This window comes from Cryptomeria japonica, chromosome 5, assembly GCF_030272615.1.
Source record: "Cryptomeria japonica chromosome 5, Sugi_1.0, whole genome shotgun sequence".
NCBI lineage: Eukaryota > Viridiplantae > Streptophyta > Pinopsida > Cupressales > Cupressaceae > Cryptomeria > Cryptomeria japonica.
The window spans coordinates 722,960,769-723,032,857 of record NC_081409.1 but is presented as its reverse complement, the minus strand read 5'-3'; the positions used below and the strand labels follow the sequence as shown (position 1 = coordinate 723,032,857).

At 36.1% G+C, this 72,089-nt stretch overlaps 1 protein-coding gene across 1 annotated transcript; it reads left to right on the top strand.

Annotated features, from left to right (window-relative positions):
* Positions 1-12,813: 12,813 nt before the first annotated feature.
* On the top strand, positions 12,814-54,647 carry LOC131032821 (classical arabinogalactan protein 9-like). Its single transcript, XM_057963868.1, has 2 exons — positions 12,814-13,263; positions 54,384-54,647. The coding sequence occupies exons 1-2, from the start codon at positions 12,814-12,816 to the stop codon at positions 54,645-54,647; spliced, it is 714 nt and encodes a 237-aa protein (XP_057819851.1).
* Positions 54,648-72,089: the final 17,442 nt, after the last annotated feature.

Here is a 72,089-nt window from a genome sequence, read left to right as displayed (position 1 = left end):
GTAGTCCGATGATTTTGTAAGTCAATGAGACTTCTCTTTGTGATGAGCAGTGCGCTCTAGGTTGTTGGCCTTTATGCATGTGTAGACCCTATTGTAATCATTCACAATACTACTGTAGAGTATTCATTTGATTATGGGTAGGGTTTCCCATCGTGGTTTTCTCTTTTCGGGTTTTCCACATCAAAATATTGGTGCTATGTGTGTTGTTCTTTTATGTTATATTCTTTGTTGAGTTGTGCTCCGGTTTAAGGTTTATAATTGAATTGATTGTTGTTATTGTTAGTAAACTGATTCACCCCCACCCCCCTCCCCCCTTCTTAGTTTACTCTCGATATCAACCCATTCTAACAAAACCTAAAGTAGTATTAATAACTTTGGTAGTAGATTGCATTCTTTTAATCTATTTAAGGGTTTTCATATCAAGATTGTCATTGAAACCTTGGTCTTCTACTTTGGTAAAAGTTAGATATTGCCCATACTAATAACACATTGGGATTCGATATTGGGTGGTGTCACTTTAGGAGGTCTATGAATGAAGTGTAGATGACATTAATTATAAAAAAAATAATTTTGAGTGCACCTTGAGAAGCATAAGAATGAACAACTTAAAATTATAACTTAAGCCTCACATTCTAATTGTTAGCTTGAGTAAGTACCTACTGATGTTTGTCCCTATTAACTTATTATCTAGGTAGTGGAGGCCATAGTAATGAGTCCTAAATGGGGTAAAGCTTTAAGAATTAATTTAAGTTACATGAAAATTTGATGACAAAATGTTAAAATTGATCTTGATATATATATGAATAGCCAACTGACACCAATATTGCAGAGATGATGGATGTGAGGACCTAATTGTCATATCTTTATAATTAACCAACTTTCACCAACAACATGAAGGTGAAAAATGTGAGGAGCTATCCATGTTATGATACACCAATTGTTTACTTGAATGTCACCAATGTTATGTAAGTGAGAGATGCTAGGAGTTAAGCATTGTATCTTAGGGTTTAGCAAGCTATCACTTGTAGCACCAAGGTGATGAATGCCAAGAGCTACATACATGGTATAATATGGCTTAGCCAACTTTCACTAGTACTATGGAGGCAATAGATGCTAGGAGGGACCAACTTTCTTCAATTGCATGGAAGTGATAGAAGTCTAGAGATACAGTAACACAATTTTTTTTCATGAATCATTGGAATATTGTTTACGATTAATGGTGTCTTGTGTGTACATTTAACCCCCTCGTTGGTGATGATAGCAAGTATTCGAGGATGTTTGTTGGTCATAGTTGGCAATAAACCCAAGGAAAAGACAAACCCATGGTGTAGTACTAGATGCACCACATTCCTCTTTCTAATAGGATACTTGAAGGTCAGATAAGTGTTTGTGCACTAGATAGTAGGAAGATATATGCACTAGATATAGGCTTTTGTTCTATTGCTAACTAGATAACAAGTATGCTTGGGCTAATGAGTTCAGTTATTCTTCATATGTGAGTACAGAAGTCATTCTTCATGAAGACTTGCAATGTATAAAGATCCAACTTGTGTGTGTAATTACATATGTGTTAATGATGGTAACTCAACAAGCTTAAATAACTAAGTTGTGTTACCATGTGCAACTTGGATCTTTAGTAGTAGGATTTTTGTCACGAAAAAATTATTAGAGCCCATTTGGTTTGGGTGGATATGGACCCTTATTCACATTGTTGGGATTATTTTGCACCCTTGCACTAGCACTGGGACTCAAGAAACCCTATCGTAGAATCATACAATCTCTAGTTTCTTATGCACACAATTAGTTATTTTGTGCTTATTTGTCATTGTTTAGTAAATTGTAAGTTTTCAATATTTTATATGCTTTATTGATATAATTAAAAGCCAATCTCATTAATCATGAGATTTTAAGACAATTGGTTTATGGTAGGTCTATTTCTAAATTAATCCTTTAAGAACACTTTTTCACTTGGTGATTGGATGCATCCAAATGATCATTGCAAAATGAGTGGGTGTGTTTAAATGGCCACAAACCTCTTTAATTTGTTTATAGAAGATAATTATGGTAACTTTGGCTAATTATTGCAACAACTAGTTATGTCCACTATATTGCAAATTCTATTAAAACTGAAAAATAGTCCTAGCATATGAAAATATTTCAAACTAAATTTTATTGTCTTGTTATGAGATTAGAGCTAGAAGATGCATTGTTCCAATAGTTCTAGTGTGAGGGCTTCAAATTCACATCTAGGTATGAAATTATGAAAGGGGCATCGATAGAGGAGTTGGAGAATCTAGAGTTTTCCATTGTAGAACCTTCTCCAAACAATACAATATGCATAGAATTTTTTTATAAAAATACAAAATGCTTATAGTATTGTATTTTCACCATGCCATATTTATCCGTCTCAATGATTATGTGGGTAGCAAAATTTCTCTAGATCTTTAAGGTGTTCTTTTCATCTACATTTCTTGTGCATGAGAAAGGGTAAATATTGATTTTCTAATTAAATAGTAACTTTTTTTCCTTGTTAACAAAACTATTTTCTATTTTTGAAATCGTGAATAAATTACAAGCTATGGAAAAGATGGTGAGGTGAATATTAGATGATCTTTAATATGTTGGGTTGTTTTTTGCAATTAGGGCATGTATTCATGTAGTTAGATGTCATTTAAGCTTGTTCAATGATAGGTGGAAGTCATTTATCTTTCATGGAGGGCTCAAAATAAGGTACGGATATCCATAAAATGGCTTGTAGGAAGGGAATGGGGGTTTGAATAACTTATTCTCAAATATAATGGACATTCCATATCGTACGTTTCACTCTACCTAGCTATCATGTAATGGATTTGAGTGGGCAATTGTTTTTTAACATTGTTCCATTTCTACATGCATGCCCTCTCTTTTTCCATGTCTTTGTAATTTTTAGTTTGCATAAGTTGGCACTTTGAAGTGAAAATAGGCTATGCGCAAAAAGATGAGGGACCAAAAAGTAACATAACCAAGTTCATTATAATGCACTCGCATTATGAGCTCAGCATAACACATGCTCGTATTATGTTGAATTTACATTTAAACTAAAAACTAACCCCCACTATTTCATTTTCATTCCACCCTATCGTTGAAACTCATGGTCTGTGAGTGAGTTTAAGAGCACTAGGATTGTTTGAGACCCCATCTATCATCATCTATTCATTAGGTCATGACCAAAAGACTACCATGTTGTTTTTGAAGTTGAAAAGGTAAGTATTTTTAGTGTAAAAATTATATTAAATAGATAGATTTAATTGTTTTTTAAAGTATAATTTGTTTAATTTCCAAGAATTGAGAATGCACAACCAAATCATGAAAACCTTGATTCATCTCCTCATTAAAACCTATTGAGGAACAACTAGAAAAAAACCCTCCTTTAATGCCTCAAGATCCTCCAAGAACACAAGAAAATATATCAAGTCAAACAAAAAACAATAAAAGAGAACTTGAGGCATTAATTGCAAGGTTAAAAGATATATTAGAAAGAAACTCCCATAGGTCAAACCTCATTGAATCACCACAACCTACCATCTCTCACAAAGTATTAGTGAGTGGGAAAATCAAAAGTTGGTCCAATAAGAGGGAAGAACTAAGACAATTTTATACTGAAAAAACTATATTATGAGTAGGTTAAACAAAAAAAAATTGAAATCTAACTTGTGTGCATTATTTATTCTCATGAACAATGCACCCATACACAATGATTATAAGAGAGGTTCCCTATCCATTGGCGCCACTGACAAGGAGTAAAGAATAATTTATGAGATAGGTGATGGATGGTTTTTGACCATCCTCTATGTAATGACAATGAGGTCCCACAATATTTTTTTGAGGAAACTCTATTGTGCATTTGTCCTCGTTGAGATCCCTAATCGCTTCGACATGTAGGAGTTCCATGGTAGAGGTGAGGGCTTCACACAAGATAGAGTTGGGGAACAACATGCCCAAAACCAAACTTTGAGAGTTCTAGCTATACCATAGTTTTAGTATGTCACTATCCCTTCCATTGTGAAGGAGGGTGTTTAGGTGAAGACCTTAGAGTATATTAGCTCATTGAATCGAACCCTTATACAACATACAAGGCTACTAGTACAAGGTGATGTGGTTGTCTTCCAAGCCTTGATGTACACCTTAATTATGTCAAAACTATTGGTCTCTTTGTGTTTATGGGTATGAGGATGATTAGGGATATGTGTGGCCACGATGCATCTATAGCGATTTGGATGATCTAGACAAGTGAATTGTTGAATGAAATATATGGCATTGATAGGTAGAAATTTCTCAACAAGCTCAAATTGAATCTATTAAATTTCATTTTCAAATCTAATATTAACTAAATTACCATATTGATTATAATAAATTTTTAGGGTCAAAGTGTTTACCATATATGTCAGGTGGCTCTCCACCTCCTAATTGCATGATGATGTCAAGTCCATACATATGTAACTAGTAAATAAATAATTAATATAGTGCATGTGAATAGCTTAAACGTATATGAATGGTAATATCACAACTCACACTAGATATTGAATAGGTTAATGTTGGACCCTCGACATCAATACCAACTAGTCAAGGTGGTCATCAATATTTCACTAAGGTAGGGTTGTCTATTTTTAATCATTAATAGTTTGTAAAATAATGTTAGGTATATTTTTGTGATTGAATAACATTGTTTCATTTTTAGTTGTTGACATTTGTTACTCCTTCTGATATTCACACAACAATGGACCATGGTATTGCTGCAACAATATCATCTTTGATGCCTTTGATAGAGATATGAGATAGATTAATAAATTTCACATTGTATTTGTTGCTTTATTTGTCTATTATAAAAATATTTGATGATATTCATTTGTAGTTTAATTTACATCTTCATTCTTTCCACTAGGCTTCGTAACTCTAGATTGGGAATGTGCCCCACTTTGGATGAAGAGTTACAAAAATTGATTGAGAGAGATTATTATTATTTTTGATCGATGATTGAGAGAGATTATTAGTATGTCACAATAAGTGATTATTTTGATATATTAAAATTCTATAATTTAATTTATGTATACTAATCTGTATACTTTTTACTATTTTAGTTGGAGCTCTAACAAAGTTTAGAGAGGAGGTCAAGTCAATGGGTTCAAAAGCAACCATCATAATGTGCATCTTCATACACTTAACATTCAAAGGTGGCTCATGATATCTTTCCTTCCCCTAGAAGAAAGTGACTACATTAGGGTCCTTTGTTATATTTCTATATGAAATTTGTGTACATATATTTTGTATTACGCATATGTGACATTATACACCTATATGGCTTTCTTGTGTATAGATTGTACTTTTATCGACATACAACATTGTATGTTTATACAAATTTTTGATTAATACAATTTTTTTTAACAATGTTATCCATATTTTCTATAATAATAAATAAATAAATAAATAAGCACACAAGTAAAATAGAGATCTTCTAATTTGAGTAATTAAATAAATTTTTAAATATTTTAGTCTTTAATCATGTTGAGTGAGTTTGATTGTAGTTTCAGTCTAGGATAATCAATCTAGATAAAATCAAATTAGAAATGGAATGAAGAAGTGAAGATTTATTATAATTATGATATAAAAAAATTTCCTTTTACAAGTATGATATTTATTCACCCTTGGTCTTTCTCTCGTAAGCATGCCAAATTTAATGATAATATTGTAGACTAGATCTCACATCAATTGCAATTGGTTAAGATTAAGTCAAGAGGGTATGTCATGCAACATAAGAAGATGAAAATAAAGTCACAATAAAAACAAAACTTATTATAGTTTGTATGACATGATAAATAAATGGCTACTAGTTTTTATTTGGAAAAAAATCAAGTAAATTTATTTGGTGAAATTTTTGAAATTTCAGTGTAGTAGTACTATAATTAAAAAAAAAAGAACTTATTTGTTTGGCTAACCTAAGCATGAGAAAAGAATAAAATAAATAAATATTTCAATACGATTAGAGGGCACTAGATGTGATCCATATTTTTTGTAATTTTTATTGCAAGTAAATAATTAGTTATAAACTTTTAGTAGGAATTTTAAAAATTATTTAAAACTAATTGTTTGGTCACCTTAATGTGGTCAAAAGTTTATGAAATTTAATTAAATTTTTTAACCAATAATTTGTGAAGGATAGAGTGTGATGCATCTTTTGGATTTGAAAAATGTGAAATTGTTTGAAAGTTATAGATGTTTTTCAATCAAGTTATCAATCAAGACTTCACAATAATGCATGTAGACAATCAATAATAATTATGTATTAAATTCAAAATAAAACATATCTTATATTATTAGAAAAATGACAATCTATTTAATAAACTCTTTTTATTTCATTAAATTTGGATTAAAAAAGTCAACAATATGAAGTGTGAAGTCTCAAAACAAGGGAAACTTGTTACAATGGCACCCACCTAGCTTTTTTCTCCATGTCATTTTAATGACTAGCAATGGATAATTTAAAAATATGTTAAAACTAAAATCGAAATTAAAAAACAACTTCCTATTATTATTATTTAATAAAAAAATAAAAGTATATTTTAAAATCTAACTTTAAAAGAAACAAATCTAAATTAAAAAGCAAACTTCTTGTTATTACTATTTATTAAATGCAAAAAAAATATTTTTAAATTTAGATTTAAAAGAAACTTCTAATTTAAGAAATTATGTTTTTAAATCTAGATTTAAAAGAAACTTCTAATTTAAAATATATTTGAAAAAAATTATGTTATCAAAACTAGATATCCATTTCCTAGAGTTATTTTATTAATTTTATGTTTTCAAAATGAATATCGAGTTATGAATAAAAAAGGTAAAACACTAATGTTTCTGCACTCCAAATTCTTCCTGTGTAGGTGGTTATAAGTAGGCGCAAGTGTAGACATGACATGTTCTCTATCTACTATACTGATATGAAACAAAATATTCCTACAAACTTCAGTTTGGAGCAATTGGCAATAAAGCGGTTAGAAGAGGGAATTGAATGCAATATTGAGCATGGATTTGGGGGAAAATACGAGGTTTCTACAAGGTACAACGAAACAAATTTTTTTTTTTTATTGTGCTCACTTCCTTGATACACATTTGTAGAAAGTAACTCTATTTTTCTCAAATCCTTAGAAATATTTTGATTCCAAAAAGGTGAGGTAGCGAAAGAGAACCAATAGATAGCATAATTCCAATAATCGTCACCTTATTGTCATGTTGACCCCCCAATAGCCGTCATAGTGAAAACATTATTAATAAATTTGTTTTGTACCAATAGCCGATCATTTTTTTGTAATTTTTTGTTCATAATTGGCCCATTTGTGCACCACTATTGGAACATTTGTGCACCACTATTGGGACATTTGTCAACAAGTACTAGGGATTTTGAGTTGACGGTTACTATAACATCTTTAGTTAGGTATCATGCGCCACTTTGAAATGTGTCACATAACTAATTTCACATCGTGCATCGTTACTACCCAGAAGCCAAATCAATAGCTATAAGCAGTTAAGTCGCATACGAAGACAACTAAAAATAAATAAAAAATCCGATGTACCGTTTAGGATATGTGGGTGCGCGAAGTTAGCTATGACAACTACTAGTGTTCTTCCCCTAGATGCAATACTGAGTGCAAAATTGGGGAAGAATATGAGGGTTTGAACAAAGCAAAATGAAACAAGGGAAAATGAGGGTTTGTGGACGATTTGAAGGGTGGAGGAGGCATGTGCCTTCCTCCACAAATATTTTTCTTGCCCTTAACTATATACTTCTCTTCCCTTTCTCTTTGGTTTTTTCTTATTTTTTCATTGTATGTGCTTCAAATGCTTCCCACCATTGGACCTATTATGTTGAGTTTGTGTTTTGTTTGTATTTATCATAACCTTGTTGGGAAGGATCAATTGTATTAAGTTCACTTAGTGGAGGTGGGTGCCAATGCACCCGAAGAACCTCTCAATGTCCCTAAAGGGACAACAAATAATAAAGATCTTAAAGATGCTAAGGTGTCTTACCTTGATGTTGTAGTAGAAAATAACTAGAAAATATTCATTGTTGTGAGGTTTCTACCCTATGTTGTGGTGTAAACAACAATGGAGGTCAATGCCACAGAGGAGACAATATGTGCTCTTGTGCTGGCCCTAAGAAGATTAGTATCACCCCTAACCCTGAAATGGTTGTTTCCTTGGGGAAAGAAGAATGTAGGTTAAAGAGTATAGCAATTTTCCTTGTTGTTGTGGATAGAAAAAAAATACCTACAAGGAAATACATAGATGATTGGATTAATTTGGTTATGGGAAAAAAAATAGGGGTGCATGTTTCGTTATGTAGAATGGTCTCGAAGGGCCCATTTCTTGTTTTCTTCAAAGATCATACTATGCAAGAGAAAATAATTATCAAACAATATTAGACAATAGGTAAATGCATGTGTTTATGCCCTAAATTGGTCATCATGGGATTTTAATGAATAAATCCTAGCTCTATCATACCCTAGATGGATTATAGTTAAAAATGTACCACCTAGTTTGTGGGCTATTTTGAAACAAATGATCTCCACAATTAGTAATGTGATGAGAGTAGAAGAAATTAAGGCTGCACTTTTTCACATGAATGCTAGGGTTCTAATGTCTTTGTTACCAAGAATATATATTTCTAATTTGACTGAAATTAACCTGGATGGAAAAATCTTCTCTTGTAATATGAAAATCTTTGGTGGTATTAATGCATTCTTTCTATGCAAGAGGGAGGGGCATCTAAGGAAAAATTGTCCAATTATTTTGAATAAATGTAATAAAATGTATTCTTTTTATGCAAGAGAGAGGGACATCTAAGGAAAAATTGTTCAATTATTTTGAATAAATCTATTAACCCTAAGGCAACCTATCTTATTGGTGATAACATACCCAATCCTCTTATAGTGGGAAGGATATAGTTGGGGGTAACATTGCCAATCTTGACACTAAGCTTGCAACCTCAATGATTTCTCAAGAATCACTTATGACAGATGTTGAGGCTAGGATTTATTTATTCTAAGAAATAACTCCCCCAATACGGGGCCTTTGTGTAAGTAGAGCAATCCTTCTGTGAGCTTATTTGGAGCCTCTAGGGCCTCCACTATTGTTAACCCTTTAGGGTATATTGTGGATGGGCCTAGCCAAAACCCTTTCACTATCCTCATTCTGTAGTTAACATCATACCTATTTCTACCTCTAGTCTTGTAGGTACTCTTCCTAACTCTTTTAAGGGTTTGGATGAGCAAGATAAGTGTTGTCCTCGATTTCAGCGTGACCTAAATCATGAGGCAACCCTATGAAACTTGTTCTTTTCGTACCTCATGGGCTCCGGGAAAGGCTAATCGACCTTGTCGATTAATCACTTTTTCATTTTGCATCTTTTTGGTTAGTCGTTTAGGAGTTATTAGATTTCTTTGTTTTTACTAACAGGTCTGGTTTTAAACCCTGACGTGTCAGTTTGCCTTTGTTGGGACATTGGACTTAAAGTTTGATATGCCAGTTTGCCTGACTAGTAGGTCGGACTTTAAAGTCCGACTTGCAGTTTGGTTTTGTTGACAGGTCGGACTTTAAAGTCCGAACTGCTAGTGTCTTGTGGTGATAGGTTGGACTTTAAAGCCCATCCTGTCAACACGAGTTGCATTTATTACAACTCGTGTTTATCTTTTAGTTAGTTATTTATAGCTTTTTAATTGGTCTTTTCACCATTTTTAGTTATTTCTTCTTCTAGTCGAGGCATTTTTAGCTATGTTCTTCCTCCTTCTTGTGCATTTTGGTGATTCACCATCAGATTTATCCACTTCATCAAGGCCTTTAACGCTAGCAGGTAGGGTTTTGTTTTGTTTTGTTTTGTTTCAGGTTTTTAGTTAATAGTTGCTAGGGTTTTGATAGTTTTTATTTTTGCATCTCTTTGTTCCTTCCCGTTTCTCCTAAACCTCTCATGTCAGATTTTGAAGTCCGACATGAGGGATATTCTTCATGATTTTCCCCTGTTGATTAACCTAGCATGTTGGGTTTCAAAGCCCGACATGTTGGTCTTTTTTCCTTCCTATGACTTGCGTGTCAGGTTTTGAAACCTGACATGCAAGTTAGCCGATGTGAATTACCCTTAGCTCACATGTCGGGGTTTGAAACCTGACTTGTGAGAATGAAATACCCTTAGCTAGCATGTTGGGTTTTAAACCTTGACATGCAAGCCTTTTTCTTTATGTTTATAACTAGCAGATCAGGGTTTGAAACCTGATGTGCTAGTCAGTTTGGTCCCAGTAACACGTCAGGTTTCAAATCCTGACCTATCAGTTATCTGTTTTTCCTTTGAACTAGCATGTTGGGGGTTTGAAACCCGATATGCTAGTTCCTCCACCTTGCAACTAGCAGGTCGGGTTTTAAACCCCAACCGACCAGTTTTATTGTTTTTCCCTTTGAGCCTTTTTCAACCTTATTTTTTTGCTCAGTCTTGTTTGATTTCAGATCTCTAGTTTGTTCTTCTAGTGATGAATACTGATCATGGGCCTAACAAATATGTTCTCTGCAACATCTTTGCAAATGTCCAAGTCATCCACAAGAAAACCAAATGCCTCTCCTAGTCACAGAGATCTATCACCAGGAAAACCTATATACAAAAAGATGAAGTACAAGTACAATAAGTACTTGAATATGTTCTCTGCAAGCTCGGTGGACTCTAATGTGGTGGAGATCAAAGATACTGAAATTGGACATGTGGATATGCAGGAGTTTGAAGACAGATGCAAGAAAGCTCCATCTCATATGACTAGTTTGATAAGGTCATAATTGCACAAGTATGCATCTTTTCCTATTGCAACTCATGATCCCGAATTTGTATTGGTTGTGGTAGAACACTTCGACCCGAACACTCATCAGGTGAAAGATGTCGACAAGAATGTGGTGATGACACTTGATAGTGTGTTTTTCAATAGTCTTTTTAAAGGTCTAAAGTAAGTTGAAGTTGCTGATATAACCATGGAAAGTGCACAAGCATATTATGAGAATCACACAGATAAGTGCAAGAAAACAATCAACACTGTGTTTTAATCTACTTCATGTGATTCAACTGTCACTAGATGGCCAAAGTACTTTCATGGAAGTCATTTCCATGAAGAATACAATGGCATGGGTACAATTCTTGCATGAGTTAGAGGTTTGAGAGACTCTCACTACTTCCAAGAATGGATGTGTTACTACATGAAAGTCATCAGAAAAGGGACAAGCGAGATTGATTAGGGAGAGAAAATCAGTGATGCTCTTTGTAATCAGTTAAAGGAAGTCAAAATATCATTGAAATTATATATGACTTCATATCTTATGTATGCAAACGCCTCAATGAGGCAATATCTAGGACTATCTACCAAAGGAGATAGATGGTTGTTACATGTTTGGGATTATTATGATCAACTAACCATCAATAATCAAAAGTCTCATTACCAAAGAGTCAATGATGCTTTCTTTGCTATGTGGAGATGTTTGTTTGACAAGAATCTTCACAAGGAGAGAATTTCAGAAGCAACATATGACTTGGTGTCTTCTTTTGGTTGTGTTTTCTTATAATTTCTCACTTTTACATATCTGCATTGGATGCTTCATAGGTGAACCATTCATGTTGCCTCGATACCCATCAGATAAGATTGTCCTCGTGGAACTGTGTCATCAGTTGGTACATGTACATGCAAGACACACTTCTTCTCATAAGATAGGTCTCAAATGGTTTGTCTATTGGCCGATATTCAGTACTCACCATGCCAAAGGCCAAGAACATGGAAAATGAAATGTTATGGGTCAAAATGAAGAGGTTCAAAGCTTAAGAGAATTTTGATTTTCGCAACATGAGAAGCAAAATCAAGAGGAGTTATGTGCATCTACATAGGCTTGAGGATGTTTGGACAGATTGAAAAAGTGATGAATATGTAAGAAGGATGGACTATAGTCATCTTACATTAGAGCAAATAGAGAACTTGGACTTGGCCAAGATTCCAGACACCATGGACAATACAAATGATATAGTGGACCATGTCTACTATGAGCAAAAAATTGTTGATACTCCATTACCTCCAATTCAATGGTCAAAGAAAGAAAGAAAATCAATTTCAAAGAGGTTTGTGCCTATCATGATAAATACAAACCAATGGCTACTGAAGAAGGGAATCTAGATGAAGCCACTTCCTGCTAGCTCTGGTGAGGAAGATAATGACGGTCTAGTGGGGAAGACTTCAGAAGTAAGAACCAAGAATAAGGAAGATACTCAGGTTCCCCCACCATCTGTTTCACCACCAAAATCTAAAGGGATGGCACCTCAATTCAAATTCATCGTTAAAGGATCAAAGAAAGGGGAATCCTCCTCTATGGCCGTACAATAGGAATCAACCCAAGGGCCTGACCAAGCCGAGGAAGAAGAACAAGAACAAGAAGAGGGAGAAATTCCTCATGCTGGAGAAGAACAAGAACAAGGAGAAAGTTCTAATCCTACCACCTCTCAGATATCATCATCGATTTATTTTGTGATTCATTCTATTGAATCTGATTTTGATGAAGAGGTGCAAGAACATGATGAAGAAAGAGAAGATATTGAGTTGGATGATGAACAAGGTTAAGAAGGGGGCAATGAAGAATTTGTTACTCTTTCTAGCATTCCTAGCTTTGATGACATTCCAAATTCCATGATTGAGTCATCAATCTTGGATTTTAATGAAGCCATGGAACGGGTTACTCAAGAGCAATAGGTAATGGTTCTACCAAATTCTTGTGGCCATGACAGAAAATCCACCCCGGGTGAGCACTATTGCCATTTCTGCAACAACTACTCCTGTTATTACATCAACGCTACCAGTAGATACGACAGTTGGGACAATTAATGTCTTACCAACTTCTATGCCACTACCACCACCAATATCAGTTTCTACAATTCTAGTTATGACTACTCCTATGATGCCTATTGCTACAACGGTCTTAGTACAAGGGGGACCATTAGCAGCATCAGTATCTTCAAGTCCGCCACCCACTAGTTTGCTTGTGGTTACACAAGTAGAGGTCACTACTCCAACCACACAATCAGTCTTACCTCCTTGGTTGGACATAGTGGCACCAAAAAGGAAGAAGCAAGTTGTCTCACCAGATGACTTCGACTTTGAACAATTAGCTCCTTTGAAGGCAAAGGTGACCAAGAAGCCAAAGACAGTATCAAGGGTGCTAGTTGATCTTGTAAGTAAATGAAAACATGTTGAAGTGATTGTGCCAGCTGCAAGTAAAACCAAAGAGAACATTCAACTTGCAGAATATACAATTCAAATTATCGAACTTGGAGAAGAAACACATGAGAGCGTGAATCAGGATTCAAGAGTTGTTAACGAGGCTATCATGATAAGACTTGATGAAGAACGTGCTAAAAAGTTGAAATTGAAGGAAAAGTGTGAGCAACTAACCAATGTTTTGATGAAAGTGACCCAAACCTATCAACATGTAGAACCAATTATTTCATCCATGGATACATAAGCACTCAAAAGAATGGAACAAGTGGGGGTAAAGGGTCGAGCAGTGGATCAATGGATTAAAAGGTTGGAATCTGAAGGCTCCCTCCTCCTAGATTCAACTATCAAGCTATTGAAAGACTTTGAAATCATGCAAATTCAAATACAAGGAATCAAAACCACTTTCACACAAGAGATAGATGAGAATGAAAGAAACATGTAGATATGGAGAAAGATGGAGGACTTTGCCATTGACTTCCTTGTAGAGAATAAAGTGCTAGAAACAAAAGGAAAGCATGTTCAAGTTTTGTCCCTACTGGCACATAGAAATGAATTGGTCAAGCATATGGTCACTGATCTTGAAGGTGAGATCAAGAGTTGCGATAATGATATTGATCAAATTTCAGCAAGAATAGTTGATATCCCTTGCTTCTTATATGGTAAGGATAATCAACAATTGGGCTCAAGTGATACAATCATCCAAGAATTCCACTCTCTGATCTCACATTGGACAGAGCAAGACTTCACTCTGAACACCTTTGATAAACTTCTTGAAATACAGGTTGGTTTAGAGTTGCTTGTCTCTTTGCTCAAGGATGGAAAGAAGCAACATGTGAAGACTGGAGATGCTATATTCCAGATCAATGCTATATCAAGTTCCATCACCCTACTAGATGAAGTTGAGATGAAATCCATCTTGGCTAAATTTGAAGAATTTAAATCCAATGAGGAGGATAAAGATGAATAAAGTGTCCCCTTTTTTACACTTAGTTTTTCATGTAGATGTATTTTTAATTTAGATGCATTTTTAGATGCTGTAAGTTTTCTCGCAGCTGCATGTTCCCTTTATGCTATAGTTGTAGTCAGGTGGGACTGTGCAGTTGAATTAGTCAACTATGCCCACCTTTTTCTCCTTTTCTCTCCTATATATAAAGGAGCCTCATTTATAAATATTGATCTTTTATAGGCTTAGCAAAAATCTGCCAAAATTTTGTGCCAACTAAGACTTTGAGCTTTTTTGGATGTAAAATTGAATTCAAAGTAATATAAGAAAGCAATCCATTAGACCTCAACTTTGAGTGAGTGGAAGATTGTGATTGTGATTGGAATTACTCCTATATTTAGTTCTCACAATCGATCTTATATATTTGGGAAATTTTCCGATGTTAAGTGATTAGCAGTAGGCTTTGTATTGCTGTTATTACTTGTAGTTTTAAGAAGTGGGAAATTACACTTGAAGACTTTGAGCTGGAAGTTTAGTTTCTTAGCATTCGTAATCATTAGTTTAGCTAGAATTACATTTAAGAAATACTTTGTGCTTCTTGATTGTAAGTTTTGGTGTACTTGTTGGATTTAGTTTGTTCATTTCTTTAAGTATCATAAGTGATAGAGAATTGTAACAAGTGGAGGGAAAATACATAAACTCTGAAAAAAGAGAGTTATATGCCCGAAAATTACCCACAAATTTTAGTTTCTTGTTAATTAGAGAAGAAATTTCAATGGGAACCTCCCCTTGCTGAGAGGAGAGATTAATTTCTCAACATAGCTGTGTGTGAATTATATATTTTTTCGTTGGTATGCTAGTGAAAAAATATTCACCCAACAAGAAGTTAATCATCCCCTTGAGCTAGATGAAGCATGTGGAGGTTAATTGGGATGTTGAGTGCATATTGGGTAACACACAAAGTGATCCCACTCATGGAGTAATGTGGTGGCTTTTGGGTTGAGTTCATTACATGTTTGGTTTGAAGTTTATTCATGTGGCCGATTTATAGATGTTGTAAATAAGTTCTAGGCCAAATTGTGGTTGTAATTAATATAGGGATTCATATATAATTATAATTGGATTCATTCCAATCTATGGAAGTTGATGTGAGTAGAAGTAATTACTATGGCAAAAGTTGCATGAGGTATCTACTCAATTTTTTAGGTATGTGACTTTAAAAGAATATTTTATGCAATCGCAAAAGTGTACTAAAGCTGATCAAATAAGGGAGACGTTGAGGGTTCAACCTTGAAGGTCTGTATGACACATATTTCATGTACTTTGTTGTAATTTAAGTGTATGCCTCACTACTTGAGTTGGTGCTGAATTCTTCTATTAAGGGATTGGTGTCTCCTATGAGTTGGTGCCTGCAAATTTGATTGAAGATTAGTGCCTTCATCATAGGTTGTAATTCCTGTGGGTTGGTGCCTACAAAATATTGTAAGTTAATTATTTACTTTGTGAGGATAGATTTGGATAGTGAATCCAAGCAACTATTCTCACCATGGTTTTTTCCTTCCAAGTTTTCATGTAAATTTGGTGTTATATTGTGTTGATGTGTGATTATGTCTTTCTTAGAATTTTCTACATGTTTTAAGAAGTTATTTATGGTAATTGATGTTGAATTAATTGAAATTGGCATATACTAATTCACTTCCCTCTTAGTATATCTGTGTGCCTAATAAAGACATCACTCTAGGTGATACATCATTATAGAATATGAAGAGTGTTCTCATGTCTTCATGCCATTTTATTAGGCTAGTATTACTGGATTCACCTTGTTTTTTGGTTGCAATATTTTTAGTTCTCATGTGTAGGCTATATGATTTTTAAAGTATATTTGAGCAAATTTGAGTGCACCATTGCACCCAAATAGGAAAAAACAATATAATTGATTATGAACTCATCAATTTTAGAAAATTTACATCCAAAGCAAAATATTAGACACCCACATGCAACCCAGGGTAAATGAAACATGGAAAAAATTTCATAAATTTTTTCTCATCTATCATGCTATTTTAGCTTTAGTTAGCTTCCACCTATCATGCTAGATTATATTTAGTTAGCTTCTACCTATCATAATAGTTTAGCTTCAGTTAGCTTCCACCTATCATGCATTGATTTGATTCACCTTGCTCTACATAAACATGGGCTCATTTGTAAGATCTAAATGATGGTTATGTAATTAATAATGTGCCAATAATAAATAAAAATAATTATTATTTTATACATTTATATTTTCTTACGAGTAGATCTAAGTGGAAGGTGTGTTGCTTTAATGACTTCTAGGTCAGCAGAATATTTTCTTAAATTCCTACAATTAACATAGTATAGCATTCTAAAGCATAAAACACCATGTGTAGCAACTAATCTAACATCATGTATATGTAGATAAAATAAACTCATTAAAAACATACACGTGTAAAATTACAAAAACTCACCCTAGTTGGGGTTTTAAAACATATATGCATGATCAAATCATGCACCTAACAAGGAAACATAAGAAATATATCATATAAGGAAAAATCATGGAGATACAATTATTACCTAGCATATCAAAATGTATAGATGAAAAATCATCACTATAGAGCATAGATGCATCCACTATAAAACCTATATTTGATATAAAGGCGATATAGTAATGTGTTAGATGAACATATAAAGGAAAAGTGAATCAACAACTTAGTGTTTCATATAGTTCCTTTCCATTCATAACATTTAATTGAATCATGATGATGTTTGAATGTATAGCTATATGACATACTTCTATTGAAAATGGATAAAATAACTTAAGGGTTTATTGATTGCTACCCTAGGACTATCCAATATCATAATCAACCATAACAATTGTATGGGATTGTTATCACAAATCATTGTCACATTGGAACAGACATAATAGTGTAGCCCAAAATGATTGATATAGATAGGATTAAAAACAAGGCCTCCCTTACCATTTAACCACCTACCCCAATGTGTTCACACAATCAGTTGAGCCCCATGAGATGAATGACACAAGATATACTTGCCTACAAATTTTCACCAAACATAAATGTCGCTTATAGAAACTATTGGAAAAATTTCACCATAGTCAAATGAAGTGGAGATTTAAAATATTGAGTTTATTATGAAGGGAACATATATGTTTAGATGAAACATTTTCAGTTGCCACATATTCTAAGAAACATCCTATCATAGTTTGGTAATTTTTAAATGTAGGGCTTTTAAGAGATTGCATCAAAATAATGTAGTTTGAAATGATTGAGACATCTAGGGTGGAAAAAAAGGCCTTCCTCAAAACTCACACAACCATTGAGATGTGTTGGCACAATTAGTTTAACTGCACAATGCATGGAACATAAAATATACTTGCTTGCAACTTTTCACTAAACACAAATGATGCTTTTTGTAAGTTTTGCAACAAAATTGTCACTATAAAATGGCTCATATATTTAAAAATATGAAAGATTTTATCATAGAGAGATTCTATGTGAATCTTTAGGTTTAAAAAAAATATTTGTAAGTGCCACAAATCATGAGAAACAATCTTTCCTAGTTCGATAATTTTTTTGCAACTAAGGTTCTCAAGAGATTACATTAATATATTGAAGCCCGTAATGATTCAAAAAATTGGGGTGAAAAATGAATCATTCCATATCATTCATCCACCCACTCAGACATGTTAGCATAATTGGTTCAACCCCACAATGCATGAAACACAAAATATGTTGGAATTGATGTAGATCATGTGTAAATTTGAATGATAAAGGTGGTCTAACTCCTTGTAGAAAATATATGTATTCTAGGGATTATTGTGATGATGGATAGTTCCTAGATGGTTGATAGATAATGACCTAGAGGCAATTCTCTTTATACTTGGCTTAGGGGAAGAGCACCAACAATTGAGTTGTAGCTAACTTTGTGCAACCTAAACTCCTAAATGGTACATCAAATTTCAAAATTTTTTTTTGATTGTCTTCATATGCAACTATAATGGTGAAAAATTAGGTCTTCTACCATTAGAGAGATAAAGGCTGCTAATTTGCCATTACATTGAAAAGAGAAATGAATCCAATAAGATCTAATCCCAAATTAGGAATGATAGGGACTGAATACTGATTGGATTCAAGGAGTGTGTGAATTTATTGACCCTCTTTTGTGAGTTGAAATGGAGAATTAAGGTAAGATGCTAAAAAATGAAGGTAAAACTGAGAAAACAGTGAGCTACAAATGTGTGATTGTCCTATGGACCTAGATTTGATTAATATATACAGATTCAGACCTAATCCCTGAAAAAGCTCCAAAAATATCAGGACAAAGGAGGTGGGTGCCTTGGTCCTCCTACTTTTTTGCACACCAAAAAGGGTTGATTCATCTATGCCAATAAAGCTTATTCTAAAGATCATAGCTCCGTACCTATTTCCTATACACAAAAAAGAAGGGAAAATAGGTTGGGAATAGGGGTTTGCCTAAGTCAAACCCCATTTTAGGAATTAACCTTGAATGAAATAGTGTAAATACTTGAAATGAATGATGGAAAGGTATACCTCAGATCTGAAATGAATGATAGTGATGCTTTGCTTCTTGAATGTAATCACATATGTTGTATGAAATGGCATGAACATGACAAAAACCTAACACACAAACATGCTTGCAAATGGATGGTGTAAAGTTGCTCCACAATAAATAGATGAAGAATATGCAGACATGAAGACCTCTAGAGATTCTTAATGATGAATACTTGAATGCTTGAATGCTTTATTTCTTGAATGTAATGCTCCTAATTTTTCCATCTCCCTCCAAATGAGAGGGAAAGACCTCCTTATATACTTGCCCGATGTCAAAAATTTTAATTTTCTAACATAGGTTGACATGAAGCAAGATTTCCCACACAAAATTTGGATAGGGAAAAGGGTTTAAATTGGGGCCCAATTAGGGAGGACCAAGGTGTGGCGCCCTGGTCCTAGTGAGGACCCAGGTGCCACGCCCTGGCCCTACCCCATTTTTGGACGAGGGTTAAAGCTCCCAACATGGTGAAATGTGATATAAAGGCCATTATTGCATGGTACAAGCATAAATGGGTCCTAGTTAGGCATAGGGGTGAGAAACACTAAGGCGAGGACCCCAAATGCAGTCAAAATTGCAAATGGTGCAATTTTAGGATGCTACATTTAGCCCCCATTTTAGCGGGAGTATTAGCTTATGCAAATACTCACGATAAAGTAGAAGAAAGAGAGATGGAGAGGAGGAATGAGGAGTAAAATAACAAGGAGTATAAGATATCACTAATTTTGTAGAATCAAGCCCCTAATCTTAGGAACTTAACTCACTTAATCATATGCAGGGCAAACAAAACAAGACAATAACAAAAAAAGGAAAACAAAGGCAAAATGACACAAAAATACACACAATAAAAGCTAAGAACCAAAAACAAAACCTCAAGTCAACTAATCAAAGAGACCTCAATATCAAAATGTCTCAACAACTAATATTATTCTTGAAAAATTCTATCTCATGAACACAAGTGATCACATTAAAGAGAAAAGAAAGCATCATCCGTAAACTATCAATAGCAAAGCTATGAGTTCAGGAGAAGGAGAGAAAGAGTGCATGAATACACCCTACATGTACTTATCCAGGTGATCCATGAGAAGAATGATGAGAGAGAAGAACATAGATGCCTCACCCCTAGATGTTTGCATATAGTTGATCTATGCTGGAGAGGAGAGTAGGAATAGTCTTAGCCTTATTCTGCTAGTTCCGCTCATTGTCGTGTGTGTGTGTGCAAGTGATGTCTAGTTTCAAGTGTATAGCATCTCGTATAAGAGTTTGTTTCTTTTGGTTTTGAGTGTGATTCAACTTGTTTAAGACATGTGATGTAAATGCAAATGCCAAGAGGCGATCGTGCAACTTCAGGAACATCTTGTTTAAGAGTTTTGATCTGGTTTTGAGAATGTGTAAACCCAATTGAAATAGATACATGCCTAGTTTTGAGGACATCTTGTGTAAGATTTTTTCTTTGGTTTCAGTGATGTGTACCCCCATCTAAGACATATATCAAAATTTTGCATTAGGTTTCAGGTGTGAAGCATCTTGTGTAAGAGTTTGTTTCCTTTGGTTTTGAGAATGAAAACCTTGTTTAAGACATACAAGAGTGATATGCAAAAATATAGTACCATATGGTATAAAGGGAGCGATATGGGTGCCCCCCCCCTTAAGATGTCAAAATAGCCCTATATTTATGTCTTAAGGAAGCTAGAAACAAGGATACCAACCCTCAACACTAAGGATATATCCTTTATGCAACAATTCCATATATCCAAGCTAAAGAGGGAACACTCTTATAAGCAAGGATAAGATAGTTGAAAAGAGACACATTGCCACAAATGTAAAGGAGATCCTTGGAGGAGAAGAGATATTTTCTCAAAAGATGCCTACCTCCAAGAGAAGTTTCTTGAACAAATATAACATCTTCTACCACAAGAAAGGGAAGGATAACACGAATGCATACCTTCCACCTATTGCTAGGTGAAAGAGATTCTTGATGAAGGATGACACACTTTTCAACCAATGTGAGGGGGTAAGTTTATGATAGGTTTACATCACCAAGTGAAAAAGTGGTTGTAGCCAAGGACTTACACCTCTTTTAGAAGATACAATCCTTGAGAAAACAACAACTTTACACAAGGAATGACATAAAATCATGAAACAAACATCACTCAACAAAGGAAAAGTAGATCCCTAGTGAGGGTAAGAGATAGAGAGGGAAATCATTGGCCCCCAAGTGTAAGGACAATGAGAAGAATTATACAACTTCCAAAGAGAGATAGAACATAAGAAAATTCACAATGTACTCAAATGAATAAATATCCAATGCAAGAAATGACATTAATATATGTAAAATGCAGCTCTAAAGAAGAGGTAATCTTCAAAGAGAGAGAGAGAAAGAAAGATCGTAGATTCCCCCTAAGAAGGGATTAGTCATAAAAGACATGTCATTCCATGAAAGAAAGGATATCAACATATAAAAAATGCAAGCCCCTAGAGGGAATTGTGATGCTTTAGATGGAAAGAGAGAGAAGGAAAAGCCATCCTTACCCCCTAAGCAAGAAGACAAGGATAGATTAGGGGGGAGAATCACACATTTTCTTAGGAAGATTATTCATAAGAGATGTGGTATTTCAAACAAAGAATAGGTCTTAACAAGGGAAACATATATACTCACATGAAGGATAATTATTGCAAGAAAGGACATCAAGTTATGAACAATGCAATCTCTAAAAAAAATGGTGAAACTTAAAGATAAGAGAGAAGCATGTTGCTACCCCAAGATGTTTGAAATTGAAAAACAAGCACCACTAATGAAAAAGATCCCCCAATTAATCTAACTACTTGTGCCATAGGGTGAGGATCAACATGAGGGGGAAAGGTGTGCTAGGGCACTACCTTTTCACCAAGAAAGTGAGAGAGATCTATTGAAAGACATATACGAGCATGATCATATTGTTCTTCAACAAATTCCTTAAATGCTTTACATTTTCCAAGAGAATGAGAACCACCATGATGAAAAAGACAATATTCACTTCCTTGTTTATGCTTAGTGCTAAACTTGACAAAGGGAAAAACAACATTCTTGTCATACTTCAATTTCCAAAAGATTCTAGTAGCCATTTTTTCTTGATCATCAATAGGTATAAGCTTATTCTTTTGAGATTGAGAATAAGTGTTATTATTAGAAGAAGAAGGATTGTCATAAATGATTTTAAATTTTCCACTTTAAATAAGTTCTTTTATTGAATTTTGAAAATCTAGACAATCATCAGCATGATGGTCATGATTTTGATGAAATGAACAAAAATGAGTTTTTGAAGAATAAGCACTTTTATGAGAGCAAATGGCTTGTTGTCTTGCAAGATGATCTTTAAAGTCTTGAATCCTAAGGAGGTCATCCATAGGAGATTTATTATCTTTTCCTAGGCCTTTTGTGGTGATTTGTTTAGGAGGGTTTATAGGGACTCGAATTCCTTGTTCAAATTTTTCAAGTCCTCTTCCTCTAAAACCTTGTTTTTATATCATGTTAAAGCCACTCCTATAAGAATCCTTTAATTGATAAGGCAGAGGAACATTGTAATAAATTTCTTTGAATTTTATAGTGTAAGGATGTTTGTAAGGAATAAAAGGATTAGTAGATGAAGAATGAATATCTTGTGGAGGAGGATTTTCTTTTCTTTCATCATGCATATCCTCTTTGGTAGATTGGGAAGAAATATCCTTATCATCTAAGGCCTCATATTTACTTAATGTTATGTGGTGAGAGAGATCATGTATGAAATGCATGAGTCCATCATCTTCTCTACAGATGTTTTGATTTTAAAGATAGGCTCTAGGAGAATAAGGAGGATCTAGAGAGATGGAAATACCAATATGTTGATCTTACCCCCGTTGCGTAAGGGTGTGTGTATGAGAAGAAGATGGGGTCATGTCACTCTTCAATTCTTGCTCTCCATTAGAGAGATCATTGATAGGAGAATTATCTTGTTCTTCATTCTCATTAGATACCCTCAGAGAGGTACAAGTGTTAGGTTTTCCATTAACATCTCTAGGATTAGGACCTACAAAAGCTTTGAGGCAATATACATATGGAATGCATTTTCCCGAAAACATCACCATAAAACATCATACATGATACGTGAAAGCTTTGGGATCTAATTTATGAAAATGAAGAACTTGTAAATTCTTAAAACACAATATTTCCATGTGCTATTAATGAAAAGAAGTAACATGAAGTGAAATAAGTCATTGTCCGACACATGATTATAGTAAATGCACATAAAAAGTAATGTAATTATATGTGAAATAGAAAATAAATCAAATCCATTAATTCCCATGATGAATATTTAAATTTAAATCTGATGCTCTGCAAAATGGACAAGGTTAGCAAATGACAAACAACACAAGACACAAGAAATTGTTAGTGTTAGTTAACCAAAAGCTAATCTAAACAGGCATATCAAAAGAGATACTAAGAACATGAAAGAATATTTAACTAAATAAGAAAATATGATGAGGCATCTCCAAATGCCTCCTAACATGCTCTTGGCTCCTTCTCCTTTGTTCCTCTCCTCTCCAAGTTCCAAAATAGTGTAGCTCTCAGCAGCTTTTTGCACTATGGATGCTTATGGAGGATTGAGATTTGAGTATTTTGCTCCAAATGTAAAATGAAAAGATAAAATACTAGATGCTATTAAAATGATTGATTTTAACCAAAATAACAAGATATTAGTTTTCTATGCTAAATTCTCTCTAAAATTCCTATAGGTTAAATGCATACAAGTTTTCAGGATCTGGATTATGAAGAAATGGGCTCTATTTATAGGAAAAATGGAGCAATGGATGGTTGAGATTGAACAATCTCAACAAGGGTCAGGATTGAATGATTTTCAATCCATGTGAGGGATTTCAACCCAATCCTAGGATGACAAGTGTCAATGTGAGATAGGTTGAGAGGAGAGGGAATAAGCATTAAATGCTTGACATGACCTTGGGAGTTAAGGTCAAGGTTAGTCCATTGGATAAAAGCTTTATTCTTTGAATAAAGAGTTTATTCATTCAACTAACCTTGACCTTAACTCCCAAGGTCATGTCAAGCATTTAATGCTTATTCCCTCTCCTCTCAACCTATCTCACATTGACACTTGTCATCCTGGGATTGGCTTGAAATCCTTCACATGGATTGAAAATCATTCAATCCTGACCCTTGTTGAGATTTTTCAATCTCAACCATCCATTGCTCCATTTTTCCTATAAATAGAGCCCATTTCTTCATAATCTAGATCCTGAAAACTTGTATGCATTTAACCTATAGGCATTTTAGAGAGCATTTAGCATAGCAAACTAATATCTTGTTATTTTGGTTAAAATCAATCATTTTAATAGCATCTAGTATTTTAGCTTTTCATTTTACATTTGGAGCAAAATACTCAAATCTCAATCCTCCATAAGCATCCATAGTGCAAAAAGCTGCTGAGAGCTACACTATTTTGGAACTTGGAGAGGAGAGGAACAAAGGAGAAGGAGCCAAGAGCATGTTAGGAGGAATTTGGAGATGCCTCATCATATTTGCTTATTTAGTTAAATATTCTTTCATGTTCTTAGTATCTCTTTTGATATGCCTGTTTAGATTAGCTTTTGGTTAACTAACACTAATGATTTCTTGTGTCTTGTGTTGTTTGTCATTTGCTAACCTTGTCCATTTTGCAGAGCATCATTTGGTGAACCCGACGTGAATCCAAACACCCAAAAGATCATTTTTTTAAAACTAATAACATGTTTGAATGTTAAAATTGTCACACAGGTTGTGCTTTAGCGCTATTGATCACGTTATAGTGCTATTGATACTTATTGTTCTAGCGCTATTGTTCTTACAATAGTGCTATTGTATCAAGTTTAGCGCTATTGACATGGTTTGAGTGCTTTTGACCCTTTTTTGGTGCTTTTGACCCTGTTTAAGCACTTTTGCCTTCTCTATCTTTCTTTTTCTTTTAGCACGTTTGTGTTAAATAGCGCTTCTGTTCAAACACAGACTAGCGCTATTGTAACAAAATGTTGTAAAAAAGACATTGTAACCGAAAAAGTGAAAATTTTTAGGCTTGTGGAAGCCCCCCTTAGATATGGATTTTACTAACCAGTTGTTGTTTGTGCAGGTTTAAAAACTCACCTTTTTAAAATCAAAAAAACTTTATTTTGGTGTTTTAAAACTTGAACAAACAAAATTTCCCTTGATTTCTAGTTAGGATCACTTGTTCTTTGGTGCATTAAAACTGAACAAAACAACATTTGTTTTCTTGCAAGTTAGGAAACACACTTCATTTGGTGCTTAAAATCAACACTTCCATTTTCTTGCATCAAAAGAATTTACAATCCACACTTCTATTTTTGGTGCCCATAAAATACACAATCAACTTGTTTAAAAATTTTTGCAAAGTGATGTTTCTTCATGCATACGTGCTTCAAGTTCAGTTGACCAGGATTTCCCATTTCTAGATTACAACACATTTTGCCATTGAAGGATAAAAGAACACCATGACAGTTGGAGCAACATCTCCAAATAGTTAGATCACATTGGAATGGCAGATTAAAAAGAACAAGTGTTTTTCATGCTTGGCACAATTGTGCAAAAAGTTGGTCAAGTGGTCCCACTTCTAACACACACTATCCTCTCCCTTGGCTTTCGTGGTCCTAGGTGCAAGAGAAAAGTGTTAGTAACACTCAAAATTTTTATCTTTTAAAGAGAGGACTGCCAAGAGACACATCACTCTTGGGAATGACCTCACGCGATAAATCCTTCAAGCCACTATAGAAATTAGGTGAGAGCGAAATCTATAGCCTTGGGTATAGCTGTTCCTACAGTGTAACTGGCCGAAAGGACAAATGGGCCCCACCACTAGTTACAAGGCTCTTAAGTGAGTCACTGCAGAATGAACTTATGTCCAAAAACATCGAACATGACTAAACACCTTTAAGTAGTAGCCCACCCATTCTATTGATTGAGGACATTTGCGATATAATTTAGTGCAAGAGCATAGATGATTTTACTCCCAAGATACTCACCATACATATTTCCTTGAGTAGAAACATAGCTTTTTGAAAAGTTACTTATGGCTTGATAAAAGTGGTGACTCCCCCATCATAGGGATCATCTATTTTTTATGCTCGTGCAAGACTTAGTATATCACATCCTTACCTGCCATGGCGGGATTCATAAGGTATGTAGTACCAAAGTCGAAGAAATATCAAGATGTGGGCTAACTTTATCACAATTGGCCATTTGACCTCAGGGATAAAAAGTGTTTGAAGTGTGTTCGTTTTAGTCAAAGACCAAGTGCAAATTGAGCCAACTTCAGGCTTTGGAAATACACCTTAAAATACATCTAAAGGAAGGGTCATATAAAAGTCTGAGGATTGGGTTGATCTAGACCCATACTCATTTGTGCCTTTGAGGCAACATTCTTGTGTTTGTGTGCTTGCTTTGTTTTCTTGTCAAAGAAAAATCAGAAAAATCAACTTCCAAAAACAAAGTATTCATCCAACCAAACATCTTTCAAAACAACCAAAAATACCAAAAACAAAGTGCAAACAACAAAGAATCAAACTTTATGACCATTCTTCACATCTTGCGAAAGAAGAAGCGTCATCAGAATATCAACTTGAAAAGAAGACCATTGAGCTCAAAGGCTTTGATCAAAAGGAGAAAATTCTTCTATGTAAATAGACAAATCTTTGTCTCCCATAGAGTTTTTCTACATCACATGCATCTCTACCTTCAAGGCAAAACAAATGAATTTGATTCAGAATCATTGAACCACAGAGCTTTTATGCAATATAGAGCTCTGAGTTATCACAAAAACCAAGGAGGTAAGATTAATCCCAACTTTTTCCCAAACATCTGTATCACATACAACGTAGCTCGAGAAATACCACCAACACCCGAAAGGGAAGAGGTAGAGTTTGTCCCATTTGTGACACAAAGCTTTTATTGAAGTTAAAAACATTTTCATCCATTATCTTACTCATACATCATCACTTCATCATCACTCCGTTCCAACTCTCAAAACATTAAGAGGTTCTTATCCCAAGTTCTCTTTTTAGATATTGCTTGAATCAAACGCATCACATCACTTTTAAGATTGTTTCTACATCTAGGATAAGCTCATCCTAAGAGACACATCTACGCAGGTTAAAACTAGTTCATGAGTGAATCCTCTCATTACTAGGTAGTTAAATTTGTAACACATCTCAGATTTCTCTACACCTTATCACATCCAACCTCATCAAAAACAAACAAGCAATTCAAAGAAGGAATTTCGGTTACATCTACCTTTAAGTGCCAGAGATCCATATGAAACACAATTCGCCAACCATCAATCTCTCATTTCATCAAAAACTCATCATCATTTTCACACAACTTCAACAAAAGCTTGTAAACAAAATGGCCCAAACCCGATCATAGTCAAGGCAACGAGAAATAGAAATGGAAGAAGAAGAAGAGGAAAATCTCAATGAATTTCAAGAAGCACTTGGAGGAAATGCAAATGACGAAAACCCAAGTAAACCCACTCCTGCAACAATAGAAAGGGCCCAGCATAACCCTCTCTTTAACAGAATTTTTGCCGAAATACTCAGGAGCAATGTGGATGCTCACTTTTTAAAGCTCACTCAAGAAGGAGCAAAATTCCCCTCTGACTTTGATCTTGCCTAATTAAGACAAGCATCAGAATGACAAAGTCGCCATGAAGAAGAAAGAGGTAGAGATCCCATCAGATATAACATTCCTCGAGGTAACCCACCACCTCCTCCAAATGAAATGGAGATGTTGCGGCAACAAGTCAAAAATCTCGCCCAACAACTTCATAGTGGTGTCAAAACTAACCAATTCTCACTCAATGACATCTGTCCCTATCCTTTTGATAGGAATCTTTATATGCCACCCTTTCCACGAGGATTCGAAACACCCAAATTCAAAAAATATAAAGGAAAGGGAGATCCTCGCGATCATGTCAGAGAATTTCATTCCGCTTGTCTCGAAGTGGCATACGAAGACACATACCTAATGTGCCTTTTTCCCCAAAGCTTGGGAGGAACAACCACATCATGGTTTTCCTAACTATTAGGTGGCATTAGAACATTTGAGGAACTCATCCAGAAATTCCTAGTTCATTACTCTCATAAAATTGAATGCAACATCACCATGGTTGATCTGTGCAACACTAAACAAAACCAGGTGAACTATTCCTAGTATTCCTACAATGATGGCGTCAAATGTCTACTAGACATTCTCTTCAGTTACCTGAATGAGAACTAGTGGAAATATTCATTTCCAACTTAAACGAAGAAATGGAATTTCACCTGGATGTTAAAGACACAGACTCTTTTAATGATATGATCACCAAGGGTCTGAAATGTGAGTGAGCCCTCATCAAGAAAGGACTCATCAAAATCTATAATGAACCAAAGGATGGTCCTCGCCCACACTTCAATAGTGATAAACCAAGCTTCTGGAACAAAAACAAGAATATCGTCAACGATGGGGTTGTGGATGCCAGGACTATAAAAAGTGCACAACTTGTGGTTTGGTTTGCAGGACAAAATCCTCCACCTCAGACTAACACAAATGTTCCTTCCAATCAAGGTCGCATCACATCTCATGATGAACCAAGACTTCGTCAGCAAAAACAAAAACGAACATACACTCCCTTAGGGGAACCCATTGAAATAGCATTGCGACAACTCATTTCTCAAAATTTGGTCACTCTACCTAAAACATCAAACTATGAACCTCAGGTCAAACCTGCATGGTGGAGAGATACTGAACACTGTGATTTCCACCAAGGGAGAGGACAAAAGACAAGTAATTGTCACCGATTAAAAGATCTTATTCAGGATCTTATTGACCGAGGAGAAATTGAAATAGAAGGACATGACCCAAAAACAACAAATAATGATCATCTGATGTTCAAAAATCCACTTCCATCACAAGATCAAAGGGGTCCTTCCACTTCCAGGTGAGGCACTGATACCATAGATTATACACAGGCTGCATATAATTACACTGTAAATCATCTGTATGATGCTAGTGAACAAGTTGCAACTATAACCATCAAAAATCCCAACTCCAATTGCAATGTTGTTACATGACGTGGCAAGGTCAGCATAAAAGCAACTCCACAAGGCACCACCTCCATCCCAAAGCAGTACAATCTTGTGGAACAATTAGACAAAACGCTTGCGCTTATATCCATTTTAGAGCTATTGCACCTATTGCCATCTCATAAAACAATCTTGGATCAAGCACTCCAAGAGACATCAGTCCTTGCAAAGCTGAATACAGATCAATTTCAAGCCCTGGTTGGAAGTCTAAAGTCATCACCTTGTCTCACTTTTTCCAAAAGTGACAACTCTTCGTTCAAGCAACCTCATAACACTTCGCTACACATTGAAGGCTTTATCAACCAGCATAGGATCAAGTGAGTCTTGATCAATAATGGAGCAGGCCTAAATATTTGTACACTACAGTTGGTCACAACATTAGGATATGCCATAGAATCAGTGGATCCTCACAAGAAGATCACAATCAAAGCCTATGACGATGCAAAGCGTTCATCCAAAGGAGTGGTGGCACTACCAATCCGAGTGGGCCCTGTGGTAAAACACATCATTTGTCAGGTTCTAGACCTTCCTCTGCCATACAATCTATTGTTAGGAAGACCTTGGATACATGCCATGCAAGCCGTTCCATCTACTTACCATCAATGTATCAAGTTCCCCCATGATGGTGTAGAGATCACAATCCTGGGCGATGCAAATCCCTTTGCATATTGCCATAATATCAACCATCAACCAGAGATTACCATTCCTAATAATAGAGAAGTCATTCCCTCCACATCATATATAAGTCCCGCCTCTCTTACCAGTTCGAACACCACTATACCAAAGCAAGAAAAGCTTAAAATGAAAATAGCAGAGGAAGGTCCTAGGGAATACAACTTGAGTCAACTCTTTTGTGTGGGACAAATGCCCACTTCTCCTAGAACACATGGTAAACCACAACAGTTACTCTAGCAATCACTAATCACACTAGCATGTGCTTTGACACCTTTCATCCTTGGAAAGAGTCAAGAAAAAGAAACCCAAGATGAGGACTTTGCGGAATGGATCTATAAAGATCCCATCACCATTGATATACTACAAGTTAAGCTTCCTACGGATCAATATGGAAAAGGTCTCCTCATTATGCAAAGAATGGGGTATGATGGTCAGAGTGCTTTGGGATATTGTAAACAAGGACGACATGAACCTCTACTACTAGAATTCAAGCCCAAAGGTAATACAGGCCTAGGCTTTGAAAAAGAGATCTTTCCTAAACTCAAATTTAAAGGAAAACCCAGCAAGCCATTATGTCAGCCTACTACGAAAAGGACACCTTTCATTATCAAAGCAACATCAAGCACCATCACAACTACCCCACTGAGGCTCAAAATCCCAACACCACCATCTACAATACCAATCATCCCACCAATCAAACTAGTAATCCCATCCGCAGCAGCCATCACATCCATAGTACCATTAGCAGCAGCAACTGTATCAGAGCCCGCAATAGCATCTATGGCACCAACAGTTCCAATAGAAGCAACTGAGTCAACACTACCGATACTCCTCATATTAGATTCCTTAATCCCCATCGACCTTCCTGCAGTGCCAATCATTTCATCTACAAAGGTACATCAACCAATCACACCTACAGTATCTAACTCAAAGGACATCCCAGTATGGTATAGTAATCGAATGCTAGAAAGTGACTCAGAGACCGACTCACATGAGTGGGAATTTGATTCTATACAGCTTAACACTTTAGATGAGGAAGACACATCACTACCTCCACCACGCAAAGACATCCCTGTTTACGGAGAAGCAAAAATAAAGACTTCTTGGGTTCCTGAGCTGGAAACATCTTCCACAGACCCTACGTCTCATCCTACGCCTGATTCTGACAAGGAGAGTACCATCAACGACCTTCACCACAATGTCTTAACCCTCTCCGATACATCTAACACACTTAACCTAATTGATAAAGTAATGCCCATTATTCACCCTGAACTCATTGAATGGAACCAACCAAATCTCCCATGTCTTGACTTCTTCCAAAACGATGAGGCTATCATTGACTTTTTGGAATTAAGGGATAACCTACCAAGTGGGGATCACAAAGCTAGATTCGCCATAGAACTAAATAGAGCAGCATACTTCGGGGTGGATGCCAAACCTTTCAGCTACAAAAATATAACAATAAAACATGGATCTTCCAGTGAAAACCACATTGTGGCACTATTTGATCCAACAAAAGTATAAAGAAAGAGCGTATCCAATGGTGAAAACCTCTCTAAGGCACCTGAGGATGAAGGGTTTGACATCCTCCCTGCTAGTACACAACAGGAACGATCAACAATTCTCATCAAGGAAACCAAAGAATACAATGTGAGGACTCCTAAAAATCCTCATCTCATACATCTAGCATCTCTTCTTACTCCAGAGGAACAACCTAAATTTATAGAGTTCTTTCAACAGCGTCAGATCAACTTTGCATGGTCATATGCAGACATGCTTGGGATTGATCCTAATTTAGTCATGCATCACCTCACCATAGCAGAAGGAGCCAAACCTATCAAGCAGAAGCTTCGCAAGATGCATCCTCAAATTGCAGTGCTAGTCAAAATAGAACTCAAGAAACTCCTAGCTGTTGGATTCATTAGACCAATTGATTATGCAGAATGGATCTCCAACATTGTGCCTGTTGGCAAACCAAAAGGGGGCATCCACATTTGTACTAACTTCAGAGATCTGAATAAGGCATGTCCTAAAGATGACTTCCCCATACCAAATATCGACATCATAATGGATCTGACAGTGGGACATGCCATGCTTTCACTCATGGATGGCTTTTCAGGATACAATCAGATAAAGATTGCACTAGAAGATCAACATAAGATAGCCTTCACATGTCCATGGGGCACATATTGCTGGAATGTAATGCCTTTCGGTCTCAAGAATGCAGGAGCGACCTATCAATGAGCCATGACCACCATCTTCCATGAAATGATGCATACTATGATGGAAGATAATGTTGATGACTTACTAGCAAAATCACTCACCAGAGAAGGGCATCTCCACATCTTAGATAAAATCTTTGATAGACTGGAATAATACCATGTTCGACTCAACCCAAAGAAATGTGTCTTTGGAGTAACCTCCGGGAAGCTTCTAGGATACATTGTCTCGAGCAAAGGTATTGAGGTCGACCCAACAAAGGTAAAAGCAATCATGGACATGCCACCACCAAAGAATATCAATCAACTAAGGACATTACAAGGGCGGCTTCAATCCATCCGAAGATTCATTGCACAATTGGCTGACACACCTGCTACACAAAAACATCCGCTTTCAATGGGATGCCAAATGCCAACAAGCATTCCAGATGCTCAAAGACCATCTCATAAATACACCATTGCTGATCCCACCAGATCCAAGTCGGCCTCTACTACTCTATATCTCAGCAACAAGTACAACATTGGGTGTACTACTGGCACAACATAATGCAGAAGGAAAAGAGTGTGCTGTTTACTACATCTCTCGAACACTGGTTGGCTATGAACTCAATTACACACCTATTGAGCGAGCTTGCCTAGCAGTAATCTTAGCAGCCACTAAACTAAGACATTATCTATTAACACACAAAGAACAACTCATTGCAAAGATTGATCCACTCAAGTATTTACTCAGCAAAGCAGCATTGACAGGCCGCTTGGCCAAATGGGTGATGATTCTGAGTGAATTTGACATCAAGTACGTGGACCGTAAAGCTATCAAAGGACAAGTTATTGTAGATTAGTTGGCTGATGCACCCCTCATAGGTGATCATCCTCTCATTTCCAATTTTCCAGATGAAGAGATATTCATGATCACAACAACACAACCATGGAAACTATACTTTGATTTTTCATACACTAGGCATGGCTCGGGGGTAGGCATTCTATTTATCACACCTCAAGGTGATAGCATCCCGAAGTCTTACAGGCTCACATTTCCATGCACCAACAACATAGCAGAGTATGAGGCCTTGATCACAGGACTCAGGCTAGCCATACAATGGAAATTACAAGAACTGCAAGTATATGGTGACTCACAATTGGTCATTCGACAAGCAACTGATGAATATCAGACCAAGGATGATAAACTCATGTCATATAAGAAAATGGTGGACAAACTAAAAGCATCATTTACTACAATTACCTTTGAGCAGATACCAAGAGATCAGAATTGAGCTGCTGATGCTATGGCTACCATCGCATCTCTCCTAGATCTTCCATAGAATTCAACATGCTATGAGTTCTTGGTAGCACAACTTTGGATTCCCGCTTATGATATCCCCGAATCTGAAATGATATGTCACCTTGTCGGTTCTGAATCCCCATGGTACAGTAAATTCTACACCTATCTCCACGATCACACCGTTCCTCCCAACCAATCAAATAACCAACGTAAAACCTTCATTTGCCAAACTGCTTGATATACCCTTATTACTGAAACCCTATACTGATGCAGTCTTGATGGTACTCTCCTTCGATGTCTGGAACAAGATGAGATAACAAAGGCCTTGGAAGAGGTACAAGAAGGAATTTGTGGGACTCACTAATGTGGTCCGTCACTAGCCAAGAAACTCTTGCGTAATGGATACTATTGGCCATCTATGGAAAAAGACTCCTACTACTTTGTCAGGAAGTGCAAGAAATGCCAAGTTCATGGTGACCTAATACATGCATCGGCATAGGAACTGCAACCAATCACGACACCATGGCCTTTTTGTCAATGGGGCCTTGACCTTGTGGGTAAAATCCATCCATCTTCATCCAACGACCACAAATTCATTATTACCGCCACCGAATATTTCACAAAGTGGATCAAAGCTGTTCCACTTACCCAAGTCGCTAGCAAGAAGATCGCCTCATTCATCCTCAATTACATCATCTATTGGTATGGTGTAACCATGTCCATCATCACAGATAATAGTCTTCATTTCAAAAATCAGGATGTCCGTGAACTCTATGAGAAATTTCATATCCAACACCGCTTTTCCACTCCCTATTACCCACAAGGCAATGGTCAAGCTGAAGCATCAAATAAAAACATATTAAGAATCCTCAAGAAGACAGTCAATGATGTTGGCTATGATTGGCATGTTCAATTGAATCCAGCACTATGGGCATATCGAACTAGCATTTAAACCCCTACAAGTGCAACTCCTTATTCATTGGTCTATGGTGTAGAAGCTATCTTGCCTATTGAGGTTGAGATACCATCACTATGGGTTTCCTTGCATAATCTCATTGATGACGAAGCCTATAGAGTATCCCATCTTCAGGACTTAGAGTTACTTGATGAGAAGCGACAAGCTGCATACAACCATCTTAAAGCCTATCAGCAGCACATGAGCAAAAGTTATAATCATTGAGTTAGACCTCGTACATTTGAGGTAGGTGATCTTGTTCTTTGAGAGAATCCTCGCAACCAACCAAACAGAGAATATCAGGGAAAGTTTGAATCAAATTGGCTGGGCCCATATGTTGTCACTGCTGTATTTGGGTCCAGGGCATATCAGTTGGCTACATCAGAAGGAGAACCACTCGTAGATCCAATCAACAGCATGCACCTCAAACGGTTTTATACCTAAGCTGTACACCAAGCTCCCATATATACTGGCGAAAATACCAAAAACATCCAGATAAATGTCTTGAAGAAAATACAAAGACATCAAAAGAATAAAGAAAAATCATGCATCCAAATGGTGAACAAACCACTCCGGTGGCACCTTGGGTAAGTATGATGGTGAAAACCTGGCAAACAGGCGCCACTCGTAAAGACTATGGCTCCAGTATCTTTTAGGCTCGTTGCGATCATATTCATGCATCCACACATCCATCCATCTAAACCATGGCTTGTTATTTGATCTGTAAATCAAAGAAAGTACTTCATGCATCTTGCATCCCTCTTTTTCATAGTCATGTCTACACTTGGGGGCAATGCCCTTAAATCTAGTTGATGGAAGTGGATTCTACATTACTAGTGGTTCATTGGGTAAAACATTCACAACTGTTTCACAAAATCCAAAAACATTCACAACTGTTTCACAAAATCCAAAAACATTCAAAAATGTCTCACAAAATCCAAAAACATTCAAAAATGTCTCACAAAATCCAAAAACATTCAAAACAACACAAAATCCAAAAACACCGGAAAACATCGGAAATCACACAAAAACATGGCAACACCTTGTACATACTCATCCAAGCGGACACCAAAACAAAAATTGACAAATACTCGCATGATGATCACTTATGAAAAATTGACCAACACAATCGACATCAACAATCAAGTTGTCTTCAACAAAGGATGCATCCTTCCTTACCAAAAAACAAAGACAAAAATGACATTTTCTTTGACAAGAAAATTATGTTAAAGCTATCAAATACTTGGTTGATATCAAATACTTGGTTGATTTGTGAGTAATTCATTCGTTTATCTGTATCCGGATCTTTTAGCATTATTTTGTATTGTCTGTGCATTATTTCCAATGAAGTACTGGGGCATGTACTAATGGTGTCTACGTGGGAAGTTCACCAAGCTATGTGATCTTATGCAAAATGCAGTCATATATCATTACGACTTGCTGACTACAACGTATACCTCGACCATATGAGCATGAACCATTACCAAGGATCCCTATTCTTTATTCTTTATGTATATACTGTTTGTTTGTAGGTACAATGCTCCTTCTTTGGTTCCTCCTCATCCAATTTGGATAAAGGTTTTTATCTCTTAGTACGGTATGCACTTGTCTCAGGATATGATGAGCCTAAGATCAAGGAGGATGATCCAAGTCAGGCATGAATGGAGATAATCCTTGTCTATTTTGCAAGCAATACTCTGGTCGACTTGACCCTTATATCAAGTTGTTTGTATTAACTTTCTATATAAAATCCATGTAAGAAATACTAGGTCATCTTGAATCATTATGTCAAGATGCTTGTATTCTCTTCCAACATTTTAAAGCTCAATGATGAAAATAGAGCACTATGGATCGTCATTTCATCTCATCTGTTTATATATTGCATTCCATTGCATATCACCCATCCATTCACTCATTCATATGTAGGATTTATATGCAAATGTGACCATTAAGCTGATCTTGGATACAATCACGACCGAGTACTCTGATACATCATCAATGCATCATGCAAAGTCTCAAAAACCTTGCATTCCTTATAGTCATATCATCGTTACATTTAGTTGCATTTTGCATTAAGTAAATTCATGTCATTTTTAAAAATTAACATTGCATATAGTTCATTTGGTTTATTGACATTAGTTTTCATTACACATTTGCATCATTGCATAATTATAAATAATTAGATTCATTCATGAGATCAAATTATCCTTGATTATATTAAACCATTTACTATGCATTCCTTTAGTATCATTTATCTATCATCATTTCATTTTCCTTTATCATTTATCATTGCATACATTCATTTATCTATTCATTAGTTAAAAGGTGCATTCATTCATCCATTATTAAGTATCTTATTATGCTCATTTTAGGATTCATTCACATTGCATTCATTATCCTTTTTTAAATTGCATTAAGGTGCAGTTATTAAAACCACGAGTTGCATTATCATCACATTATCATTTTTACTTAATCATATTTAAGCATTTAGAATCCTAAAACCATTTGTTTCTAAAACACATTGGTTCATATTATTTATATATATCCATTATACATATGCATTCATTTAAACATTATCATATAAACATTTGTACTTTACATTTTGTTTATCCATATTACATTCATTTAAAAACATCTAGATACGTATCCATACATAACATCATTCATTCAAACATTGCATTAACATCATTGCATAAATTATCTCATCCTTTTATCAAAATAGGAAACACCAAAATCCTATTCCTAACTCATCATAAACATACATCATCGTCATGGCATTACATACATAAAGCATTACATTAAAATAAAAACATGCACACATGTATAAACCTGCATTCATATGTCAGTATCCAACATCATAAATCATCATAAAAATATGCATATAAGAAACATCTCATTAAATGCATACATATACACATATCCATCTAAGCAAATAAATCACCATCTTGCATAAACATCCATACCTATCAAATGCATATCATAAAAAATGGGATCTCCTCATATATATCATCTCATATATCAGAGTACAATGAAGTCTACAAAATCAGCTACCAAGAGCCATCCAAGATACAATGATACAATACATATATGCAAAAATGCTCTCTTAGATGCTGCTCTAGCCAGATGCTGTACCACCATCGCCACCTGCTCCCCCACTAGTCCCAACACCACCTGATCTATCTCTCCTTGGAGGCCCCATCGAACCACCACTCACTCCTGCATCCCTTGATCTCTCCCTCCATAGAGGACTCATCACACCCCCACTGCTTTGCACCCTCTATGATCGCTCTGATCTGGCCTGTCGCATCTGTGAATAGCTAAGTGCTCACTGACTAGTTGGCACCACCTGCTCATATAAACCCTGCTAGTAGTCTATCTCAGCATGTGCTTGTTGCATCTCCCTCATCACCTCCCCCGTAGGCCCCTGTGCTCCTACTCCAACCTGGACTCTCTCCTACAGCTCTGCTAATCTCTCCACCGCATTATCCCTCTTCTGCAGCACTATAGCCAGCTCTGACTCTCGTGCAAATAGCTGCACATCTCTAGCCGCCAACTCTGCCTCCAAATCCTCTACCCAGGTCTGCAAATGTGCTATCATGTGATCCCTAAGATCTCTAGTGGCTCCCTCCTTGGTATCCATAGCAACCTCACCTGTACCACCCTCTCCAGTATCTCTCTCCCCTTTGTCCATCGGGATCTCCCTCTCCATACCCCTACCACCCAGTCTAACTCCTCCCTATATCAGCGGTCCCTATGCTATCTGTAATGGCAGTCCACCTCTCCCTCTCCGTTGAATCCAAATCCCCAACCCACCACCTCCTCCACCACCTGCTCCTCCGTCTCCACCATCTCCTCTTCCTCCTCCACTTGCCCTTAGTCCTCGACCTCCTGCCCTACTCCATCTCTGTCCCCTCTCATCCTCAAAATCGAGCACCAGCTCTGCTGGATCGGATATCCGTAGAATCGGATGCACCGCCCGATACTACGTGTACTCATCTGATACTCCTACATCCATGACCCTCAGTCGTATGTCCCACAATCTCTCCTATAGCGTCTGAAACTCCACCAGTGCCTGGTCATACGACAGCACTGGCCCCCATGCATATCTCTTCCGAATCACTCGTGCATACTCCCCTGATCCACTAGGCAGTCCCTGCTGCCGTCCAAACTGCCTCATCACTCTCCCCGACACCTGTCTCTCTACATGGTATGAGGTCCTCCCAATGAGGAATCAGGTCATGAATACATAGGGCAGTGCCTCTGCATCATCATCCCAGGGCTCGCACTCCAAGTATGGTTGCCATATGACTGCATCTAGATCATCTAATGCCCGCCGCCACCACTCTAACTTCTCCAGGTGGGGCTGACTCATCATACCGCTATACATAAATATATATGGCTGATCCACTGCACGAAACCTGAGACTCATTGGTTGAGTCACTGGTAGGTTCTCCCAGGCCCAAATATGAAGCAACGTCACTCCCACTGCTAAGGAACCCCTCCCCCGGTAAACCACCTCATGAAGCTCCTGATACAAGTGTGCCAGCACGCATGGCCCCCAAGTAAATCGGGTCCCCTCGGTAATCATCATCTTGATCACCTGCCCCCACCCCACGGCCAAACCATGTGATCGCCTATCTGGACACAGAAGTCCTCCCACAATGCCTGATAGAATTGCTGGTAGAGGCTCGTATAACACAACTATCTCCTCCCATGCAATACAGCCATCATCAATAAACACATCCTCAACAAAGAACTTCTGTACTGCAAGGGTCCCCCAGGATCTGTCACATGTCACCAGCTCCCCCCGAATCAAAATACGTAGGATGCACCACACATCGTCTAGGGTCACTGTCATCTCTCTGTGTGCCAGATGAAAGGTGCATGTCTCGCTGTGCCACCGCTCTGCTAAGGCTGTAATCAATCCGTGATTCATCCGAATCATGGGCATGTGCATCACATCATATAGTCCCGTCATAGCAATGTAATCAATCTCGACCTCTGTCAGTCGATCTCGCAACCCTTGTGTCACTAGATGTCTCTTGCGTAACTGCAACACGCCTAGATCCTCCTGCACATGGGCATCCATCAATCATCATTAGTTGTTTTGTTTTTAAACTTTCTTAAGTTTAAACCTAAGACTATCAACAAATACTTTGATCAAGTATCTTCGGGTCTCAACAGGTACGCAATCATGGCAACCTAGACTTCAAACAGGCATTTATCCTAAGAAATGACCTAAGTCTCATCAAGCTACTATGGTTCAAAACAACTCCCACTTCACATCGCCATCCATCCATCATTGGCATCAGGAGATTTTATTCATACAAACTGGGGCATCTATTTATCCTAAAACAAAAGCGCTATTTTACCAACAAAAGCGCTAAACCCCTAACAAAAGCACTCAATCAGCTATCCAATAGTGCTCAAACTATAAATGCACTAGAACAACCTTACAATAGCACTACTTCAGAACAATATCGCTCAGTTAAGCACTCAATAGTGCTTATTAATCAATAGCACTTAAACATGCATGCAACAACGCTAAAACATTTCAACAACGCTCAAACAATAGACCAATAGCGCCATTGCAGCACAGTAGCGTTAGTTAATTGGGCAATAGCGCCAAAACCATAGTTTCAGCGCTATTGCTCTGACTCAACTTGGACTCAGCAAAAAGCATATCAAAAATGCATAAAAAATCAAATTTCAAATTTGCATACCGTTGGTCCGTAGTTGTCTGGCCGCTGGAATCGACGGACTCACTCAAATCGATGCTCTGTAATAGGTACCAGCATCCTGACTGCTGCTCACTCTTCCAAAATGTCACTATCAGAGCTCTGGTTTCACACTGGTCTCGGTCACAAATGATCCTGTTTTCACCCCTTTCACCCCATTTAAACCCTTCGCCATCACCATAACTTCCCCCCCGCTCACCACCGTGGTCCTCGTAAACTTCCCGAACCTCCCATTTCTCCATTTTACCCCCGCTTTCTTCTATTTTTCACCAGTATTGTTAACTTCTTCTCTTCTAACACCTTGCCAATTTTCATTCTTTTTCGAGAGATCGCCCGATTTTTTGAAATTTTCGGCCCATCTCTTGAGGGGGCATACCACCCATTAAATTAATATTTTATGGGGTATTTCTTCAAACAAGTTTTTCTTTCTTTGAAACGACGCGATAAACCGCACCGTCTCAAAGAGGGTCAAATGTAGTCACACAAATCTATCCAGCTTAATTAAATAAATATTTGCTATTTATTTGATTAAAAATCCACTAGCCAGGAGTTAATTAATTAATATTTAATTAATTCATCTTCAAACATTCTCCTATTAATTAAGTAAATTATTCAATTTATTTTAATTAATTCATTAAAACCAAGTTCACAAATCAATTAAATAAATAAAATCTATTTATTTAATTAAATCTCCCTATTCCTCTTTTAAATAAATTAAATTAAACATTTATTTAAATCATTATCCCCCCCACTTGCATTTTCCTACAAATATAACTTGCACACATTTATTGAAATAAATGAATTTTTATTTTAATAAAATCCTATTTTCCCTCACCCACCAAATCCACTTGCAAATCTAATCTCCTTCTAGATTCTTCCAACCCCTTCCTAATTAACCTAATCCATCCCCTAATTATTGTCACATTCCTAAGCAAAATGGAGTCACTTCTCAAAGACTTCAAAAGTCTTTGAAAAGCATTTAATGTTTTGTGTGTTCAACAATTTAACCTCCAAAGTCTTCCAAGACCACTAATGGCTCTTACATGACCATTTATGGCTCTTACATAACCATTTATGGTTATTTCAAACTTGTCTCCCCAAACATTTATTGCTTTGACCATGTTTATCCCTCTTGCCTTTTGCACAATAGTTTATCCATTAGATAAAAGTTTTATTCTTTGAATAAAGAGTTTATTCATTCAACTAACCTTGACCTTAACTCCCAAGGTCATGTCAAACATTTAATGCTTATTCCCTCTCCTCTCAACCTATCTCACATTGACACTTGTCATCTTGGGATTGGGTTGAAAGCCCTCACATGGATTGAAAATCATTCAATCCTGACCCTTGTTGAGATTGTTCAATCTCAACCATCCATTGCTCCATTTTTCCTATAAATAGATCCCATTTCTTCATAATCTAGATCCTGAAAACTTGTATGCATTTAACCTATAGGCATTTTAGAGAGCATTTAGCATAGCAAACTAATATCTTGTTATTTTGGTTAAAATCAATCATTTTAATAGCATCTAGTATTTTAGCTTTTCATTTTAACATTTGGAGCAAAATACTCAAATCTCAATCCTCCATAAGCATCCATAGTGCAAAAAGCTGCTGAGAGCTACACTATTTTGGAACTTGGAGAGGAGAGGAACAAAGGAGAAGGAGCCAAGAGCATGTTAGGAGGTATATGGAGATGCCTCATCATATTTGCTTATTTAGTTAAATATTCTTTCATGTTCTTAGTATCTCTTTTGATATGCCTGTTTAGATTAGCTTTTGGTTAACTAACACTAACGATTTCTTGTGTCTTGTGTTGTTTGTCATTTGCTAAGCTTGTCCATTTTGCAGAGCATCAAAATCCAATCAAAATAAATTAGGATTTTATAAATAAAACCTCTTAATTTATGAAGATTCGCAAATTTGATTTTTATGTTGTATTTTGAGATTTAAATTTTGAAAAATGTGAAATTTGAAATTTGGAACTTACAAAATAATTGAATAATGCAAAAATTTTAGAAAAATGATCATTCAATTAAATAGGTAAATTGATTTGTAATTTGAAAAATTAGAGAATAATTGTGAAAAATTATGCAACCCACTAATATATTTAAATTTAAAAAATTAGGGCCTTGTGAAAATAACCTCTTAATTTTAAAATTTAAATTTGAAATTATCCACAAGAAATTTAAATTTAAAATTAGAGCCGTGTAAAAAGAACCTCTTAAATTTAAAATTTAAATTTAGATCTAAGGTTGAAATTTGGAAATTGAAATAATTAATGCAAAATTGAGAAATACACAAGGTTAATTTAAATTAGGGTCTTTGTAATTATTCACTTAATTTTAAAATTTGATCCAAGATTGCAATTTTGAATTCGAGGTAGCTTTAAAATGATAAATTCAAAATTTAAACAACCCACATGTTCAATTTTTAAAATTAGGGTTTCTAAAACTAACCACTTAATTTTAAAATTTTAATTTGAAATTTGGCTTGTAGGTGGAAATTTGAATTTTGAAATTGAAAAATACTCAGATCTGAAATAATTAATCCAAATTAAACAATTCACAAGGTTGATTTTGAATTTAAAAATTAGGGTTTTAGTGAAATTAACTTCTAAATGTTTAAAATTTGCAAGGAAATCAAACTTGTAAATGAAAATTCAAATTTTAAATTGCATAAACACTTAGATCTGAGAACATAAATCAAAATTAAAGGTGTAGGGAATCGAGCTCACCAAAATGTAATTGTGAAAAATTAGGGCTTTTACCATTAGAGAGATGAAGATTGCTAGTTTGCCATTACATTCAAAAGAGAGATGAATCCAATAGATCCAATCCCAAATTAGGAATGATAGGGATTGAATACTGATTGGATTCAAGGAGTCTATGAATTTATTGACCCTTTTTTGTGAGTTGAAATGCTGAATTAAGGTAAGATGTTGAAAAATGAAGGTAAAATTAAGAAAACTGTGAGCTACAAATGCAAGATTTTTGCACGCACCTATATTTGAGTAACATATGCAGATTCAGACCTGATCCCTAAAAAAGATCCAAAAATATCATGACTGAGGAGGTGGGTGCCCTGGTCCTCCTACTTTTTCGCACACTGAAAAGGGTTGATTCATCTCTACAAATAAAGCTTATTCTAAAGATCACAACTCTATACCTATTTCGTGCACACAGAAAGAAGGAAAAATAGGTTGGGAATAGGAATTTGCCTAAGTCAAACCCTAGTTTAGGAATTAACCTTGAATGAAATATTGTAAATACTTGAAATGAATATGGAAAGGTATACCTCATATCTGCAATGAATGATAATGATAGTTTGTTTCTTTAATGTAATCCCATATGTTGTATGAAATGGCATGAACATGACAAAACCCTAACACACACACACATGCTTGCAAAACGATGGTGTAAAGTTGCTCCATATATAATAGATAGATGAAGAATATGTAGCCTTGAAGACCTCTAGAGATGCTTGATGATGAATACTTCAATGCTTTAATGTAATGCTGCCAATTCCACCATATCCCTCCAAATGAGAGGGGAAGACCTCCTTATATACTTGCCCATCATCAAACATCTTAATTTTCTGACATAGGCCGAGATGAAGCAAGATATCCTGCTCAAAATTTGGATAGGGCAAAGGGTTTAAATTGGGGTCCAATTAGGGAGGACCAAGGCATGGTGCCCTGGTCCTAGTGAGGACCAAGGCGCCACGCCCTGGTCCTAACCCATATTTGGGCCAAGGTTAAAGCTCCCAACAAGGTGATATGCGATATAAAGGCCATTATTGTATGGTACAAGCATAAATGGGTCCTAGTTAGGCATAGGTATGAGAAACACTAAGGTGAGGGCCTCAAATGTGGTCGAAATTGCAAAGGGTACAATTTTAGGATGCTACATCAAGTTAATTGCTTAGAGCTATTGTTTTGGTTTTTGGGTAGTAAAGACAAACACTATGGAATATGTTATGCATGCAAGGGTCAAAAAGTGGTCATTTCAAAGTGTTATTTGAAATATATTCCCTATTGCCCCATTACCCATTTTCTTTGACAACCAACAAAATTGCACAATTGATCCAATGCTTATGCACAAATGGCCTCAATACCAAGAAAGTTGCACAATTGACCTAATTACTAACCTTTTTCAAAAAAATGGGTGGCTATTGACCCACTAGATGATTTTTTAGTGGGCTAATTTTAATAAGTGAAATTCAATGAATGGTAATTGGAATATGGGCAATAACATACTCTTCCCCTAAGTACTTAATTTTGATGCCTTGACATGAGAAATAATGCATATATTCTAGTTGAAAGGTGGTCAACTTGGGGCATACTATCAAATTTAAAATTTGAATTTGTGTTCAAATATTCATGATAAAATTGTCTTGAGAGAAGTCCACACTTGCAAATGTGAACACAAGAGAGAAATGTGTGATTTGAATGTAACAAACTTTCTTAACATGGTTAGATGTTTTAGTTTTTATGGTCAGTTTGAGTTTGAGGTGAATGAGAATGTCAAATCAATCAAAATCATGTTTTAAACAAAGTACTTAAGACACCCACGCAAAATAATGTAAAATTAAAGGACACAAATATAAGATATGCGATTTTCACCTTCTCAACAACAAATCTATTTTTCCTTCTAAATACACTAAGAAATAATAATGTCCTACACTTCTTATCTAATAACAACTAAGATAAAAACATATTTCTATCAATATAAATAATAATAATACTAGTAGATTAAACACTTTGTTAGGTACACTCTTTTTAGTTCCTTCCATATGTAGGAATGCTAATCCATTCACCCAAATCTATTAAATGTCAAAGCATCAACCAATCAGAATGAAGAATTAAAATATGTTAACTTTTTTCCTAATGTTTTTATTCTTTTATATTTATTTAAAATCTATGAATTTATTTTACCTGTGATTCTATTGGCTAATAGCAGTGTACAATAATGTTAGGATGATGCCACCTTTGAATTGTTTTGTCAAAAAAATTATGCATTTTTATAGTACTATAAATTAATATTCAAATGTGGACAAAAATGATACTATTTCAAAATAATCTTTGATAGTTTGACACAGTGATAGGTGGGCCATTTATTTTTTTGGAACTGACTAATAATTTTGAAATAATAAAATTATTTATACTGCCTTTTATGATATATTATATTACAATGTAACATTATATATTATAATAGTATAACAATGTGTATCTTGTTAAAAAGTTAAATTTAGAAAAAACATCACACAAATTAAACTAAGATAAAAACAAATCAGCTTTAGATATGAAAGAATATATATATCTTTGTCACAAATTAATGTGAGAAGACATAATAGACATAAATACAGATATATTCTTTGATAATCTATTCTTTTTGTCTATTCGTATAAAGATTGTCATATGAAACAACAACCAATAACAAGATTTTTTTAAAAAAAATTGTGATTTCAATGTTCTAAACAATTAACATTTCTTACACTTATTTTAGCATATATCTTAAAAAATAAAAATAAAAACATGTTTTTTTGCTATCACTATTTTGTTTGTTTGCGTCTTGCATTTTCTGCTTGCATTGTGGGAATTTAAGCCTTTTTATTATGTCTTCGACCATTCCCAACCCAACAGTTGATGTTGGTGCTAGTATTTTGGCGTTTGGAGACCATGGCTCCTCTAAACAAATGGCCTTGGATGTTCGTCTTGAAAGTGTTTCATGAGGTAATGTTTATGGTTCCCTTGATGTTGTTTTACCATTGCAAGATTTGATAGTGCCTATAATTGACTTGAAAAGTATACTTTGATAGTATATCTTTTGGGAAGGGTTCCACCTGAAAGCGTGTTGTGTGATTTGGTTGCCAAAGCTTGGGCCCATCATGGGGTCCAACTTGAGGGTGTTCGAAACCTCACTAAGGGTTTTTTTATTTCGCTTTTCAAATCCCACCCATGTTGAGGGGGTCCCCAAAAATGGGCCATGGTTTGTGCAGTCTTCTTTGCTTATTTTTCAGCCTTGGTCAAAATACTTTATAGTCTCCAATGAAAAGAAGCTCAAGTTCCCAGTCTAAGTTGAATCCACTAGCCTTCCTCTTCCTTGTTGGTTGCTCCTGCAAACTATTGCCCAATCCCTTGGCAAGATGGTTTGCATTTTGAGTCAAACCATTTTTTTCATGTTCACCCTCAAAAAAGGGTTTGCATTGAAGTGGATTTATCCTGAGATCTTAAGGAAACTATTGATATTCAGGTTGGCGGACATTGTTTTTCTCAGTGTGTTCTTTATTTAAATTTTCCCAATACCTTCTACTGGTGCCAAATCTCTAATCATAAGATTAAGAATTGCCCTCTTGTTGCACCTCACACTAAGTCCACACCTAAAGAACCTGCACCAGGTCTCATCCTTTTGAGACTAAGTTTGAAGAAGGGTGGACCATAGTGGGCCAGAAAAATAAGTCTAAGAAAGATGCTTTTGTTGTTTCACAACCCTCTTCACAGCCTACCACTTTGACTAAGCTAGTTTCTGATTAGGTGCAAGCTAATGCGCAACTGGATGTTTCAAACCCTATTGATAAGGGGAAGGATTTTGCTGAGGGGAGATCCCGCTCTACATGGGTGCCTACCCCTCAAGATGCTTCAGTTATAGCTGCTCAACCTATCTCATTGCATTTTTCTCGCAACCCTTTCGAGTGGGATGATAAAAATGATGAAGTTTGTAATAAACACAAGGTACTTCTAGGTGATTCTTACCCTAGTTTTCAACCAGCTTCAAACTTTCTGCATAATAGATGCTCCTCTCTCGAGGACAAGGAAATGATTAATTTTCTTTCATGGAATGTCTGGGGTCTTACTAACCTTGCTAGGAAATATTCCATGCCAGATATTAGAGAGACTTATCTTGGTATTGATGTTTTTTTCCTTCAAGAAGTTAAAATTGCAGCTTTCATGTAACTCGCTGCATGTCGTGTGATTTGAGTAGATGGCTTGGCTTTTACCTTAGAACATGAAGTTGGTCGAGGAGGTGTTGTCATTGTTCTATCACCATGTTCACATTTTGCTTTAGTTGATCATGGGTCATATCCCACTCAACAGTTGGTGTGAGTCCTCATGTCAGTTGACAATCATTCATTTGGGATCATTAATGTTTATGCTCCCAATGATGTTGTTGAGCGATCTTGTTTGTGGAAGTGGATAGATGACTCTTTGTTAACTTCCATTTGGGTGATGTGTGGGGATTTTAATATGGTTGAAGTGGCATTCAATAAAGATTGCATTTTTCCTTTTCGATGGAGAACTGGTGAATGAGAGGCTTGGTTTCATGTACACAATAAATTGGATCTTTTTGACCCCAACACTAATCGTTTCCCTCCTCAGCATGTCTGACACACTTGGTGTAATTGCAGAGTTAGCTTTGACTAGATTTTTAAATGTCTTCATTGTGCCATGATCTCCACTCAATCTTTTGTTGCTTTTGGGGAAAATCAAGCCCTTATGGTTTAACCTCTTGTCGAGGTTACCATGTCAGATCATTTTCCCTTCAAGTTTAGCATTGGATGACAGTCAAGTCATATGTGTCCTTCCAAACTGCATTTTTTCCTCAATACTTCCTTTCTTAGACATCCACCCACATTGGGCCACATCCAATGAGTTCAAAATCTTGAGAACTGTCCCACTTAGCTTGTTGGTTTGATTACATGGTGGAATGATGCTATCCAATGCACAATTTTTTTCTTCACAACTATGGCAGATAGAGCTAGTTTTATATAATAGGTAGTCCTATCAGGCTACCACCAAATATTTTAAAGCTTCCACTGAAGCTTTGATGGCTAACCCCTTTAGCCTTGATTTACAGGTTAGGGTTGCCCAACTTCGACATAAAAAATAGATAATGAATAACCATGCTACTAGAGGGGCCCATATTAAAGCCAAACTGCATTGGCTCAATGTTGGTGATTGTGCTTTTAAAGAGTTCTTTTTGTCTCTCAAAGCTTTTCATTCCTCTCCTAAGATCAAAAGGATTAAGGGCAGACAATCGGTTCTCTCTGAGTTATCAAATATTCTTCAAGCCTTTGTTAGATATTATGAGAAGGTGTTCACTGTGCAAGAAAATTGCCTTGAGAGTGATCGGGCCTTGCAAGAATTCCTTGTGGTTGTTCCTTCCTGACTCTCTAATGCCCAGAGAGTGTTTTGTGATGAACTTCTCACTCTTGAGGACCTTAGAGAGGCTATTTTTTCTATGGGAAGATGACTAAGCTCCTGGTTGTGACAACTTCCCTTATGAATTTTACAAAGCCTTGTGGCCTTGTGTTGGCTCCAACCTGCATAAGGTCTATTTGGAAGCTTTTCACTCCCAACCTTTGGGACAACTCATTAATAAGGGAAATATTAATTTCATCCCTAAAGTTGGTGATCCTGAGGACATCTGTAATTGGAAACCCATAACTCTATTGAATGTGTCCTACAAGATTATCGCCAAGGCTTTGGCTTTAAGGTCAGACTTCTCCTTTTACAAATTGTTCACCTCAAACAAACTGGTTCTATCAAATCCAGGTTTATCTTGGACAACATCATTGCGGTCTTGGAAGGAATGGAGTGGGATTGATGCTCTTCATAGAGAGACATCTTTCTTAAAATTGATTTTGCCAAAGCTTATGATCGCATTAAATGGCCCTTTATTCTTGTGATGCTTAAAGTGTTAGGGTTTGGACCTTGTTTCATTTAGTCTATGCAAATTCTCTCTGGGGATGCTTCAGCTTGCATCACCATTAATGGGCGCCAACCTTTACTCTTTGGCATTTTCAAGTCCATCTGCCAAGGTTGTCCTCTTGCCCCCTCTTTGTACATGCTTGCAGCTAAAGGATTTGGGTATTTTCCTGCTGCTGCCATTTCGGTTGGGCATGTCAGGTGGATTTACTTTCCCAAGTCACCTTCTCAGCTTGTCGATGGTCATTTTACGGCTGATTCATTTCTTACCCTTATTGAAGAGAAGGATAATGTCAAGGAGGTGTTTCATTGCTTGAACACTTTTTTTTTTAGCGTCTGGGTTGGCTATCTAATAGCACACAACCCAGTGCTACAAGAAGTATTTCCTTCCTACTCCACCTTGGATTCTTCAGTATGGCTAGAAAAGAATCCAACATGGGGAGATTTTTTGGTTCCTAGGCATTCCCTTTACATTTGAAAGGTCTATTGTTTCCCTTTAGAACACTATGTTAACCAAAATTGAGAATAAGTTTACTTACCAGATTACCAAACCTCTCTCTTTAGCTGGTAAATTCCAGATTTTCTCCACAGTGCTTGCGGCGACACATTTCTATTACTCTTCTTGTTGGGCTCCTTCCAAAGCCTCTTATAACAAGCTTGAGAAACTTCTTCGGGACTTTGTGGGCTAATGGAGCTAATCATCATAGTTTTCATAGAGTCACCTGGGATTTTTGTTGTCTCCCACATGATTCTGGAGGGCTTGGCCTCTTATCTACCTAGAAACAAGGTGTTTCTTTGTGTGCTAAATGGGTCCTTAGAGCTATTTCTGACAATGAGGCTTGAAAATTTTTACTTCAAAATTGTATTTCCTCTAGTCAATAGATCGACCTTGAAGGGGATTGGATTTCAAACCCTTCTTATTATGAAGGATGTTGTGCACATTTAGGGAACTTTTGTTGTCAAAAGTATTTAATGAGCCCGAGAAGTTGTTAAGCCTTGGCTCTGCGGGGATGGATCAGGTTTTCACGATGGCCTTTCTTTCAACCAACACAATATATGGTTGTCACCTCTTATTCAGGTCTAGGGGCTTCCTCTTGCCCATGTTCTTGTAATTCATGCTCTTCATTTTCACAAATGCGGTATTTGTACTTCTCGAGATATTTTTTCTCATGCCACTATGAATCTCCATTCTTGAGAAGATTTGCAAACCCAATTTTGTCTCACTCGACCAAATCGATAGATATTTGAGCTTGTGATTTCTGTTTTGCCTCTGAATATGCTACACAAGCTTGACAATCATTTAGTGAGGCCTTGGTGGAAAGACTGGTGTTGGTTTCCCAACACCTCTTTCTGCAATTATAAACCCAAAATGGGTTACCATTGAATTATGCCTCATTTTCCTATGGTTCTCACTATGAATATTCAATGGCACTTGCAGTTCTTTCAAAGCACATAGAGTCATACATTTCTTACTCTCTAGTCAGCTATTGCAAAACCTAAAGTGGCTCATTTTTCTTGGTGTATTATTTTCTAAGGCTTTCCTTTGGGTTCTTATCTCAGGCATCTAGGGGTGCTAGATCCTCATTGCCTTTTTTGTGGGCTACCTGAGACCTTCATGCATCTCTTCTGGTTTTACAAAATAGCTCAACAATTATGGGCTTGGATTCATGATTCTTTTAGTCCTTTTCAACCTGAGCCCTTCTCTTGGCATATGGTTTTGCTGGAAGATTCCTCATAGCTCCCCTTTAAATTCACATAGATATGACATGCCTTCAGGATGTAAATCCTCTTTAGTATGCGGAAAGACATAAATGCTATTTTTTTCTTCTCATAGCTCTCTTGATACTCATGTTTCCTTGAATTCTAAAACTTGTATATGCAATAATGTGATGTTATAGATTCAAGTTCAAGAGAATAAAATGGCTCTTGAGCTGGACCACTTACAAGTGATATTTGAACACTAGGGTAATGCCCCTTGTATAGTTGCCAAGATTCCACTGGACCCTTCTACCTCTGTTGATCTTTCTCCAATTTGTGGTCATTGGCATGGTGGTAGCTCTTCTACCAGTGATTCTTGCATGCCTCATTCTTAGGGAGAGATTTTCCGTATTGTCACTCGACCTCTCCAGCTTGGGTCAGCTCTGCCTTTGGGTGGCTTGTGGGTGTTGGTGCCTCATCGGCTCCTGGTGGTTCTAGTTGGCTGGATTCTGGGTGGCCCATTTCCTCTAAAGGGTTCCCGCGGATTTCTCTAGTGATTTCTCCTACAAGAAAGGATAAAGATGAAGAAGAAGAGGTTGTTGAGGATGGGTGGTCTCTTCCAAACCCTCCTCCTAACCCCACTAATGTATGGGGTAAAAACGATGACATGGATCCTCCTCCTTCTACTACTACTGCTCTAGCCGCTTAGGCTTTATATGTTGTTGTTGGTTTTTTCGGGTCATGCCCATGTTTTGAGTATCTTTTTTGCTGTTTTCGGGCTCTACATGAGTGACTTTCGGGGAGTGAAATTTTTCCTCCATTTTTTTTTCTGAATTGTATACTCTTTTATATACTTTAATGGAATTTCCTATTCATCAAAAAAATAAAAACAAAAACATGATCATATTGGTATTTCAATACCTTCTTCATTTTCTTGTATAGATATTTTCTATTCTAATAGAACTAAATAATTAATACTTATTATTATTATATATAGTCATTATAATAAATAATATAATAATTGTTAGGAATAATAATAAGATTTTATTAATAATAATTATTATAATAAATACTTACAATAACACTATTATTATGATGATATAGATTGATCATTACATGTATAATTATACATGGTACTAGTTATCATAATTATTATTATATGTAATTAATTAACAATAATAATATCTATTTTTTGTAATTTGAGATTTTGGATTTGATAGTGTGTATCTTTTTGTCATCGGTGTTTCAAATCATACTCTATGATTCATCAAGATAGAGAGCTAGAGAAGAAAATATGTGAATATTGCAAACCATAAACCACTTAAATAGTGTAGGGGAGGAGGGGAAGGGAGAGGGAAAGGAACGAGAATCAAGAGAAGGGGAACAAAAGAAAAAGAGAACCAATAACAAACAAAAGGGCTCACAAAGAAAAAAAACAAACAAAAAGGCTAAAACATTAAAAATAAAAGACATACACACAACATACAAACATAAAGATAAAAGAATATTAAAATACACATATTAGCATACATACAAATAAGAAAAACTATAAAATAAACTGAAGTAGCCATAATAAATATAATTGAAAAGACAAAAGAGTATTCAAATACACATACTAGCATACATGCAAATAAGAAAATCTAAAAATAAATCAAAGTAGCCTTAATAATACATACATACATACAAGCATACATGATAGAAATAACCACAAATAGTAAAATTAAACAAATAATTATAATATTAATAAAAAATATTTAAAATAAAGTAACAAAGTATAAATAAACACAAACAAATATGCACACAAGCATACAAACAAACAACCAAACACAATAATAAATATAAATATACAAACAAAATACTTTTAAAATACAAACAATCCAACAAGCATTCACGAAGATAAAAATAAACACAAAAAACAAGAAACTACGAACAAAAAATAAAAATAAAAATAAACAAAATGATAACAATAATTACACAAAAAATAAACAAATGAATGTAATAGATGTAACTAAAGATAAATAGAATAAGAAAAAAATATTAATGTACCAATAAACATGAATAAATAAATCAAATTTATAAACAATATTAATACTATTAATAATAATATAAATAATAATAATCCAAGGGTAAGAAGGGGAGAAATAAAGGAAAACCAAAAAACATTGGTGAAATGGGTCACTCCTTTAACATTAGAAATTTTCATTTTGATTCCTTTTGTTTGTTCTTGGTTCTCTTTTTCTTTTGTTTCCCTTCTCTTGATTCACATGTCTTTCCCTGCCCTCTCCCCCTTGGCTCTCCCTCCCACCTCCTCCCCTACACCATTTAAGTGGTTTGTGGTCTGCAATATTCACATATTCTCTCTTTTTCTTTTGTTCCCCTTCTCTTGATTCACATGTCTTTCCCTGCCCTCTCCTCCTTGGCTCTCCCTCCCACTTCCTCCCCTACACCATTTAAGTGGTTTGTGGTATGCAATATTCACATATTCTCTTATCTAGCTCTCTATCTTGATGACAAATCATAGAGTGATTCAAAATGTCAATGGAAAAAACATACACACAATCAAATCCAAATCCAGAAGCTCAATTTACAACAATATGGATTGTGGAAACCTAATGTGTACAATATCTAGTTTTCATCACATGTAGAAATCATTATTATTCCAATGTTGTTTAACTAAGCAACATATTAAAAATTAATTAACTGCAAGAACTAGATACAATGAGTCTTTTGTTTACTAAAAATAAGCATTTTATGGTTTAACATTTAATATAGACGCTTCGAGGCTAAACTCTCCTCAACGCTATATAAGATTTACTATATTACTACTACATTTATTATTTAAAGATGTTAAAATAAAATATACATGAGTTGTTTCAACTTTAATGCAAAAGCGATGATTATTGAAGATGGCATTTGTGATGTTCGGTGGTGCAGCTCTGGCCGAGTCGAGCTAGGGCATTCGACCCTAGCTCATGTCTAAAGTTTGGTGGTTGTGTGCATGTGGGGAGTAGAGTGAGCGATTTGTGGGGGGTTTCATTTGCTTGTAGGCCGTCCGAAGGCCTGTTCCTTGGCCGACTACGGATTTTACAGGCATTTGGGGCTAGTTTGGGAGTGGTGCTTGGGTGGGTGGTTTGGTACGATGGGGTTTGTGGGCTTGACCTTGTGGGGTTCTGAGTCAAGGGTTCCTTTTTCTTTTCATGGTTTCTCCTCCATGAGGGTTGAATTTTTGGCTATTGGGGTGCAGGAGTTGTGTGGGCTTCTTCCCCTCTTTGGGTCAAGGGTTAGGATTGCATGCAGTATCTAAGCATGGCCGCTTAGGTGACCGTTGGAGAACCATTGGGTACTACTCAGGGTGTGGATTTTCGTGCAATGTTTGGATCCAAGGAACTTTCAGAAGCAACGACGGTTTTAAATAACAACTTGTTTTCTCCTGATGTGGGGGGCGATGGATTTGGACCGCCTTGTGGTTCTTGTATCTCGAAAGTTAATGGTTGTTTGGCAAGATCAAAGGAGATACCGAGGCTAGTCATTCAACTGGAATGGATTGCTGAAGAGGTTGCTTATTATTAACAACATTCTTTATTGTGCAAGTTTTTAGGAATGAGGGTTTTGTTGCAATTTTTGGAAACTTGGGCTCAATGGACGTGGGCGCTAGAGGGAGAGATGGAAATTATGGTACTAGAAAATAACTACTTCATGGTTACATTCAACTTCATGGTGGATCATAAAAAGGCATTTGAAGTTGGTTCATACTTTCATAACCAAAGTAGATTGTTTATGAAATCATGGCATGCTAGCTTCAACCCCTCAGAAGAGCTTCCAAATTGTGCGCTGGTTTGGGTTTGGCTCCCCAGATTCCTAGTTGAGTGCTGGTGGGAGGACATTTTGCGTGTGGTGGCTTCATTGTTGGGGAAACCGATTGGAGGTTCTCAACAAACTTAGATAAAAAAGGTAATGAATTTCTCCCGCATCTATATCAAAATTGATTTAAGTAAAGCCATTGCCAGATTCCATGGATATTTGTGTTGGGTCTTATTATTGGGTGCAATATCTAGACTATGAAACACTTCCTTTTAGATGTTGGTTATGTCATGATTATGGCCATTTATAGAGAAGATGTCCAAGATCAAAACCTAGTGAGCCTCAACCTTCCGTTCAACCCCAAAATCCATTAGGGTTTGACAAAGGTAAGGCCCCTAGTTCTGAGGTTGTTGCAGGGGCTGATGGATTTGTTCCTGTCAAGGATCGCAATAGGAACATGGGTCAAAAGAGAACCTTGAAGGAGAGATTGGAAGAAGATACGTTCAATAGATTTGAAGCCTTGGATGACCTTATTCAGCAGGAGGTCAATTCAGGATTGATGAGTTTGGAATAAAATTATGTGGTAGCAGGTTAGGAGGGGGTTATTCTAGATGCTTCTCAGGACCCACAGGTTGGCAATGCCTTGTAAATGCAAATGGATTCCCAACAAGAGTCATAGGAGAAACTGAATCCTATTGCAGAAGTGACTATGGATGAGTGGGGTAATTCTCTTTTAATTATAATATCAGGGCATGATGTGATGAAGAGCAGCAAGACTTCTCTCCAGTTGGGTCTTCATCAGAAGGACATAAAAAAAGGGTTAACTGACAGAGGGCCTAAGCTAGGAAGAAAGAAGGATTTGGAGAAGATAAAATTGATGGGGGAAAACTTGGTTGAGTCAGGGTTAGTTAAGACTTTGAGTTCTCATTTTTTGAATCCCCCAAAATGATAGTTCTCTCTTGTAACGTTAGGGGCTTGAACAGTGGCCCTCGACGAAAATTTGTTCGTGATTTGATAAGAAGGCATTCACCGAATGTTCTTTTTATGCAAGAGACTAAATTATTAGTGGAAAGTATGTTTTTCTTGCTTCCTAAACTTTGGGGGAGAGGAGATTGCCAGTGTATTGGGGCTATTGGGTTGTCGAGAGGGGTGGCCTTTTTATGGAACCTGGTCAAGGTTCACCGTCTTTGGTGGATGTCATCTAAATCTTCCCTTTCAATGATTGCAGCCAGTCTTGAGACAGGGGAATCTATTCTTTTCTCCAATATTTATGCGCCTACTGAATTACAGGGTAAGAAGATTTTGTGGTCTCATATCACCTTTATTCATAGTGTGGCACCCTGCTACCCATGGATTATGGCTGCTGATTTTAATACCATCTTGGAGTTGGCTGAGAAATGAGGGGGAGCTATGAGGTTGGATTAGTCGGCCTTGCTGATGCATGATAACATTTTGACTTTACATCTAGTGGACATTAAACCTAGAAATGACAAGTTTACATGGAATAATCATAGGACTGGGGATGATTGCATTGCAGAGAGGCTTGATCATTGTCTAGTTTCCTTCTTATGGGTTGGTGGTGGGTGGTCTACTTGTACTGAGAACTTAGACTAGAGGGGGTCGAACCACTGGTCGATTAAACTCTTGACCTCCTCTGCTTGGATCTCTCAATCTCCCTCTTTCAAATTTCAATTTATGTGGCTGCGAGACCCATCTTTATATGACTATGTGGTGGAGTGGTGGAGGAATGGAAGACCCACCTTCGACACTGCTATGTCCACCTTCACCAAGCAGTTTCAATATGTGAAGTACCAACTTAAATGTTGGAATCATCAAATTTTTTGCCAACATATTCCAAGCTAAAGTGGTTGCCCAAGCAGAGTTGGATGGTATTACTAGATAGATAAGAGAGTTTGGTTTGTTTGAGGCCCTCAACAGAGAGGAAGCTAAGGTAGTGAAAAATTTGGAGGAATGTGAACTACGGGAGGAAATTTAATGGAAGCAAAGGGAAAGAATCGATTGGTTGCAAGAAGGGGATAAAAATACCATTTTCTTCTTTCAGTCAGCCAAAGACAGATGTCACAACAATTCTATCCCTGTTCTTATCAATGATAGGGGTGACCAAGTGGCTTTGATGTAGGAGATGTCTTGGGAGACTGTTCAATACTTAGCTTCCTTGTTTATGGAAGATTCTCAAGGGGGTTCAGAGGAGGAAGCCCAGGTCCTCTCTTGCATTCCTTTTTTTATTACTAGGGGAATGAATGAGCATCTTATGGGCCCTGTCTCATTGGAGGAACTGGAGAGAGTTATTTTTTAGATGAAGAAAGGGAAAGCTCCGGGCCCTGATGGCTTCCCCATTGAATTTTTTTAGGAATTTTGGTATATAATTAAGATAGACTTAATGAAGGTGGTTCGGGAGTCCCAGAGGAACAAACAAATGCTTTGTTCTTTGAATTCAACTTTCCTTGCACTTATTCCCAAGTGCGATGATGTTGATCAGTTAAGTTAGCTTTGCCCTATCTCTCTGTGCAATGTCATTTATAAAATCATTTCTAAGATGATAGATGAGAGATTGAAAAAAATTCTCAAGTATATAATTTCAGAAGAGCATATTGGTTTTGTGGAGGGTAGACAGATTCTTGATGGGGTGGTCATTGCTACAGAAACTATTCATCAATTTCCAAGGAAAAAGGCATGTTCATCAAACTTGATATGGCAAAGGCTTATGATAGAGTGCGGTGGTCCTTTCTCTAGGAAGTTCTTGGAGCCTTTGGTTTTGAGGAGGAGTGGATCCTTTGGGTGATGAGTTGTGTGACCTTGACCTCTTTCTTGGTTTTGGTTAATGGAAAGCCTACTGAGCTCTTTAATGCTTCTAGGGGTCTGAGGCAAGGGGATCCCCTTTCCCCTTATCTCTTCATTTTTCTTGTTGAAGGGCTAGAAAGATTGACGAAGAAGAGTGTGGAGTGGGGTCTTATCCATGGGTGGATATGGGGAGATGGTGTGGCTCCACAGTCACACCTTCAGTTTGTGGATGCCACTGCTTTGATGGGATTAGATAAGATAAGAGAAGCTACGAATATATGCAAGGTTTTGGATATATATCTTGCAGTATCTAGTTAGTTAATTAATGAGGATAAATCTTCCATCTTCTTCTTCAACACACCTATCCCTATTTAGTTGAGGATTGCATAGATTCAGAGGTTCCAGATTGGTTCTCTTCCCTTGAAATACCTAGGTATTCCTATCTCTTCTGGGAATCTCCCTCAAGACTCTTGGTAGTACATTATCGATAAGTTTCACCAAAAGGTGAATCTGTGGACTCACAAGTGGTTGTCTTTTGCTAGGCGGATTCAACTACTCAAGTCAGTGGTCCAGGCTCTCCCCACTTATAGATGTTTGATCCAGGTGGCTCTTGTGGGATTTGTTAAGGATTTGGATGCTTTGGTTAGGAAATTCCTATGGGTTGGTAATTTGTCGGGCTCAAAGTGGAGCCTTGTTAAATGGGAAATAATGTGTAGTTTGAAGCAGTTGGGAGGATTGGACTTAAGGCAGGCTACTCTATCTGGGCAGGCATTGGCTGCAAAGTTGTATTGGAGATGGTGTATGGAACATGACCAGTTCTGGGCCAGGATTTTGGCCCATAAGTATCTTCTAGGGGTTTCGAAGGAAGACTTCCCTAGATATCTTGTGGCAGGGAAGGGGTCTGTGATATGGAATACACTTAAGAAGGGAGCTTCTCTGGTTAAGGAAGGTCTATTTTGGATTTGTAAAAAGGGGGAGGGGGCTCATTTTTGGTCTAATTCTTGGGATGACTTTCCTCCCATTAGCTCACAGTTCCCCAATTTGACCAGTTTATGTCAACATTTCCAGGAGGCAGGTTGGTCTAGAGTTAGTGATTTCAAGTCTTATTATCAAGATGGGCAGTTGGACATGGAAAAGTGGAAGGATCCTGGAGCTTGGCCTGTAGTTGGTTTGCAGGAGGAATGTGATGAGCCACATGATATTTTAACTATTAAGTACTGTAATTCCATAAAGGAGAAGGATACTCTGGCTTGGCTCCCAAATCCCAATGACACTTTTACTGTTGCTAGTGGGTATCAGAAACTCCTATCTCAATGACTGACGGGGGGAGGTTCAGTGGTGGAGATATGTATGGAATAAGTTTTCTTGGCCTAAGTACAATTTCTCTATGTGGACACTTTCCTTGAACAAATGTTTAACCTGTGACAATATCTGGAAGTGTGGTTTTCAAGGTCCTTCTAAGTGTGTTTTATGTGGTACAAGTGAGGAGGAATCTTCACATTTGTTTTTTAGGTGCCCTTTCTCCTCCCAACTCTGGAATTCATGGTGGAGTGTATGGAAACATCCTTGTGTCCATGCTTCATCTCTGGTGGGCTTCTGGATTAGATGGGGTAAGCCTCCTACCTCGGTTCCTTTCCTTTATATTGTGTGGAGTATTGGACCTACATTCATTTTGTGGCAAATATGGCTTGAGAGAAATAGAAGAATTTTCAGGGAGAAAACCTTCTTGTCTCCCAAGTTTGGTGCAGAATCATGGGCATGATTCAAGAGACAGTGGAAGCAAAGTGTGAGGTGATGCTTCCTTTAGATAGAGAGGATGCTCATATTGTGGAAAGACTAGGCCTTAAAGGTTTGTCTCCATCTTCTGCATGTGTTAGAAGATGTAGAAGGGCGAAGAAGAAGGTTCAAAGGGAGGGTAGATGGCTGCCTCCTCTTGAAGATATTTTGAAGATCAATATTGATGGTTCTTCAGATGGTAATCTAGGTACATTGGGGATTGGTGGACTAGGAAGAGATTGGATGGGTAAGGTTGTGTTCTTTTCTATTTATCAAGGGCAACAGGCTAATAATTTTATGGAAGGTCCTTCTATTTTTCACGCCCTTGAATGGGCTTTTGCTCTGGGGTGGCGTAAGGTTATTTGTGAATCGGATTCCCCAATTATTGTCAATATGCTAATTGTCAAGAAGGTGATTGGTGTGAACTAGCAGCTTGCTTTGGTTATTCAATAGATTTTGTAGATTAGTTCTAGGATGGAACATGTGATGTTTGTCCACATTCCACGTGAGTTGAATAAGGCCATTGACTGTCTGGCTAAGTGGGCCTCTCAGAAAGATGGTAACTGGAAGGTGGAGGGGTGGGGGAACCTTTCTCCCGAATATCACTAGGAGCTTCAGAGGATCTTGGTAGAGGATATGAATGGTTATGAGGCTAGGTAATGTTGTGTTTTGCTTTTGGAGCCTGGGGCTCTAGATTGTCTTTGTAATGTTTTTGTTGGAGAATTAATAAAGTTTTAACCCCTTTATTCAAAAAAAAAACTTTAATACAAAAGCATTATGACTGGAACATGACACAAATGAGTCTCTTGTTTAAATAAAAAATCTACATTAACAATTAACTTGATCTTCTTAGAAGTTGAATTAAAGACCACAAATATTTTTTTATTAAAAAAAGATAAAAACCAGCAATTCCACTTGTGTTGTGCAATGGGTACGCCGAAAAGGTTTGGAATGTTAATTAGGAAAAAAAAGATTTATGTTTTGTATACATGTGTGTAGTACACGAGGTCAATTAATAGGCCCTTTAGCAAATGATGTTGTTTGTGCAAGAAAGGTTTCAAAAGAGAAATGATAGCTTCAAATAAATTATGGATCCACTTACATGAATCCAAAGATGACTAAAATGACAATCAAGCTCATTTTATGTTTGCAATAGAGATAGAGAGGGAGAAATAGACTTGGGAAGAGTAAGAGAGAGATGGGATAAGAAGATAAAGATTGAGATGGAGGAGAGAGGAGTAGATAGAAATGGAAGAGATAAATGTATAGAGATAGAGAGCGAGGGAGGAATAAAAATAGATGGAGATTTAGGGAGAGGTATATGGGGAGATAAAGATAGAGAGAGATAGGGAATAGAGAGATATAGAGGAAGCATGGGATATAAATAAAGTAGGAGAGTATAGATCATGAGATAGAGGGAGTGAGATAGATAGAGGAGGGGGAAAAAATGGGAGATGGATCAATAGAGAGAGAGGGGGATGATACAGAGAGAGGGAGACATATAGATAGAGGGTGATATAGAGAGATAGGAAGATATATAGAGATAGATGTAGAGAAAGATATGGATAGAAAGAAATATAGAGGCAGATAGAGAGAGAATTAGAGATAGAGGAGATATATATATATATATATATATATATAGAGAGAGAGAGAGAGAGAGAGAGAGAGAGAGAGAGAGAGAGAGAGAGAGAGAGAGAGAGAGAGAGAGAGAGAGAGAGAGAGAGAGAGAGAGAGAGAGAGAGAGAGAGAGAGAGAGAGAGAGAGGAGCGGGAAGGAGATGGAGAGAAAGAGGTAAAGAGTAGGAAAGATGGAGCAAATAAAAGAGAGAGTTGGAGATAATAAAGATATAGAGTAAGGAGAGATAGAGAGACAAATAGAGATAAATATATAGAGTAGGAAAGATTAAGGGAGAGATAAATTTAAATAGAGAAAGAGGGAGTGATATATAAATGAAGATATAGAGATATAAAGAGAGGTAGACAGAGCTAACGAGATATGGATAGAAAGAGATAGAAAGGAGTGAGAGAGATAATAAAGAGATAGAGATATAGATATAGAGCAAGATTGATGGAGTTAGTAAGAAAGAGATGTGGAGATATAGATTGAGAGGAGGTGGAGATATCAAGTTAGAGATAGCGGAGGCATGGGTGAGAGAAAAAGAAGGTGACATAGAAATGGGAAATAACTCTAGTAAGAACAATGGTGATATGAAATACTCTATGAATGGTTCTCTTCCCAAGTAAAGTACAAGATTAAGAGGTGTTTGGTAAGTGGCATATGAATCACAATAGTTTGATTCAAATGAGAGGGCAAGTTTAAAGAGAGCTCTCTTTATGATGGACCAGTTTCTCCCATCCTTTCAGCTGTTATTCTATTAGATCATAGACTATAAACATTGAATATAATTCATTAAGGAGATTTGCAATTTTTTTCTTTCATTTTTTTTGTTACTAAATATCAAAAATGAATTGAATAAATATTTAATAAATAAAAATAAAGAAATAAAATATAATTATTCTACAATAATTCAAGTTTTAATAGAACAAAAATAATTATAAATTGAGCTACTTCTAATAAATTCTAGTTATTAATGTACCTTCACAAAAGAGTGCTAAATAATTAAAATAATTTAAAATTTGAACCTAAATAAAAATTAAAATAGAATAAAAAATGCAAAGTCAAAATATTAAAATTATAAATGTTAAAAAAAATATAAAATAAAATTAATAAATAATAATAAGGTTAGTATATAATAAGTAGCTTATTAAGTCAATAAACAGTTAAAAATAAAATAATATAAATGTTTAATCAATTAACATTCAAATTCAAATAAAATGTATATAAAGAATACAAATAATATCAAACAATATTAATATTAATAACAAAAATTGACTATTGTCATTAATAAATAAAATATTGATAGAAAAAAAATACAATAAAAAACACTTCATCATTGTTGGCGACACTTATGGTCAAAATTATTACAAAGAGTAGAGTTGGTAGGCATGGCTATTAATGTATATATACACATGTTTGCATTCCGACTCTCTAAGGTGAAGATCCATTCATGATGGACAGGACAAATGAATCAAGACTAAATATAATCTATAGAGACATAAAAAAATTCATTAATATTATCCTCATCAACTTCAATTTTTGCAATCATTAAGTGGATTCAAATTATCCTATCTCTCCATATTATTACATTCATCCATAATATACTTTATCACATTATATTCTTCATTATCCATCTTCATTATTATAATACTCATTCATTAATATTCATTATAATATTATTCTTCATTTAATGCATTAATATATACTATTATTAAATCATTTTTTCAAATCTCCTACAAATCAACTTCATCTTCTAAATTTATCCACTCCTATCAATTACTCTCACCTAATGTGTGGGACAAACATCTCACACTAATATTTTCTCCCACATTCATCTTGAAACTTGGATTCCACCCTGAGAACATTATAAACACTTTGCTCCTCCTCATTTTTAATCTTGGCAAATATCTCTATCATTTGCATACTTGCATTTTTGAATCCTTTCTTATGTATTCTAGTTTTCTATTTGATCATTTTGTTCATCATCTCATTGATTCTCACATTGATTTCATTGAATTTGATATCCTTTATATCCATTCATCATAGCTTCTTGTGTATGTGCTTTTGAGAGCATATGTCATTTGAACAGAAGATCTTGATTGGAAGGAGAATAATGGAGGCAAATCCTTGTTAATGCATGTGTGTGTGTTTTGTTTAATTTGGCTTTGCATGTGTGTTTTCTTTCAGGTACTCCATGTTGGCTTGATGATGATTGTAATAGATGACTTCATGTGTTGTCATTGATGGCACATGTATACACACACATATGATCACATAGTCTTAGTTTAGTGTGACTGTTAAGACAAACCGGTATTACTCCTAAAGTCCCTTGTATTGCAAAACTGGTATTATATGTATAGTTAAGACCAAACAGTTTTAAGGGTGTCTAACTGATATATGCAGGAATGACGTGACACCAGCTTGAAGATTCAACAGAGACCATCAAAGAAGAAAATGAAGGACAATCAGTTTATGTGTTGAATGTGGTTAACTCTTAAGCGGTATCGGTGTTCCAACCAGTATTCATTGATTGTGTGATGAGTTATCACCGGTTGTGATGAGTTATTCCTAACTGACAAATTTGGCGGCAATCTGTGATGAGTTATGTTAGATTGTCCAGATACACTGCACCTAGGAAATTGTGATATGATTCCTGAGCCAACATGAAATCTAATGTCTATATAATGACATAATGATGAACTATTTTCATGATGTGAGATAGACGTGTTAAGTTGTTGGAGGCGTTACAAAGTATGTCGGTGATACAAATTGTGATGTAGTTTTTAGTGAGCTGAAGAGGATCTATTCAAGAAAGTTGTGCTACTTCTAGATCACACCACCTGTTGTTTTCTAATCACTACAACAGTCAAATCCCCTAACCGGATAAGCTCTAACAAGCTTCAATGTACAAATCCTTTAACAAGGTGATCCATTAGTTTGGATTTTGAAATCCTCTATTGAGGTTACTCCTAATAGGGTACTACCTTTAACAGGGTATAACTCCTAACAGAGCTTTGGGATCTTTAATAGGATTCGCTCCTAGCAGAGCACTTTTGTAGACCTTAATCAGTTAGTTATCTATTACTGTAGATAGTTAACTTGTGAGTCCCATCTCACCATGGTTTTTCCCAGTTGGGTTTTCCACGTATAAACACTTGAGTTATGGTGGATGTTTTAGTTGTTGTGGATGCTTTAATATCAGTTTGGATTGCATGTTTAGTATTTAGTAAACTTTTTAAGTATCTCTACCGGTCAGTGTTTAAAGTGGTATTGTTTTTGTTGTCACTGATTCACTCCACCCTCTCAGTGTTTTATAAGTCTATCAATTGGTATCAGAGTCAAAATTCCCTAAGGATTAATCGCTTGGAAGGAAACCCTAGAGCCACCATGGGGGATATGAGCTACTTAGAGATGGCTAGAGTGCTTGAAGCTACCAAGGAAGAGCTTGAAACCCTAAGGGTTAGATTTAAAGCTTCACAAGTCAAAAGGAGAGAGATGGTTGAACAATTATTGGAGATATCTGATAATAGTTCTTTAGATGAGGCTAACATTGATGCATTAGCTGAAGAAGTTGAAAAATTGAACACTGAAAAGCTAAATATGAGAAGAGAGTTAGAAGCCCTAACTATTCGCTTGAGCCAAGAGCTAGAAGTAAGAAGGGTAGCTGAAGACCTAATCAAAGAGAGAGATCATGAGATTGCTAAGATCAAACAAGAGAATGCAACTTTGCATGAGCATTGGCATGAAGAAAAATAAGAGAAGGAGGATTTGCAGCTAGATCTTGAAATGGCAACATCTCTAAGAGAGTCTCTTACAAAACATAATGAAGATCTTACCAGAGAGCTCACTAAGGCTAATGGAAAGTTGGAAAAGTTCAATAAGAGTTCTTCTATGCTGGATGAGCAGATCCAATCTCAGAGGATGAAAGGTGACACATCTGGACTAGGTTTTAATACATCCGAGAAAGGAGAATCTTTCGGTACAAAGAGAAATATTCACAAGGGTAAAACTGCTCCTAAGATAAACAAGCCTACTAGTAAGAAATTTTTTTAACGTGTTTGCTTTGTCTGTCATAAACCTGGACATACTACAAATGTGTGTAGAAACAGACCCAATGAGAATACAGGGTATAATGCAAATGCTACGTATGTATCTAGGAGATTTGAAGGCCACTGTTTTACATGCAACATGTATGGACATATATCAGTTGAATGCAGATATAGAGAAAACTATCCGACACCGCACATAAATCCAAGACCTAATGGTGACTAGAGGAGAACATATGACAACTGGGGAAACATGAACTAGAAGAAACCTTACGTCAATTGGTTTAGACCATTTTAAATGGAAAAGGTAATTAATGTGATTTGCACCATTTGTAACAATTATGGTCATGTGGCTATGAACTGCAGAAGGAGAACTAGAAGGGGTAATACAAGACCTTGCAGATCATCTAGAATGGCCTGCTATCATTGTCACAAACTGTGATACATGGAGAAGTTTTGTAGAACCAAAAAGATCAAACTAGTTAATCATTCTGTAGATCAGAAGGGCAAGCAGAAGGTAAATGTTGAGGAAACCAGAGAGGAGATGAACCAAATATGGAAGAAGAAGAATGAGGATAAGCCTGCAGAAAAACGTAATCCTTCACCCAGTGTGGAGAATCCTGCACCGGTGAATGAAGCCTTTCAAACAGGCCTAAGGGGGGCATAGCGGTAAATCTACTTCCAAACCCCTTGAAGAATGTGTGGTAAGAAAGTTTGCATTTTGAGTTGTTTTGTGAGAAATCTTGATATCTTTGTCTATTGGTTTTTTGAAAGATTGTCAACTGGTTATATACCTATCATTATTGGAAGTATTGTTAAGCAGTATATTAGGGGTTGTTATCCTATCGGTCAAGCAATTAATGCAGTGGGTAAAGTTTATAAAAGCAAGTTTTACTATGTTATTTTTACCCTAATTGCATTCAAAAGAGAACTCTTGAGCACTTGCAAAGCGAAAAGAGAATTGCTAGTTGATTATAGATGGATTTGTGTTGCGAATTGAAAGATTGAAGCTAATTCAATTTTTAGTGAAGGCAAAACTGGTGTACATTCGAGAGATCAACCAGAAACCTTGCTGGTGCAGAGAAATTAAGGTATTCTTTTGTCAATCTCTTTCAAATCGAGTTTATCCAGAATGGCATCGTCGTCTAAGCAAGTAGAGAGACTTATGATCACTTTTGAACCTATGGAGACTATGGAATCTGATCAAATAGTATCTTACAATGCTTTGTCTCAAGTTCCTGATGGTGTTATTATAAAAGGTGAGTTATCCAGTTACATTGATTGTAAAATTGAGGATTTAGGATCATTATCAATTTACTCTCAACTGAAATCCTTGTGTGATGAAAGCGACAAGATCAAAATCAAGTACATTAGGGTTTATGAAAAGGGTTTTCACAATGCGGCATATTTTCTTGAAGACTTTGAAGAGGAACACGTTAGGATAATTCTTAGTCATGTGCATGGTGAAAATATGTATCTTGAAAGGTCACACACATTCAATAAGGAAGCAATCCATGCTGTGAATTATTTTTGGCAAACCGGCGAAGTTCCAAAGTTGAGGATTTTGAAAGAGACTATGACTGCATTAACTCAGACCACCTTTGACAGACGTGAATTTTTAGTTAACATCATTAAGGACCCAACAATTATATTAGCTACTATGGTTATTGGTTACAAGATATTTTATTCCAGTAGAATTAACATCGTGCCATCTATATGATGGTATGATGAAAGAATAAGTATCCGTTATATTACTGAGAGGGGGGGGTGAATTAGTATACTGAAAAATTGATACAAAGTTCCCAAACTCAAACTCAGTCAAACAAAGTAAACATATCTCAGTCAAGATCAATATTCATAAGAATACTTGACATCAACCGGTTTAACTATTATGACAACTTTAACAGTAAACAGCTTCAATCTTGTGAATATCAACAATGCTTAATCATAACTCAACATATTCATCTCTCAATGCTTCTACTTAATATGCCTTATCAAAGATTAACCAAATCAACAAGTAAGATCACAACCACAAAAGCATTCACCACTTGACACAAATGTTTATATGTGGAAAACCCAAATAGGTAAAAACCACGATGAGATGAGACTCACAAGGATAGCTATTTGAACTCTTTCGAAGTTCGCCCAGTTAGGAGCCAAAGCCTGTTAGAGATTTACAATAAGTCCTGTTAAGAACTAATTCCGGTTAGGAATCACCCGGTTAAGTGATTTTACAAATATGCCTTATTAGAAGCACAATACCCTGTTAGGAGTAACGTCGCTGGAGGATTTAAGAATCCAAACTAATGGACCACCTTGTTAGAGGATTTAATGAGTAACAAAGCTTGTTAGATCTTACTCAGTTAAGGGATTAAACTTCTACTGTAATTGTTAGAAAACAATAGTTTTGTTGATCTGTCTGAATAGCACTACTTTTGCTTGATCAAATCCATCTATAACCTTCAGTCTGCCTTCACTCAACATGCAGATCCATTCATCGATTTGGCAACTACACACTCAACAAGTTTTCTACCAACCTTGCCAACAACCTTAACAAACAACTTCATTGACCTTAAATAGATATCAATTAGGTCGATAACACAACAAAAACCTAATTCTCATTATTGAGATTTCAAACAAGTCGGTACAATCTTGACAGTTAGAAATCATGACAATCTCTTCACATTCTTTAAGACAATTTCAACCGCTCCATGATCATTGCTCTATTGGACTTTGTAACTCATCAAGTGTTGTGCATTAGATGCAATCGACTTTTCTCCTTCTCTAGACAAGAAAAAACACACCAAAAAAATTTGAATATCTCCTTAATCAAATGATCACACATGTCTCCATCATTACCACTTATCAGATAATAAACCATCAAACTTAGTCGGTTAGGATTTAACATCTGATAGGGTTTACCAGTTACATTACATAGAAAGGTTTAACCCTTTACATTGGTTCAACTCACAAAATTAACATACAGGTTTACAAAATCTTCCACATATCTCTTCTTACCGGTTACTAGCCAATATCAAAACAACAATATAAAAAATAACATGAATACCATTTACCGGTTCAATTGACATCAATGATAACATATCATTAATGCAAAATACCAACAAACTCAAAATGCCAACACTATAGCTATGCATATAGCTTCTAGAATGATTGCTAAGAACATAGATTATTACCTATGTCAGGCTATAAGGAGTCAATTGATGTTGAATCTACAATCAATAAAGAAAGACAACAGTCAAAAGTTTAAATTTGGTCAACTATTGATTGGTCTATTCTTTTACTTTCAGAATTTCCTACCGGGAATTGGTGACATTCAATGGTCAAAGGACCTATCGGTAACTGCTCAAATCAAGAACAACATTAAGGCTATAAAGAACACATTCTCTGCTACAATGAATAGATATTTTAATGAATTCCAAAAGAAGATGAGTATGAGGGTGAGGCTACCTAAAGATGTGGTGAAAAACTTTGCAAAAGACATCTGTTTCACAATCACCACAAACTTTTGTCTCATGGAAGCCATCGAACCCAGGGAGGATGAAATGGAAAATATGAGTTATGAAGTCAATTGTGACTTGTTAATAGGTTATGCTAATAATCTATTGGCATCTCTAGTAGATAAGAATAAGAAAAGACTGGGAACATTCAAGGAGCAAAATGCATCCGCTCAAACCAATAGTGCTCAACCTAGTAGTGCTAAAGGAAACAAGAAGAAGGTTGAGCAAGCACCTTCAGTGCCAACTACTAAAAAAGTAACAAGAAGTGTACAAGTAAAGAAGGGACCAACACCCAAAAGTATATGCTAAAAAGCAGATTGCAATGAATAAGAGAGGCATACAACTTATTCTTCAAGCAAAATTTGATGATACTGACACTGAAGAAGAACCCAAGAAAATGAAAGCAACTGGTAAGAAAACCAAACTAGTAGAAGACACCTCACAATAGGGTATTCCTATTAATGCTTTATCTTACAAACCTATGACTGATTTTGAGAGAACTGTAAAACCATTAGGGAGGAATAGGTTTGATAATGTGAAAGATTGTTTTGATTCATTTAATGAAGATCAGAAGGAACAAATTGTTCAAAAGGTAATCAACTATTTATGTCAATACAATCGATTGCCTCAGGATCTTAAAGATGATATTTCTGATTCTTTTTATTGTATTCTTGTAAAGAAGTGGGAAGAGGTTGTTGCATAAGATCAAGAAATAATTTTTAGTACTTTCATTCAATACTTTCCTGAATTGTTTAGAGATGAATTAGTAGCATTGAATAATAAGTTCAAAGGACAATTTCATTTTAAGGAAAGAAGATTGATGTTAATAAATGAAAAGGTGCAAGTTGAAGTTGAAACTCATCAGATAGCTAGAAATATTGAATGGATGCATAAGTAGATAAAGTCTCATAAGACTGATCCAACAGAGACTGGAGAACAACCAAAGTTAGATGAAGAAGAAATTGTTGCACTAGATATTGTTTATCCTATTAAGCATAAGAATGACTCTACTTCTCTACCAGTTATCTTTGTTGATGATATTCAGGACACCATTGATCTATCTGATAATATCATTGAACCAGTTACACAATTGGCTATTACTGTTACACAGGATAAAGTAGTTGATGCACCAATAATTCAACCTAGTGTGGATATTCCACCTCCACCAGAAAAAGATCATCAAGTGGAAACTCAATTGCCACCGATTACAATGGTTACTCAGGAGGAACAAACAAAGGCAGAACAAGAGAAAGAGAAACCCAAGAAAGAGGTTGAAGTGAAGGCATCTGAATAGAAAAAGGAGGATGAGAAAGAGAAAACTGAGAAGATACCAGCTGAAAAGGAAAAAGCAATAGTTAAACAACAAATTGATGATGAAGATGACTCAATAGGATAGATGTAGATAACATGAGTGCATATGAACTCATGGAGATTGCAACAGTGATGCAATCTAGAGCTCAAAAGAAAAGATTGAAAGAGCAGAGGAAGGAAGCAAAAACAATTCAAACTGTCGTTGAGATTCTATCCAGTCTTCTACTAGAGACTGATATTGGAACCTTGTCAACTCCCATTGGTAAGCTTGACCAGTTGGTTGCTGGTGCTTCTGACCAAATGAAGTCCCTTGAAGAATCTTTTCAGACTTTAGCTGAGAAGAATTACAAAAAAAAAAGAGGAGAGCAAATAATGAAAGATATTGATACAGAGAAGATTTCTTTATCCCTAAATAAAGATCTTTTTAGGACTACTATTGAAATAGGAGGAAGGATACTAGCCTATATATGTAATATTTCATTTTTCTATACTGATTTGATTAAAAGGCGAGAAGAGACAGAACAAGAACTGGAAAAGACATGTATTGCCTACATACCTTTACAAGATTTAGACTTAGCTTTTGGAAAATCAGTTAGATATCTATGATTGTGAACAGGCTAAGAGACTTCAATCCCTAAAGGAACTAAAGAACCAGTTGAGACCCAAAGTGGACATCTTGCAAAAGGTATATAGGGATGCAAAAGCAGTTTAAGCTACTCTAGAGATGAGCACAGTAGACCAATGGATGAATTCACTGCACATGTTATGACAACCATTGAGATCACTCAAACCTTATTGGAAACTTGGAAAAATGATTTTTCTCAGATGAAGATCACTTTTAGTGACATTTTCTTGAAAATTGCAGTGAACACTCATTGATAAAGACTCTTACGTTTTTGTATATGTAAACTTTTGATGCAAATTTTGCTATATATATATATGTATTTTAATTTTAAATTTGGCATTGTTGTCAAAGGGGGAGTAGAAATATGTTTGTACAATTTTTTTTGTAAGCACACTTAGTTGTAAAATTTTCTAAGTGTTGCCATCAATGCCAAAGGGGGAGATTGTTGGCTTGATGATGATTGTAATAGATGAATTCATGTGTTGTCATTGATGGTACATGTATACACACACATATGATCACATTGTCTTAGTCATCTTAGTTAAGACAAACCGGTATTACTCCTAAAGTTCCTTGTATTGCAAAACCGGTATTATATGTATAGTTAAGACCAAACGGTTTTAAGGGTGTCTAACCGGTATATGTAGACAACTGGTATATGTAGGAATGACATGACACTAGCATGGAGATTCAATGGAGACCATCAAAGAAGAAAATGAAGGACAATCAGTTTATGTGTTGAATGTGGTTAACTCTTAAGCGGTATCGGTGTTCCAATCGATATTCATTGATTGTGTGATGAGTTATCACCGGTCGTGATGAGTTATTCCTAACTAACAGATTTGGCAGCAATCTGTGATGAGTTTTGTTAGATTGTCCATATATACTGCACCTAGGAAATTTTGATATGATTCCTGAGCCGACATGAAATATAATGTCTATATGATGACATTATGATGAACTATTTTCATGATGCAAGATAGAAGTGTTAATTTGTTGGAGGTGTTATAGAGTATGTCGGTGATACAGTTTGTGATGTAGTTTTGAGTGACCAGAAGAGGATCTATTCAAGTAAGTTGTGCTACTTATAGATTACACCACCTATTGTTTTCTAATCACTACAATAGTCAAATCCCCTAACCGAGTAAGCTCTAACAAGATTCAATGTACAAATCCTTTAACAAGGTGATCCATTAATTTGGATTTTGAAATCCTCTACCGAGGTTACTCCTAATAGGGTACTACCTTTAACAGGGTATAGCTCCTAACAAAGCTTTGGGATCTTTAATTGGATTCGCTCCTAGCAGAGCACTTTTGTAGACCTTAACCGATCAGTTATCTATTACTGTAGATAGTTAACTTGTGAGTCCCATCTCACTATGGTTTTCCTGGTTGGGTTTTCCACGTATAAACACTTGTGTTATGGTGGATGTTTTACTTGTTGTGGATTCTTTAATATCATTTTGGATTGCATGTTTAGTATTTAGTAAACTTGTTAAGTATATCTACCGACCAATCTTTAAAGTGGTATTGTTTTTGCTGTCACTAATTCACCCCCCCTCTAAGTGCTTTATAAGTCTATCACTTCATTGATAAGATGTTGAATCATCTGGATCTTGTACCATAAGATTTCAGATTCAATTTTCTCCATCTTCATAATCTATGCGATAATTCTTCTAATCAAACTGACTTTTGGAATTAGGTCCTTTTTTATTCAAGATTATGATAAGAAATTGTAACTTTTTAACATAATTTTTGCTTCAAGATGTAATCAAGAATTCAAATTTTATATTATTTTAATTATTTATTACTCTTTTGTGAAGGTACACTACATTCAATGTTTATAGCTTATGATCTAATAGAATTATACTTTGTCTCCCTCTCTTGCTTCCTTTATATCTCTCTATCTCCCTATCCCTATCTATCTTTATCTCCCCATATACCTCTCCCTATATATCCATATATTTTTATCAGTCCCCTGCTCTCTATCTCTATACATTTATCTCTTCCATTTCTATCTACTCCTCTCTCCTCCATCTCAATCTTTATCTTCTTAGCCCATCTCTCTCTTACTCTTTCTAACTCTATTTCTCCCTCTCTATCTCTATTGCAAACATTACATGAGCTTGATTATCATTTCAATCAAATTTGGATCCTTGGAAGTGGATCCATATTTGATTTGAAGCTATCATTTCTCCATTGAAACCTTTGTTGCATAAACAACATTATTTGCTAAATGGTCTACTAATTGACCTCATGTACTATACACATGTATACAAAACATAGATCCTTTTTTTTTCCTAATTAATATATATGCAAGT

What these genes read in the sequence shown, in the direction of transcription:
- LOC131032821 (XM_057963868.1), top strand. Translation starts at nt 12,814, where the DNA reads ATGACAGAAAATCCACCCCGGGTGAGCACTATTGCCATTTCTGCAACA. An exon ending in CAAGGGTGCTAGTTGATCTT is followed by an intron (nt 13,264 to 54,383) that starts GTAAGTAAATGA and finishes GGCCATTTATAG; the next exon opens with AGAAGATGTCCAAGATCAAA.